At 61.9% G+C, this 61,593-nt stretch overlaps 5 protein-coding genes across 6 annotated transcripts; 2 read left to right on the plus strand and 3 right to left on the minus strand.

Moving 5' to 3' along the window:
• The first annotated feature begins 7,994 nt into the window (after nt 1–7,994).
• On the plus strand, nt 7,995–25,862 carry PIGG (phosphatidylinositol glycan anchor biosynthesis class G). 2 transcript variants are annotated; one of them, XM_037529549.2, is made up of 13 exons: nt 7,995–8,209; nt 8,920–9,125; nt 11,998–12,207; nt 13,336–13,524; nt 14,049–14,190; nt 16,527–16,739; nt 17,546–17,763; nt 17,920–18,201; nt 19,138–19,550; nt 20,088–20,279; nt 21,410–21,698; nt 21,783–21,946; nt 23,314–25,862. In XM_037529549.2, the coding sequence occupies exons 1-13, from the start codon at nt 8,056–8,058 to the stop codon at nt 23,552–23,554; spliced, it is 2,913 nt and encodes a 970-aa protein (XP_037385446.1). In that variant the 5' UTR covers nt 7,995–8,055; the 3' UTR covers nt 23,555–25,862. The 2 variants fall into 2 exon arrangements, with proteins under 2 accessions (XP_037385446.1, XP_037385447.1); XM_037529550.2 differs by having other exon boundaries at nt 23,317–25,862.
• A 6,794-nt stretch (nt 25,863–32,656) lies between these two features.
• TMEM271 (transmembrane protein 271) lies at nt 32,657–33,763 on the minus strand. Its single transcript, XM_037530515.1, has one exon. It carries the CDS (start codon nt 33,761–33,763, stop codon nt 32,657–32,659), a length of 1,107 nt encoding a protein of 368 aa, XP_037386412.1.
• Nucleotides 33,764–40,383: 6,620 nt separating this feature from the next.
• PDE6B (phosphodiesterase 6B) lies at nt 40,384–45,165 on the plus strand. Its single transcript, XM_037530516.1, is given in 12 exon segments — nt 40,384–40,580; nt 40,582–40,696; nt 40,698–41,171; nt 42,236–42,352; nt 42,630–42,690; nt 42,693–42,859; nt 43,185–43,285; nt 43,483–43,590; nt 43,937–44,000; nt 44,233–44,305; nt 44,536–44,622; nt 44,996–45,165. Coding segments are annotated over 12 exon segments (1,734 nt in total).
• A 2,265-nt stretch (nt 45,166–47,430) lies between these two features.
• ATP5ME (ATP synthase membrane subunit e) lies at nt 47,431–48,763 on the minus strand. The gene is made up of 4 exons (XM_037529767.2): nt 48,680–48,763; nt 48,189–48,243; nt 47,803–47,901; nt 47,431–47,529 (listed from the first exon to the last, which is right to left on the minus strand). The coding sequence occupies exons 1-4, from the start codon at nt 48,713–48,715 to the stop codon at nt 47,504–47,506; spliced, it is 216 nt and encodes a 71-aa protein (XP_037385664.1). The 5' UTR covers nt 48,716–48,763; the 3' UTR covers nt 47,431–47,503.
• Nucleotides 48,764–51,249: 2,486 nt separating this feature from the next.
• On the minus strand, nt 51,250–57,981 carry SLC49A3 (solute carrier family 49 member 3). The gene is given in 11 exon segments (XM_037530517.1): nt 51,250–52,921; nt 53,265–53,374; nt 53,448–53,605; nt 53,761–53,913; nt 54,261–54,377; nt 54,458–54,519; nt 54,522–54,594; nt 55,000–55,076; nt 55,155–55,368; nt 55,530–55,688; nt 57,859–57,981. Coding segments are annotated over 11 exon segments (1,416 nt in total). The 3' UTR covers nt 51,250–52,751.
• Between the last annotated feature and the right edge of the window lie 3,612 nt (nt 57,982–61,593).

Raw genomic sequence — 61,593 nt, forward strand, 5'->3', positions numbered from 1 at the left:
TCCTCAGAATCTGCTTCCCAGAGGGTCATTTCTCCTCAGATATTCCTCTTCAACACTCCTTACTGTAGTATTTCTCCTCATTATTTTCTCCTCAGAGGCCTGTCTTCTCCTCAGAATCTGCTTCCCAATGTGTCATTTCTCCTCAGATATTTCTCCTCAACAGTCCTTACTGCAGTATTTCTCCTCAGATTTTCTCGACAGAGGCCTGTCTTCTCCTCAGAATGTGCATCCCAACGTGTCATTTCTCCTCAGATATTCCTCCTCTACAAGAATTACGACACTATTTCTCTTCACTTTTTTCTCCTCAGAGGCCTGTCTTCTCCTCAGAATCTGCTTCCCAGGGGGTCATTTCTCCTCAGATATTTCTCCTCAACACTCCTTACTGCAGTGTTTCTCCTCAGATTTTCTCCTCAGAGGCCTGTCTTCTCCTCAGAATCTGCTTCCCAGAGGGTCATTTCTCCTCAGATATTCCTCCTCAACACTCCTTACTGTAGTATTTCTCCTCATTATTTTCTCCTCAGAGGCCTGTCTTCTCCTCAGAATCTGCTTCCCAATGTGTCATTTCTCCTCAGATATTTCTCCTCAACAGTCCTTACTGCAGTATTTCTCCTCAGATTTTCTCGACAGAGGCCTGTCTTCTCCTCAGAATGTGCATCCCAACGTGTCATTTCTCCTCAGATATTCCTCCTCTACAAGAATTACGACACTATTTCTCTTCACTTTTTTCTCCTCAGAGGCCTGTCTTCTCCTCAGAATCTGCTTCCCAGGGGGTCATTTCTCCTCAGATATTTCTCCTCAACAGTCCTTACTGCAGTATTTCTCCTCAGATTTTCTCCTCAGAGGCCTGTCTTCTCCTCAGAATGTGCTTCCCAACGTGTCATTTCTCCTCAGATATTCCTCCTCTACAAGAATTACTACAGTATTTCTCCTCACTTTTTTCTCCTCAGAGGCCTGTCTTCTCCTCAGAATCTGCTTTCCAGGGGGTCATTTCTCCTCAACAGTCCTTACTACAGTATTTCTCCTCACTTTTTTCTCCTCAGAGGCCTGTCTTCTCAGAATCTGCATCCCAACGTGTCATTTCTCCTCAGATATTCCTCCTCTACAAGAATTACTACAGTATTTCTCTTTACTTTTTTCTCCTCAGAGGCCTGTCTTCTCTTCAGAATCTGCTTCCCAGGGGGTCATTTCTCCTCAGATATTTCTCCTCAACAGTCCTTACTGCAGTATTTCTCCTCACTTTTTTCTCCTCAGAGGCCTGTCTTCTCCTCAGAATCTGCTTCCCAGGGGGTCATTTCTCCTCAGATATTTCTCCTCAACACTCCTTACTGCAGTGTTTCTCCTCAGATTTTCTCCTCAGAGGCCTGTCTTCTCCTCAGAATCTGCTTCCCAGAGGGTCATTTCTCCTCAGATATTCCTCCTCAACACTCCTTACTGTAGTATTTCTCCTCATTATTTTCTCCTCAGAGGCCTGTCTTCTCCTCAGAATCTGCTTCCCAATGTGTCATTTCTCCTCAGATATTTCTCTTCAACAGTCCTTACTGCAGTATTTCTCCTCAGATTTTCTCGACAGAGGCCTGTCTTCTCCTCAGAATGTGCATCCCAACGTGTCATTTCTCCTCAGATATTCCTCCTCTACAAGAATTACGACACTATTTCTCTTCACTTTTTTCTCCTCAGAGGCCTGTCTTCTCCTCAGAATCTGCTTCCCAGGGGGTCATTTCTCCTCAGATATTTCTCCTCAACAGTCCTTACTGCAGTATTTCTCCTCAGATTTTCTCCTCAGAGGCCTGTCTTCTCCTCAGAATCTGCTTCCCAGAGGGTCATTTCTCCTCAGATATTTCTCCTCTACACTCCTAACTACAGTATTTCTCCTCAGTTTTTTCTCCTCAGAGGCTTGTGTTCTCACTATGTGCTTTCCAACGTGTCATTTCTCACCTGATATTTCTCCTCAACACTCCTTACTACAGTATTTCTCCTCAGATTTTTCTCCTCAGCGGCCTGTCTTCTCCTCAGAATATGCCTCCCTACATGTCATTTCTCATCAGATATTCCTCCCCAACACTCCTTACTAATTTTTTCTCCTCAGTTTTTTCTCCTCAGATGCTGTTTTCTTCTCAGAATATGCTTCCTAGGGTGTCATTTTTCCTCGGATATTTCTCCTCAACACTCTTTACTACAGTATTTCTCCTCAGTTGTTTCTCCTCACAGGCCTGTCTTCTCCTCAGAATCTGTTTCCAAGGGTGTAATTTCTCCTCAGATACTTCTCCTCAACACTCCTTACTACTGTATTTCTCCTCAGTTTTATCTCCTCACAGGCCTGTCTACTCCTCAGAATTTACTTCCTAGGGTTTCATTTCTCATAAGATACTTCTCCTCAACACTGCTTACTACAGTATTTCTGCTCAGATTTTTCTCCACAGAGGCCTGTCTTCTCCTCAGAATCTGCTTCCCAGGGGGTCATTTCTCCTCAGATATTTCTCCTCAACACTCCTTACTGCAGTATTTCTCCTCAGATTTTCTCCTCAGAGGCCTGCCTTCTCTTCAGAATCTGCTTTCCAACATGTCATTTATTGGTTCAATTCCTGGCTAGCCAGGGAGGAACCCACATGGCGTGCAGACCTCACCTGCCATGCCCACTGCTCCCCTCAGCAGTGCTTTCACCAGTCTGCTTGTTCTGCTCCCCGTTTTGTTTCTGGTGAATTCTCCCACCCTCCCACACCTCTGACTGTACCCCAGTTCTTGTATAAATAAATAAATCTTTTAAAATAAAAAGATTTACCCCTTATGGGCCTTCCTAGTGGTGTAAGAGATGAAGATGCAACTTATAAAGCTATCCACAACCACTTCAGCACAAGTTCCATCCCTGGCCAGGGAGCTAACCACATGCCACAGCAGATCCCTCCTGTCTCCCCGCCGCTCCCCTGAGCAGTGTATTTCACTCTGCCTGCTGTGTTCCTCACTCTGTCTCCAGTGAATCCTCACCCCCCACACCTCTGGCCTGTACCCCAGTTCTTGTATGCATAAGTAAATAAATAAATCTTTTAAAAAATAAAAGAATTACCCCATATGCCAGTTTGTGGATCAGGAAGCGACAGGGAAGTAAACAGTAGTACGGACTCACTCATACAGGACCGACAGGAACCAGCTCATCTAGGCACGAATATTCTTCCCCAGATATGGCAACCTGCAGCTCTAGCATCATGTCCTTTATTGCCTGGATACATTTCCTGCCCATCATCTCTTTGCTCTCTTCCTAAGAGAAAGGGGTTTTATTTCTGTCACTGCTCTGTTTCCTCATTTTCCGGATCTGTCTGTTCCCTCTTATCTATACTTTGTCTTTCTCTTTCACTAGGTTATAGACAACCCCCCTCTTTTTCTCTAAGCCTTTTTTTTTTTTTTACCATAACCTATCCCTTTGGCCCTTCATCCCTCCCTGCTCCCTCTTAACCTCAAAAACCTGCTTTGGGTTATCAATGTTCATAGCTTTTTAATTATTTCACTTCGTCAGTATATCCACTTTGATTCCCTGTTTTACACATATAAGTAACATTGCCCAATATTTGTCTTTATAGTTCTGACTCGCTCTATTTCACCTAATTCTCTCAAGCTCCTTCCATTTTACCATAAAGGACACTCCTCTCTCCTCACACCTGGGGAGTGTTCTGTGTGCTCTCTTTTTTTTTTTAAAGATTGATTGATTGATTGATTGGTTGATTGATTGATACAAGAACTGGGGAACAGGCCAGATGCAAAGGAGGGTGAGAGGATTCACCAGAGACAGAGCGGAGAACAGAACAGGCAGACTGACGAAATACGCTAGGGCTGAGGGGAGCAGCGGGCATGACAGGAGAGGTCTGCCATGCCACGTGGGACCCTCGCTTACCGGCTGGGATTGAACCGGAGCTGCAGAGGCTGTGAACAGCTTCACAGCACGGCCCTCAACTGCCTGTGCCACCAGGGGAGGCCCCATGTGCTCTTGAAGGCTTTACCCTCCTTCACAGACCTTGTTGATTGTCCAGGTAGTCTGCCCGTGTACTCTCCTTTCCTCCACTTTCATGGAGAAATCTGAGAGAAAGTGGAAGGCAAAGAGCCTTAAGACATGGGGTTCGGCCCTGGATTCATTACCCACATAAGCCCTTTCTTTTACCTTTAGAATTCAGGCGCCTTCATTATTTACAAGGGTTGTTGAGGTGTTGACTAAAGTCATCCACGTGAGAACACATCACGAGCCCTGGTTGACTAACGAAATGCACCTTGTCTTTTCATGTGACTCTCGCATTGCAGGGAATGTCCAGAGCTGCAGTAAGTAGTGAATCTAGTTTGAAGGAAATGTCAGCAACAGCCGCTTTGCTGAACACCAGTGGCTCCGAGCAGGCCCAGAGACCAGAGAAACTTCCTAAAGAAGCAAGTACTTCTGGACAGCACTCTAGACAAAAACGGGGTAAGAGAAAAGAATTGGGGTTTCATCCTCTGAGTCCTGTAGGAAGGTTAAGAATGAACTAGCTGTGTGGAGTGGACTTTGGATGTGCCCGGGCACATTCTGGTCCCCCACAGCGGGAATGACAAACTCGAAAGTCAAAAGGTCAGAGAAAGGCCCAAACCTTTGCTTGCAAGGCTAAGGCAGAAGAACATTTCAAAGGCCTTTTCCAGCCAAAAGTGGAGCTCTAGGGAGCATGAGAGAGTGATGGAGGGAGAGCCAAGCCCAGGCCAGAGAGAGAATCCAAAGGACACAGGCAAATTATTCACTGGGGTAGGATTGTCAGTAACTACAACAGGCGAGTATGGAGGGAGTGGGCATCCATGAGCAGTCACACCTCAGCACACACCAGGGGACACACACAGGGGAGAAGCCCTGTGTCTGCAGGGAGTGTGGGCGAGGTTTCGGCCGTAAGTCACACCTAATCACACACCAGACACACAGGGGAGAGGCCCTGCGTCTACCAGGGTGAGTCGGTCATTTCCTGTGAATCACATCTCAGCAGCCACAGAGGACAAAAGTAGCCGCCACTCATTCTGCACTTCCCCTGGGGTTGGGGATGGGGGGCTTCAGAGGAAATCTACTGACCGGAACACTCTCAAGAGCCTATTGGGGTCAGAAACCATCTGAACCACCCTCCACTCTCAAGACAAGAGATGAGGACAAACAGGTACCTGAGTGGCCTGGCGGTCAGTGCCCTCCATGGTTGTGTCTGTTTTGTCTTGTTGCCTTTGCTCGAGTAAATTTTGTCTCCATACAAACCTGACCCAGGTCACGTACCTCAGTGGTCCTTGAAGGCAGAGGGGATCGGGCGGGCCACGCAGAACTCACTCTCACCCAGGCTCCACACAAGCGCAACCCCTGGCAAGGTGTCCATCTGGAATCAGACTAAGCAGGTAACTGGAGAATCGGCTGCTGGGCCCAGGGAGAGCAATCCAGGACTGAGGCTCCCGGGGAGGGAAGTCCCTGTCCAGAGGGAAGTGGGGCCTTTTCTCTTGAAAGAGCCCTTGCCTCTGCGGACACCCTGCTCCCTCTCTCTGGGGCCTCTCCAGCTCCTGCCTCTGCAGCCTGGGGTGAAGCCCTGGTGTGTGGTGTGCTGTGCCTCCCTCCTGCCCCTCAGGGTCCGCATTGTGGGGCTCCGCACATGGACTCCGGACCCAGGCCGGAGGGGGTGCAAGGACTCACCAGAGACTGACGGGGTGGGGACGTGGGTGGCGCCAGCCGAGGGACCCGGGAGATGGAGCCCACGCCCTGGGGAGCCCCTGGAAAGGCCCGGGTAGGCGATGAGTGTGCAACAGGGAAAGGGGGAGACCAGTGTTCCCCAGCCCAGCCCCGAGGTCCCCGGCCCCTCGGGGGTGGCGCCCAGGCTAGGCCGTCAGCCAGGCAGCATCCGTGCAGCCGGAGCACGGCCTCCCGCTGGGCACGAAGCCCAGCAGAGGTCCTGCCACATGCCCCGCGCCCCGGCCTCCTGCGGCTCACAGCCAGCCTGACAGTCATGCTGGAAGACACTGGAAGGGCTGGGGGTGAGCATCTCCTGGGCGACGAAACTTCCACAAAGACGTCCTGGCGTTTCCTTTCAGGAGAGACACGCTGGCTCCCGGGTGCCTCACAGTAAGGAACCAAAGGAGACCTGACCGTTCAGTGCGTGTGCAGAGATGACCTTGTGTATTTTTAAAGACTTATTTATTTATGCATCCAAGAACCGGGGTGCAGGCCAGAGGTGCGGGGTGAGAGCAATCACCACAGACAGAGCGGGGAGCAGAACTGGTGGATGGACTGAAATCCAGGGCTGAGAGGGCAGCGGGGCGACGGGGAGGTCTGCTGCGCCCTGAGGGCTGCTCCTGGCCCGCGGGGGTGGACTCGCCTTGCAGGGGCTGGCCAGAGCTGGGGATCGCCATGTGTACCCCCCTGCCCTCCAGGAAGCCCATGAACATGACCTGAAATGGTCCCCAGTTCTCATGGTGAAGCTGAGCACGACCTGAGCTGCAGGAGAGACGGCGCAGCCATTGCGGTCACGATGGAGAGACGGAGCTCAGGGCAGCGTCCTCCTGCCCCCGGGACGGTGCGGGGGCTCCTGACCCCCAGCTCCCCCCCTCCCCCCGCGTCGCCCCGCCAGGGCAGGCGCGCGACCCTGAGACGCCAGGGGGCTCCAAGCGGAGCGGGGCGCGCGCACCCGGCCCGGACCCCGCATCTCCAGCTGCTGCATCCCCAGGACTCCCGAACCCGCCTCACCCCTGGCCCTGGCCACACTCGCCCGCCCTCGCCCGAGAGCAGGAAGGCGTGTGCGGACTCGAGGCCCCCCACCCACCCCCGTGCGCCCGCGTCTCCCTGCGGGGGCTCGGGGAGGGCGCGGCCGGACCGCGGAGCCCACGCGCCGGGACCCCGTGCCCCCAGAGGACGCCCGGCGGGGGAGCCGAGTCCGGCGCGGCGGCGCCTCCACGCCCCGCGCCTCACCCCGCGCAGCGCGAGCCCCAGGCGGGTCGGGGACCCCCGCGGACCCCGCCGCGCGCCGGCCCGGGGACAGCGCCGGGCGGAGCCGAGAAGCGCCCGGGGCCCGGGCGCGCGCGGCGGGAACGCACTCGGACGGGCCAGGAGCGCCGCGGGGGCGCCAGGTCCCGCAGGGCGAACCCCACCGCTGACCCGGCCGAAATCCCAAACCCTGAACCCCCTTATGTTTCTCGTCAGAGTCTCCCCCACCGACACTTGCGCGTGCTTTCCCCGGGGCGCTCCATCCTCAGCAGCGCCCTCTCCAGGGGCGCCTGGGGGGTCGTCGGCTTCAGCCGGTCCCAGAGACGCGCGGGGCTCCAGGGCCCCCGCTGGTGGGCGGGCCGCGGGCTCTGATTGACGGGGCTGGTGGGCGGGCCGCAGGCTCTGATTGACGGGGCTGGTGGGCGGGCCGCGGGCTCTGATTGACGGGGCTGGTGGGCGGGCCGCAGGCTCTGATTGACGGGGACGGTGGGCGGGCCGCGGGCTCTGATTGACGGGGCTGGTGGGCGGGCCGCGGGCTCTGATTGACGGGGCCGGTGGGCGGGCCGCGGGCTCTGATTGACGGGGCCGGTGGGCGGGCCGCGGGGCTCTGATTGACGGAGCCGGTGGGCGGGCCGCGGGCTCTGATTGACGGAGCCGGTGGGCGGGCCGCGGGCTCTGATTGACGGGGCTGGTGGGCGGGCCGCGGGGCTCTGATTGACGGGGCTGGTGGGTGGGCCGCGGGGCTCTGATTGACGGGGCTCGGGGGGCGGGCCACGGGGCTGATTGACGGAGCTCGCGGGGGCGGGCCACGGTGCTAATTGACGGGCCGCGCGGAGGCGGGCCGCTCGGGGCGCGCTGGTTGAGGCGTGGCCTCGCGCGTGGGGGGCGGGCCCTCAGAGGGGCGCGCAGGAAGTTGCGTCACTCCAGCGCCAGGCCCGCCCCGCAGTGCCCGCCCTCGCGCGCGCGCTTCCGGCGCGCGGCGGAAGTGGCGACGCGAGGCCCGGCGCGCCCGCACCTTTCCGCGCCGGAGGCGGCACTTCGCGCAGCTCCGCAGCCGGAAAGGCTCGGGTCGGGGCCGGGGTTCGGACCCGGCCTGGCGGGCGAGCGCGATGCGGCTGGGCTCCGGGACCTTCGCCGCCGGCCTCGTGGTGATCGAGGTGCTCGGGGTCGCTCTGTTCCTTCGGGGCTTCTTCCCGGCCCCCGTTCGTTCCGCGCCCGGGACCGAGCAGCGAGCGGCGCCACCGGTGCCCGAGCCCGCGGCCGGTACGGACCCTCCCCCGGGGCCTCTTCTTCCGCCTTGGTGTTGCCCTCTTCTTCCCTCGCGGCCTTTTTCCGTGTCTCCTGCAACCCTGTGGTAACTGCCGCCACCTGCCCCGCTTCCTCCCGGCCCGGCCTGCTTCTGCTGCCGCAGCGCCTCACCCCGCCGCACCCTGCCTTTCCTGACCAGACCTCGCTTCCCTCTGTTCGGGCACCTGTTTTGCTCAGTATCGCACTTCAGATGAGATTTCTGACCCCTCCTGGCTTTTCCTTTCCCTGGTACTAAGGCTTCCCTGCATAGAACCCTTGGTTCCCTGCATAGAACCCGTTCTGGGTCTCAACCGGGCAGTACCAGCGTGTAAGCAAGTCATCCGTGCTGGTCTGTCTCCTCCTTGCAACACTGGGCTTTAGGTCAGGTTCCTGACCTAAAGGGGGGTCCTGCCAGGACCCTCAGTAGGGACTGCCCTGTCCAATACTCCCCACCATGCTAAGGGCAAGTCACTACTTAGCCCTGGGCTCCCAGAGTTCACCCACAGCTCCCCCTTCCCACATCCAGCATTGCTTATCTAGACCAAGCCTTTTTCATTGCATTCAGATATGAACATATGGAAGGTACTGAAGAAAGTAACAGAAACTAGATAGTAAGGTGCTAGATAAAGAATAAAGTTTCAAAATAAGTTGAATGTTCTATTTACTTTTTCTTTTCAAACGCTTAGGAGCAACTTCCAACTGGACCAAGCTCCCACCACCTCTCTTCAGTAAAGTTGTTATTATGCTGATAGATGCCTTGAGGGATGACTTTGTGTTTGGTTCCAAGGGCATGAAATATATGCCCTACACAACTTATGTCATGGAGAAAGGGGAGTCCTACAGTTTTGTGGCTGAAGCAAAACCACCTACAGTTACTATGCCTCGAATCAAGGTAAACAGTTTGACTTGATATTTTATAAATGTTCTGGCCCATTTGAAGATTTAGAGGGGCTCTCTAGTCATTTACTCGGGGTATCAGTTTTAACAAAGTGGAAATTGGTTTGGTGCCGTCAACCTGGCTGGGCAAATAGAGTGCAAAAGAGGCCCCACAGATAGTGCAGAGCTGAGACGCATGGTTTATGCCCCCCATCAGATAGCCACAGCTCATTCTCTGTGGGAAACGTAAAGGATTTAGAGCTGAATCACCCAGGAGATACCATCCTCTTTGCTAATGTGCTGTCTTCTTTAATCATTATGGGTCATTCACAATCCTGGAAGGATGATCTGGTTCAATCTTTTGACTTTATAGATGAGAAAAACTCAGATAAGCTTAACCTTTTGTCCAGCATTATGGTATACATATCACTAAACCACTACAATCTATCCTTGACAGTTGCCTCTACTTCTTCTAAAGGCTCTCGCATGTCCAGCGTCATAAGAGTGACTGAAGTGCACCGTACTTTATCCAAGAACTGTAGTAAAGAAAAAAATTAAAGCTTTATTGATTGGGTCAACAACAGTTTATTGAGCAACTACTCTATGCTGACACTGATGTTATACAGTTGGAGAATGTGTGTTGCCCCCGTGAACATACACATGAGCATGCAGTGACAGTGCTCTCGAGAAAGAATCAGAGACAACACTCAGTGCTAGCTGGGCAGACAGTTCAGACCAGGAATCGCAGAAGCCTGTCCAAGGGCCACCCATCTCTAGCCCATTTGTTTCACTTCATAAAACCAGTGTTTTTCATTTTCTTTTCAATCTTTGATAGGTTCTTGCTCCTCATTCCCCAACAGGGAGGAACTGGAACAGGAAAGCCGTGGCTGGAGTTGGGCCTACACAGCTCTGAGTGGCTGGATTGGGTAGAGTTGGCTGCATGTGCCTCAGGCCCTGTTTCCTGTCAGAGGAGGGCCTTAGTTAGGCTTCAGGTATTGAGAGGATTATCACAAAGTGCTGATCTTAATATATCAAGACTAATGTTCCTAGAAATATTTTTTGTATTGTTAAGATCCTCAAATAGCTTCTTTCTAAAATTACGTCACTGATTCTTGAGTTCCTCTCCTTCCCATGGGAAAGTCACGGTCTTGATGACTTGATGAGGGCGTAGGTGTTAGCGTACGCACTTTCACACAGGCCTGCGAGCTGGGCCCCCCTCTCTTCTGCACATCCCAGATGGAGAAGCGGTGGCAGCCATACAGCATCAGAAGCTGAGTGTGACCCTGTGGGCTAGTGTTGTGCACGATCCTGCAGAATGGGGTGAGCAGGTCACATCTGCTTTCCATCATCTCTGCACAGCCCTCCTTTGTGCCTAGAAGGCAAAACTCTGTTCCTCCCAAGGCCTCAGCAGCTACAGGAATGCCTCCAAGGAGGAGATGGACTTGAGACCTCACTTAGGACTCCAGGACTCCCAGCAGCTGCCTCTCCCTAGGGTGGAGAGGTCACCGAGTCCCTGCTGTTGAAACTGTTAGTGGGAACCCTAGATGGGGAGGGGAGGATGAAAAGATATGACTGCACAGAAACAAAGCTCTTACCAACAGCTGGATTACAGATGGCAAGCTCAAGAGGCCATATGTGCGTACGAGGTATGCAGCTGTGGCAGTGAAGAGACCCACTCCAGAGCAGACACTCCACGGCAACTAGGCGAGAGCCCTGCAAAGAGAAGCTGAGATGGCCAGTAAACATGAGAAGATTCTTTACTCATAGCCAGAGCAAGAGAAACACAGAATCTGAGAGTCAGTTTTGTCCATAACACTGTGCACGCTTAGAGGTTAGTGATTACCTGCCCGCCACGAGAAACAAGGTGTGATGACGGGGCTGGGCTGGCCTCCACACAGCCCAGTGCAGTGTCTGCAACCTCTGCTGGCCTCCAGCCTGTCCTCACTGACTTCTAGCCCAGACCCCCGTCCAAACAAAGGAGGCCATGCCGCTCCTCCACGTGGCTCCCTTTGGACCCACACTCTGCCTCGAGGCTGAGGCTGCCCCAATATCCCTGCCCCTCACCCACTCACCTCCCCTCACCCTGTGTCACCCACACAGGCCACAGCACAGCTTCCCCACTCCTCTGGCTCGCCGGCTTCCCTACAGCTCGCTCACCCACCTGGATGGTGCATTAATTTTCAGGCCTCAGCTCAAGTGGATTGTCATAGAAAGCCTTTTAAAACAAATGGTCTTGCTTAGAAACACTACATCAGACACTGGAGTGCTTCGTAGCTGCTGAAGGTGCAAAACGTGAAGTAGCGCTGTGGTTTCTAGAGAAAAAGTTTGATGTTATTCATTGAAAACAAGAACACTGCTGCATTATGAGTGTTGTCACTTGGTAAAGACGCGCATCTTTGCCTGTTCATGCTGGTCGGCATGCAGAGAGCAACTTGCAGGTGTTCACAGAAGCCCTCCTTTAGGGAGCGGAACTTGGGGCCAGAGGCGCCACACGAGCAAGCTGACTCCCCAGGGACACCCCTAAGCACAGCGCCAGCTCTGCCATCTGTAGTGTATGCTGAGCTATGTTGTCCATACCCGGCTGTGTGGCGCCTGAGGGCTCCACTGCGTGGTGTTACTTTCAGGCTGGTCTTCCTAGGGCCCTGGTCAGCCCAGCTCAGGGGCAGCGTGTTGGTCACACGAATATTGTGAGGTGCCTGCCCCAGCAGGGGCCCTGTGTGGCCTGGCCAAACCCTTTGCCTGCAGGGAAGTCTGCCTTCTGCCCTCCCCACCCCCACCCCCGGCCTCCATTTGAGCAGGGCCTCCAGGCGTGCTGGAGGAGCAGGCTGTGGCACCCGCTGTAAGCGGCCCTGTCCTGGGCTGGCGTCTGACCTGAGCTCCTCCTGCAGGCCCTGATGACCGGGAGCCTTCCTGGCTTCATCGACATTGTCAGGAATCTCAATTCCCCTGCGCTACTGGAAGACAGTGTCATCGGACAGGCGGCAGCAGCTGGGAAAAGAATCATCTTCTACGGAGATGAAACGTGGGTGAAGCTATTTCCAAAGCATTTTGTGGAATACGACGGAACAACTTCATTTTTTGTGTCGGATTACACAGAGGTCAGCTTTTGAAATCTGCGGTGCCAGATAACAGCCTGGCCTCCCCCAGCCCCCTCCCCCAAAGTGGGACGTGTCGTCTTGTGTGTGGCTTGTACTGATGTCTTGGGAGTAGCGTAGCGAGGAGGTGAAACCACTCGCCTCATGGCCATTACAGCCAGAGATGCAGCCCTGACGCAGGGGTGAAGCCTAGGTCGGCAGGGCGCCTGGGAGCAGGTCTAGAAAGGTTCCCTGGGGGGCGTTGAAGCTGAGTTAGGGTGGCAAATGGCATGCCCCGAGTTGGCAGGAAGGGCAGGCCAGCAGCAACTGCAGGAGGCAGAGCCCCAGGCCTGGCCCTGGTAGGGTGGCCGGGGGTGGGGGGCAAGGCCCCAGACCTGGCCTGGGTAGAGCAGCTGGGGGACAGCCTGTGAGCTGGGCAACCCGGCCCCGGGCCCCTTGTCGCGTGCTGGGGTGCAGTTTCCAACCAGGAATGGCGCACGTCACCCCCCCAGTTAGGATGTCGACCCTGGGGTAGAGGCACGCGGGACCTGAGCTTGGCGTCAGGAGGGACACTCGCCCCACTCACCTTCTGTCATGCCATATCGGGACCCTTGCAGGAGTCGTCTGGTCGCCACTCAGCAGTGACTGACCTCCCCCTCTGGGCACTCAAGGCAGTTCTCTGCGTAGAGATTACTGGGAGGGAGGTGGGCCCCTACCGGGTCAGGGCTGACGAGGCCACTGGATTTCAGGGGCTGCTTGACACTAGTGACTGAGGCCTGTGGGAGGCGTGGCATCTGGAGCCTCACTACCCTGCTGGTGACTGGCACTCAAGACTGCCCAGCCCTCATGGCCGGGACCACTGGGCGTGTTTCACCCAGCCACCCCGAGCTCAACAGGCCCAGCAGTGGTCCACAGACCACGTCGGGCCCCCAGCTCACTGGGCCCTCTGGGCCACGTGCTCTGCCGTGACCCACACAAGATGCTGTGTTAGCGGGTGCCATCGAATGCTGACATTTAACTTCTTTTCAAACTTGGAAGTTGCGTTACTTGAAATAAACCCCCCAGTTTTTAAACAACACCATCGCTTTTTCTTGGGGGCTGAAAATGAAGGGAAGTAGGGGAAGCTCTTCACACGCACCTCCCCCCTGAAAGGTGGATGACAACGTGACACGGCACCTTGACGGCGTGCTGGGGAGGCGGGACTGGGACGTGCTGATCCTGCACTACCTCGGGCTGGACCACATTGGCCATGTGTTTGGGCCCAGCAGCCCCCTGGTCGGGCGCAAGCTCCGAGAGATGGACGGCGTCCTGATGAAGGTCCACACCGCATTGCTGTCGGAGGTGAGGCCAAGGCACTGGAGGGCCAGGTGCCGGCGTGGACTCCTGGGGTGAGCTCGGGAGGCCTAGGTGCCTACACGTCGCCCCACCACCCGCCACCCTTGCTGCAGGAGGCCGACCGTTTGCCAGGGCAGTCGCCGTGAGCACTGGTGCAACGCGGTCTTCCAGCAGCCCCCAGCGTGGCCTCCCCGTCCACCCTGCTGGCTCCCAAGTGCCGCTTCCCCAGGCCCAGTGCTCAGCACTTCTGGTGGGCTCCGGGTGGCAAGGATGTGCGCGTACGTCTGTGTCACTGTTCCCACCGGCACGTGGCACTTACCCTCTGGTGGGGCTCCAGAGCCCGAATGCACACCTGGCACCGAAGGGCACAGGGGGCCAGGAGTCGGGCCGCATGCCGTGGGGCCGGGCCGGGGCAGGGGCAGCGGGCGCTGTGCTAGAAACAGGATTCATTTAGAAAGAGCTGCTGTTTATAAAGCAAGGCTGGAGTCTAGTCGTTTCCTTAGCAGGACCGTGTGTTCTCGGTCTGACAGGAGAAGGAGACCCTTTCACCCACCTTGCTGGTCTTGTGTGGTGATCACGGCATGTCAGAGACGGGCAGCCACGGGGCCTCCTCCCGGGAAGAAGTGAACACCCCGCTGGTCCTGGTCAGCTCCTCGTTTGCGAGGAAACCCGGTGAGCATGTGGGCCCCTGTAACCTTTCAAACCCGTGTCTTTCTTGTAGTCCAATGATACTTTTTAAAAGCCCTTTTTTGGAAGGCCTGTAAATTGAAATATTCTGAGCAACATGAGAATGAGACTCAGTGGGGCAAGAGGCAAGTGGGATTGGAAACTTACATTTCTCACCCTGAGTCTCAGAACATTCTGTGCGAGTGTCACTGCCTGGATGCCTGGCGCTCAGGCCGCGTGACCCGCCAGAAGTGAACGCTCACGTTTTAGAAACTAAAGGGCAGCATCCACGGGCCCAGGCCTGTTGGCACGTCCTGTGGTCCCTGTCAGCCTCAGGCCTGTCGTGGGCCGAGGCGCTGCGGGACGGGTGAGTCTTCTGCAGAGCTGAGGGCTGGTCGGGGAAGAATCTCCACCTCTTCCCTGCTGGCCCTTACAGCCCGTCCTCTGGCGCGTCCCACTTCCTAAGGCTGACATTGTGTAAGCGACTGTGACCTTCTGGGCTCCGTCCTGGGTGCCTACCCTCCCGCCACCCTGTGCAAACCAGTGTTTGCCGTGGCTTTGCCCGAGGAAGCCATGTGCTAGCCCCGCCAGTCCCTCCATTCCCCCATGCGTCCTCTTCTCCCACCCTTCCGTTCACCTGGCCCATCCGTGCTCACTTGTGCCCACCCATCCATCCACCCCCATCTTTCATTCCTCCAGCTAATGGAAAGGTGTGTGGGCACTCGTGACCATCCAGACACCCCTTGGCACACGGACAGCTCTCGCCTCGGAGCGACCGCTAAGCCAGGGCTGTATTAGGGCACCAGGGCCGCCGTCACACTGAGGAGAGACTAGCCACCTCCTCCCTCAGGCTCTGACTACGCCTCAAGACCAGAAGGGTCAGGGCAGCTCAGATGCCTACCCCCAGCACTCGCTCCTGCCCCAAGCCTGCCGCTGCAAGCCGCTCTGCTCTGCGTCCGTGTCAGGCCCTGGGTCCTGCCTCACGCCACCTCTCATCAACTCACGCAGCCCCGCGCTCATCAGCAGTTGACCCGCTCGCCTGCCTTGGCGCCTGGGGCCCCTCGAGGCGTGGCACATGAGCTGACCTCTGGCCATCACCACGGTGCCTTGGTGGCACGAGCATCTGTGCTTGCCCCTGGGGCCTGTGCCCACCAGCTGGCGGGGTCACACATCTGGACATGTGTGGCGAGTGCACTGGGCACAGCCCATGCTGACCCATGCCTGGCTCTGTGTCGCTGCTTTCCTGACCAGTTAAGAGAAGGGACATTTCGGTGCTGCCTTTTGAAAGAACGTAAATACTCCTGAGGACGCTCTGCTTTTGCTGAAGGATCCGAACAACCCCGAAGTCGGCCTGGGCACCCTGCTGCCCCCCGTGGCCCTGGCAGGCAGGTACCCACAGAGCTTCATCTGTGCTCAAACCTAGGCCATATGCGCTCTGCCTCACAGGGGAGGTCACCTGGCCACGCACTGTCAGGCAGCTGCTTCCTCCACGGGCCCTCCAAGCCCGTGACTCTCCCGCCTTCGGCCCCCGTGGCTCCTGGTACGAGCACAGCTGTGTCTCGGGCTGGGCTGCCTGCACCCTGTGCATCCGCTCGGCCAGCACGGGATACCTGCTGTGCTCAGACCTCAGAGACCCCGCGGGTCCGCTGGCCCTACTGCTCAGGCCTGACCCTGTGCCCAGGGCCTTCTGCAGCCGAGCGGTCCCACTGGCTTCTTTCCACCCTTCTTCTTGTCCCACCCCCGACGAGTGTCTTGTTTTCTGAGATCGTCATCAGGCATCGACATCAGGCCTTTCGCAAGAAGCTGACATTTATTACGCTTCAGTCACACTTTCTGTGCACGTTGCTCATAGTTTGTGGTGGAAACTGGACACCTCAGAGGACACATCGTGGCAACTCCACACACAGCCCCCTCCAGACCTGTCTGCCGCGCACTTGTTTGTGGCATGACTCGGCTGCTGGGCTCTGGGATCTGGCCCCACGACGGGAAGTCCCTGCCGTCACACGCTGGGGCACAGCCACCCTGTGGCCTGTCCCTTCCCAGGCCACCCACTGACTGGGGCCGCTTCATGAGCCAGCTGCGAAGCGCCACAGCAGCCGCCCTTCCCACAGGCTTGAGGGGAGGTGTCTCTCGGTCTGGCCTCGTCATGTTTGGGGCCTCCGCAGGGTGTTTAGAAGCTGGTTGAAGGCCCCTCAAATCCGCACCATCGAGGGAGGCATATGCTCCACAGACAGGCCCACGCTGGTGGCGTGGAGTGGCCTGGGGCGCACGTGGTATGGAAGGGCAGGCCGGGGGCAGCTCGGACCTTTCTCCGGGCCGGGGCTGACTGTTTCCCCTCCTAGGAGATGTCAGGCGACCAGAGCACGCTCAGCAGACGGACCTGGCCGCAACACTGGCTGTGGGGCTAGGAGTGCCGATCCCGGAGAGCAGCGTGGGCCGCCTGCTGCTCCCCGTGGTAGAGGGGAGGCCCCTGCGGGAGCAGCTGAGGCTCCTGCACCTGAACGCAGCGCAGCTCAGCAGGCTGCTGCGGGAGAACGTGCCCTCCCACCAGAAAGGTAGGTGCCTCAGCCTGGTCTGCGCTCCAGGTGAAGCTGGGTGAGAGCAGGCCCAACTGCACCCGGCAAGCCTCACCCACGGAGCATGGCACTGTGGGCCGGCTGCTGCCCTCGCACGGGTGCTGTGGATCGGTACGGTCACAGTCACGCAGTCGCTAGATAAATGCTGTGGCAGGAATGTTAAGGCATAGCGCCCGCCCTCGGAAAGCCCCAGGGGGTCAGGTGGCCTTGGGCCCACGGGGCTGGGTGCAGGTGGGGCCAGGGGCACGGCAGCAGGACAGGGTGGGCAGCAGCGCAGGGGCGTGGTGGGCGGTGGGTGGAGGCTGAGGGCCTCTGGGTGGGGCCCTCCTCCCGGCCAAGCTCCACAGGGCTGACAAACGCCGGTTCTGAGCCAGGGCTTTTTGACCTGCACCATCAAGGCTCGGCCACCCATGGGTGGGGCTGCCCTGCACTGAGGTGCAGCTGCCTCACTCAGGGCTGGCCAGACCCAGCGGTTCAGCCCATGGATGGTTCTGGGTGCCTTTGAAGGGGGTGCCCGCAGGATTTGCTGCTATCGGTGTTGGAGGGATGAGCTAGGGTGTCCCGGGTTCACGCCTCAGAAAGAATGAAGAGCCCCTGGGGAAGGTGGCCGGAGCAGCAGGCCTGCAGGGAGGTGCTCATGGGGCAGCGCTGGTGAGGGGGCTCTGGACCCGCAGCGTAGGGGTGCAGCTGTGACCGTGACCAAGGGTCTCCTCTGAGGACAGCCCACTGCATGCCCGAACTCCAGGGCTCTGGGCCACAAGCATGTCCCCTCTGCTCCCCCGCAGAGCCTGGGTTTGAACAGTTTAAGATGTCGGAAAGGCTGCACGGGAGCTGGGTCCAGCTGTACCTGGAGGGCGGCAGCACAGAAGTCCTCCTCGGCCTGGGAGCCAAGGTCCGCCGGCAGTACCTGGGTGCCCTGAAGACCCTGAGCATGTCCCTGAGCAGACAGGTGGCCCAGTACGATGTCTATTCCATGGCAGTGGGCACAGTCGTGGTCCTAGAGGTACGGGTGCGCGTCAGAGCTCCCGCCCCACCCTCTGGGGGCTGAGGCCACATGGCCTCGGCGGCAGTGCTGGCCACGTGCCCTGCTGCCCCGGTCTCCACCCTCCGGCTAGCAGGGGTGGGCAGCCCACGGTCCGACGCACTGCTGGCCCTGCAGGTGCTGGCGCTGCTACTGCTCAGCACGCCCTGGGCGCTGGGCCGTGAGGCTGAGCTGGAAGTGCCCCTGTCATCCCCGGCCTTCTCGCTGCTCTTCTACCTGGTGTTCCTGGTCCTCCTGGCCATCCACGTTGTCGTGTGCACCTCTGCTGAGGGCACCTGCTACCTCTGCAGCCTCCCGTGGCTGGCAGCGGGAGGCGTAATGCTGCTGGCCTCAGCCCTGTTCTGTGCAGCAGCGTCCGCCCTCGCCAAGGCCTTGGCATCTGTGCAGCGTCCGGCTCAGGTGAGTCCATCATCGTCTCTTCCACTGAGCTGCCATGCATCCAACGGCGGCCCGACTGGGCGTCCCCGTGCCAGCGTGCACTGGGTCCTGGCTACAGCCAGGCAGGGCTGTCTGCCCTAGCCCCCGCGCTCCTGAGTGCCCATGACATGGGGCAGGACAGCTGCTGGCCGAGGGCAGGCCGGCTCTAGAGGGGCAGGCACGTGGGAGCAGCCCCCCTTGGGAGAGGTACTTGAGCTGCTGCCCGGGGAAGAGCCACTCCTTACGGACCCCAGGACCGTCCTCGGATTCTCAGGGGGTGCGCAGCACCAGTGGCCTCCACTGTCTTTCATCAGCTGGTGGGTGGCAAGGTCACACCCCCAGGGCCGCAGTGCATCCTCCCAACTCCCGGGCCGAGCAGCTGGCCTGCCTGGTGACACTTCCCTCGGGCTCTGGGGCCTCGCCGGCTTACCACCTCTAGCTGTGCTGGCTGCCCGCGGCAAGGCCCACACCGTCGCCAGGTAACAGCCGTTGAGTCCCCATTGAGGGTTTATCCAGGTCAGTGTTTTAGGGACGGTACTATGGTACCACCTTGGTCGTTTCTATGGAAGTGTCCGTTTTGGTGGAAACTTCCTGGACTTCTGGAAAGTTCAAAGTCAGGTACCTGAAGTGCTTTGCTTTCAGCCACAGGAGGGGTTGTGCCAGCCAATGGCCCTGCTCCCTGAGGGCAGCTGCCAGAGCACAGGCGGGTCCCCATCCTGGCTCTGTCACTCAGCTCGGGATGTGGGATGGGCCGCTCACTATCTTCAAGCCCCAGGGCCCCCACAGAGGCATGGGTGCTGGTGAGGGGCAGGGTTCGGTCACAGTCCCCAATGTTCTATGAGCAGAACTTGATGTCCATGCAGGAAACTACCTGCGGCATCTGGGCCATGCCCTCGCTAACGTGCTTCCCTCTCACAGAACAACCCAGCTCGCTGGGCCTCCAGCTGGTCGGAGGTGGACCTGCTGATCCTGCTGGGCACTGCGGGCCACGCCCTGAGCCTGGGCGCCAGCAGCTTTGTTGAGGAGGAGCACCAGACCTGGTACTTCCTGGTCAGCACTCTTTGCCTGGCACTGTGTCACGAAGTCTGCAGGAACTGCTTCCTGGGCAACCCCCAGGAGCCGCAGGAGGAGCCAGCAGGCAGGGGCCCGGGGCTGCTGGACCAGGCACCAAGAAGCCCCTCCCCCACCTCAGCATTGCTCAAGAGCCGTGCACAGTGGCGGGTGCTGGCGGGCCCCTGGGCTGTCCTGGCCTGCTGCCGGCTGCTGCGGGCCCTCAACCGGACAGGTGTGCAGTGGGCCCACCGGCCCGGCCTGGGGCACTGGCTCGCCAGGTAAGACCGCGTGCAAGCAGGGCAGCAGCCTCACGCCAGACAACATGAGAGCGCGTTGAGAGGTGGGCTGGCCGAGCGACTCTGTGCTGTTGCCAGGTCACGTGATTGTTCGGGTCCAACACCCACGAGCCTGAAGTGACACTGGCAGGAGGCCTGGCCGGCAGAGAGGGGCCCATGACGTGCCACTTGGGCAGCACTCAGCCTCCCTGGGCCTCCCGCGAGATCATCCCAAGTCAGGGCGAAGGCAGCTCCGTGAGGGGTGCTGGGTGTGCCCCATGCCCGGCTCCTCACCTGGGGCTGGGAGAGGGAGCCTGCGCAGCGGTGAGGATGGCAACTCGTGTGCTGCCGCCCTGGCGCAGGCCAGTGCCAGCTGCCTGTGGAAGGACGAGCAATGGGCCGACAGCCGTGCATCATGCCTCGTTTTTCTTTGCTGGAATGCAGAAAAACAAATTTTTCTTCTGTTTTCACTGGCAGGAACATGGCTGCTCTTAGCGCAGTCCTCAGCGGCCACCCGTCCTAACACCTTTCTCGTTGCAGCTCCGAGCACAAAGCCGCACTCTCTGCCCTGTGCGCCCTCTCCCTGGCCGGGATCTTCGCCCTGGCTCACCAGAGGTGCTCCCGGGTCTCGAGGGTGGCCTTGGCCCTCGGCCTGCTGGGTGTCTACTGCTACAGGGCAGCCGTCGGGAGCGTCCTGTTCCCATGGCAAACAGGCAACAGAGCCATTTCCAAGTAAGTGGATGCAGCCACGAGAACAGGCCTTGACGGCCGCCTTCACACCTTGGGGTGCGACAGGAGTGTGGTTTGTGGGCGGTGGCAGCGCGGGCAGTTCTGGGAGTTGGGGTGCCCATGCACCAGCACCAGCGCCGCTGCCTTCTCTGGTGGAAGACAAGTAGCTTGGGGGCGAGGTTGTTGAGCTCAGTTTTAAGAACAGTGAGTGCTGGTTTTGCCAAGAGGTCACGGGCGAGGACAGGTGGGGATGGTGCTTCTGGGGTAGAGGCCACAGGCCAAGAAGCCCATCTCCAGCATGGCCTGGGAGAGGGGCTGGGCCAGGCCAGGCTGCAGAGTTCGGGTTCTGTGCTCGTTCACGCCGAATGAAAGACAGAAACGTGTGGACACAGGGTAGGGGGGTGTTCTCAGCCGCTCACACGGGTTGTAGTCCCTGTGCCCCTCTAATGCGGGAGCACAGCCAGTGACATCCTTCCCGACTTACCCTGCGGGTGCAGACCTGGGGGTGGGGGTGACCAGGGTTTCAGGGAAGCAGAGTCTGGAGCAGGCCTGGGGGGCCTCGGGGGAGCAGGGCCTCTGGCTGGCCTCTGGCTGGCCTCTGGCTGGCCTTGGGGGAACAGGGCCTAGGGGAGCAGGGCCTTTGGCCAGCCTTGGGGGAGCAGGGCCTCAAGCAGGCCTGGGGGTCCTCAAGGGAGCAGGGCCTCAGGCTGGCCTCTGGGGAGCCTCAGGGAGCAGGGCCTGGGGGGAGGGCAGGGCCTAGGGCGGGCAGGGTCTCAGGGCTGGCTTCTGGAAGCAGGGCCTCTGGGGGCAGGGTTTCTGGGGGGGCAGGACTTCTGGGGGGGGCAAGACTTCTGGGGGGGCAGGGCCTCCGGGGGGCAGGGCCTCCGGGGAGCAGGACCTGGGGGGAGCAGAGCCTGGGGGGTGCAGGGCCTCGGGGGAGCAGGCCCGCGGGGGGGCGTCCCACACACGTTGTCCTTGGCATCGCTCTGCGCTCAGCTCTCCGGGGCCGCGGAGTGGTGCGTCAGCGGGGCGCGGGCGGAGCCGTCGGCGCTTCCCGGAGAGTGGGGCGAGGCGCCGCCCTCCCGCGTGGGAGGCTCCAGGGCTGCGCCGCCTCAGCCCTGCCTTGCTCCTAGGGGCGTCGCGGAGGCGCGCGCCGTGTTCGTGGCGGTCCTCGGCCTCCTGGCGGCCGGCGCCAGGGACGTGCTCGGGGCCCGCGGGCCGGCGGCCGGGCTGCGCGAGCTGCACGGCGGGCTGGTGCTCCTGGCCGCGCTGCTCCTGCGGCCGCACAACCTCCCGGTGCTGCTGGGCTGCCTCCTGGTGCAGAGGCTCATGGCCGCCTGCGTGTGGAGGCCCCTGCGGCCCGGCGCCGCCGCGGTCGCGGCCATGCACCACTGGTTCGGCCAGGCCTTCTTCTTCTTCCAGGTGGGTGCGCGCGGCGGCGGCGGGCGGGCGGGCGGGCGGGCGGGGCCGCGGCCGCCGGCCCTGGGTCAGCGCGCTCTGTTCCAGGGCAACTCCAACAGCGTCGCCTCCGTGGACGTCTCTGCGGGCTGCGTGGGCCTGGACGGCTACGCGCGGGTCCCGGCCGCGCTCCTGACGGCCTTCGCCACCTACGCGGGCCCGGTGCTGTGGGCCAGCCACCTGGCGAGCTTCCTGGCGTCGGAAGCCAGCAGGTGAGGCCCCGCCGTCCGCCCGCGCGAAGGCTCGCGCCGCGGAGTGGCGCCTCCCCAGACCCGGTGTCGGCCCGTGGGCCCGGGAGCCCCGGCCAGCCCCGCGCGGGGCAGCGGTCTCTGCGGGCCTCCCTGCTCGGGCAGCGGCCTCGGGGTGCCCGGAGCACCGGAAGGCAAACCCCCTTGGCCCTCCCCTCGAACCGGGTGGGGCTTCTTTCTCTGGGCCATCTCGGGAGGCCGGCTCTCGGCTCTAGGGTCCCGGCCGGAGGGTGGGGTGCTCGGACAGCCCCCCCAGCCCACCTGCTCTTGTGTGGGGCCCACCCCTCCTATTGGGTGCTTCTCCACTATTTGCACGCCAGCTCCCAGCATGTGATTTTCAAATAAAAACTATCAAAAATTTTGGGGTGTATTTTTCAAGGCCATTTTAGATTGGGGGGGCATTGCAGAGCAGCAGAGTGAGGGGCACATGCCCTGAAGCTGTGTCTCCAGCCCTCCATGCCTGTTAGACATGGAGACCCCTGCCCCCCACAATTGACCAGATCCAGACTCCCTGGCGAGAGACTGCGGTCACCAGGGATGTCGCTGGGGAACACCCAGAGGCTGTTCACTCACTTCCTGTTGTTTCTTTTTTTTTTTTTTAAGATTTATTTATTGGGCCTTCCTGGTGGTGCAAAGGGTTAAGCACCGCACTGTGAAGCAAACCGCAGCCTCTGCAGCACGAGTTCGATTCCCGGCCAGCCGGGGAGAAACCCACATGGCACAGCAGACCTCTTCTGTCTGGCGAGCTGCTCCCCTTAGCAGTGTACTTTGGTCAATGTGCCTGTTCTGTTCCCCACTCTGTCTCTGGTGAATCTTCTCTCACTCCCCACCTCTCTGGCCTGTGCCCCAGCTCTTGTATGCATAAATAAATAAATCTTTAAAAAATAAATAAAAATAAAGATTTATGTATTTATACAAGAGCTGGCGTACAGGCCAGAGGCACGGGAGGGTGAGAGAATCCACCAGAGACAGAGCAGGGAGCAGAACAGGCAGACGGACTGAAAGACACTGCTGAGGGGAGCAGCAGGCGACAGGGGAGGTCTGCCATACCATGTGGGGATCTCCCTGACTGGCCGGAAATCGAGCTGGCGACTCGGAGGCTGCGGACAGCCTTGCAGTGCTGCAGTTAACTCGCTGCGCCACCGGGGAGGCCCCCTGGTCTGTTTCTTTTTCTGCCTCTGCCCCTGGCTCCATCTGGAGAAGGGCCCTCAGGCCAATAACTGAAAATGAGTGTGCGGAAGAGGGGGACCCTTGCTCCCGCAGCAGCTGCGGGGCCACCTCGAGCAGATGGGGGTCGCACGAGACTTAACACGTCCCCTTTCTCTTGACAGCAGCTCGGCCCTGAGTCATGCCTGCTTCTGCTATGCACTGGTCTGCTCCCTCCCGGTTTCCGCGTACATCGTCCTGGTGACGTCACTGCGCTATCACCTGTTTATATGGAGTGTGTTTTCTCCGAAACTTCTCTACGAGGGGACACGCCTTCTCGTCACCGCCGCGGTCTGCGTGCTCTTCACAGTTGTGCACCGGCACCACCCAGGTCCCAGACAGAGCTGCTCCAGTCAGGGAAAGTAGATCTCCAGGGCCCACTGTCATTCTGTAGACTTGGCTACCAGATGCTCTTTAAGTGCAAGATCATCTGTAAAATGCGAATCTTACAAAGTTGGTGAAGAACCTCAATTTCTGTGACTGCTGTCCTTGAATCTAAATAGCAAGTGGTTTAATGAAAGAACAGTTTAAGATACTTCGTTTCAATTTGAATTATAGTGCCCTGTTGACAATCAGTCCAGGAACTTCTGAGCTTCTAGTTTCTGGACAAGTCCGGTGTTTAAATGGGTGAATAAGGGCTCCAGGCCCTGTCCTGTTGTGGGATCCCTGTGGGGGCCTTACCTGCGCAGGGAAGGCTCAATGCATTTGGAATCCAGGAGAGCCCAGAAACCACCGGGCCCTGCGGAGCTGCCATCTGTGCGAGCTACACCTGTCGGCACTTTTCAGTGTTAGAAACTGAAACTGAGACATCCCAAACAATGTGTTCGAGATATGCAAACACATTGCATGTTTATAAATCTTATTTTAGAAAAATTGCTGTATTTTCCAAATACAGGAGAGTGGCATTGCTTTTATAAGTTTCCTTAATTCCAACTTAACTGAGGATAGTTGGGTTCTGCATCCAGCTTGTGTGTGGTTGAAGTAGAGGCAAGTAGTTGGAAAGGGAGGGGTATTTTAATGTTCTTTTTCTGATCATTGTGGATGTTCTTTCTAGACGCTGTACTAACATTCGATAAATGACGGTTTCTTAAAGGTCAGTTGGAGAAGTGCGTCGGTGTCAAAAGTGGTGTACCTGAGTGGGAGCGTGGGGCCCGGGGCCTTCCTGGCTTCACAGTGTGCGGGTTGGTGAGGGGGATAGCCTTGGGGAAGCTGGGTGAACAGTACATGACTCTTTGTACTACTTTTATAGCTTCTTGTGAGATTTAAACTTTTTAAAATAAAATTTATTTTAAACAATAGAAGCTTAGTTGCAGTATGGAATGTGGAAGTGAATTGATCAACTTTTTTTTAAATATCTATTTATGCATACAAGAACTGGGGTGCAGGCCAGAGGTGTGGGGGGGAGGATTCCCCAGAGACAAAGATTCCCCTGGCCGGGGATCGAACTCGTGCCACAGTGGCTGGTGATCACTTCATAGTGCTGCATTTTAACCCCTTGTGTCATCAAGGAGGCCCACCTGTGTGGACCTTTTACCCGGGTGTGATTTGTGACATCTACATTGTTGTTTGGAGATGACTGTTTGTTGAGTTATGTGGAGCTTCCACATGCGGGCACAGCTTATTTGATACCAAGAGTCAGTTGTTGTATTGCCAAATGTCTTATTAGAATACTCTTCAAATACTGGACATTCACAGTGGCAGGTGCAAGTTTTCCCAAATTCTTCAACTTTACATGTTGAAAACTGAAATTTTGTGATTGACAGAAAAATTCTGAGTATTCTTTCTTTAAACAGTCTCATTTTGTTCATTTGCAAGGAAATACCTGCCACACGCCCAAATCTGAGAGGCCTGTCTGTAATTCCTTCAGCTGAAAATGGCTCCATGACACGGGGCTGCTTAGGCCCTGCGGTGTGTCCTGGACACAGCCTTAGGGCCATGTGCACCCACAGCACACTGGGTATTGCAGGTGGAAGTTTCATGGAATCGATCATCGTCCTTGCCTTTCCAAGGATGCCTCTCCCTTGGCAGGTGTGCAGGCACACTCAGGCATAGAACATCTGGAAACCCCACCTGAGATCACACAGCTGGTCAGCATCCTGGGCCATCTGCTCAGGCAGGACCAGGCTCTGCTATAACACCATCTGCCATGGCAACGGGTGTGGGATGGACTCATGTGCTACAGAAATGGTGCAGGCATCAGGTGGAAGCAGAGTTATGTCCCCAGCCCCAGCAGAATATAAGCTGAGCCCAATGGGGGAGAAGGGGCTGTGCGCAAGTGATACTGTGGCAGGTGGGAAAACTCAGGGACACCTCAGATCTGCTGAGAAGCTTCAGGCATTCCTCCTTAGCCACACCCCACTGTCCTGCACGTGAGTATGGAAGGCCACCCTTTGTCTCTGGTAATACTTGTCTTAAAGTCTATTTAGCCTGATACTAATACTGCCTCCCCAACAGCCTTAGGATTATTGTTTCCATATATCTTTTTCCAGCCTTTCAGCTTCAACTTACCATGTCTGTATTTAAAGTATGACTCTTATAAATTCACAATTTGAATTTTATCCTTGACGATCCCTGTCTTTTAATTGGAACATTTAGCCAGTTTGCATTTATTGTAATTATTGATAGTGTTCGTTTCAGAGGGGCCATTCTTCTGTTTGCATCATTTTTATTTTTAATCATTGTTCTGATTTTCCTTGTCTTTTTTGGATTAATATAATAGTTTCAGTATTCCATTTTATCTTCACTGGCGTTTTTTAATTAACCAGCATCTTTTAGTAGTTTTGGATGAACAGAAATTCAGTGCAAGGTTACAGAGTTCTCACGTACACTCACACTCACAGGCTCCTCTGTCAACTTTGGGTTGGTGTGGTACGCTTGTTTTAATTGATGGCTGTGTATTGTTACACTATTGCTAGCTCAAGTCCATAGTCTATATTAGGGTTCACACTTTGAATAACTGAATATTCTCTTGGTTGTAGAAATGTATAATGTCATGTACCTACCATAGTGGTATAATTTTACTGTCCGAAATTTTCCCTTTGCTCTGAACATTCATCCCTTCCTTACTGAACCCCAACCACTGACCTTTATAGTCTTCATAATTTTGCCTTTTCCAGAAAAGCTGGAATCAGTCACAAAACAGCCACAAAAGCCCTTTCAGGCTAGCTTCTCGCACTTAGTCACATGCATTTAAGGGTCCTCCACATACTTCACGGCCTGCGAGCCCCTTTCTTTTCAGTGCTGGGTCGCTACTCACCTGCTGATGGACATCTTGGTTTCCTCCAATATGTACACATGAAATTGCTACAAACACCATTGGCCAGTGTTGCCTAGCGTCATTTCAGCCTCTGCTCGCCCAGCAGGCCCTGGACACGGTGCAGAAAACAGAGCTTGAGAGGAGCAAAGGGAGTCCTGGGTGCTGGCTGTGCAGAGGCCCACAGAGCCCTATCGGGAGCATAAGGGCTCAGGATGCAAAGAATCCTGGGTCACTTGGCACATCTGTCAAAAACTGGGGTGACTGGGCCACCAATGCGTGAAAAGGAGCCAGTTGTTAGTCTTAAGGAAAATGAGAGAGAAAATGAAGTTCTGGAAGAGTCTGATGCTTGTGATCATAATAGACTAGAATATAGGACAGGCAGATCAGCTGCAGACTTTACTAGGGAGGTGATGAGAAGAGGTGGATGTAGGATTGAGGGTGCAGGAAAACCAGTCCCAACCTCAAAGGTAAGAAATCAGAAACCAAATCCAAAAAGAAAGGCCTTGATGTCCCCACACATGGAGAAAAGCCAGAGAAGACTGTGTCTCGTGGCTGGCAATGCAGAACAGGAGGGTAAAGCTAGCGCAACAGCAGGCCCGGTTTTGGAGCCAGGTACATTACTAGCATGATTAACAATCGGTCATGATAGTGGATAAGCAGGAGGACATTGATGTAGTTTACCACTTAGGTCGTGCCTAAAAATAAGCCCTCAGCCAAATCAGAGTAATGGAACCTTCCTTGATGTAATTAAATGGTCCCTAAAGAGACCCTCACAGCCAGCCACACGCAGTGGCTTAAGCCAGGGGTCAGGTGAGGCCTGCCTCCCACTTTCCCCAAGCGTGTACATGACCCGTGACCCAGCAGTGAGACGCCCGAGGCCAAGACCACGCAGAGAGGTCTTGAGGAAAAAAGAAAGCAAGCTCATTAGTCATAGATGATACTAGAAATACACAAGTTATTGACCGAAGAGAAGTGTTTGCAATGTTTCTGGGTTATACAATCCACATACCAGGTCGGTAAGAGTCTTCAACCCAGTAGAAAGCAAACAGGAAATGCAGTTAACAGGCACAAAAACTAAAAGCAAATTGGAAAATCCAGCAAAATCGCGCACAGCTTTGACAGAGAAAAGTATTAGCCTTTATTGAAAAAGCAGGAAAGACCTAAATAAGCGAGAGATGGGCCTGTGCAGGGCCCTGGATCCCTGCAGCCCGCGGGGCCCCAAGCACTGCCCAGCCTGGCCTCGTCCACAGTGTGCATGGACACTGCTCATGTGGCATCTCGGAGAAGAACAATGGCAAGGTGTGGATCAGCAGAAGGAAATGGTGTAACTCTGCAATACCAGCAGATGCGGGAGGTGATGTCAAACAGTTAAAAGACTTGAGGGCCTCCCCAGTGGCGCAGCAGGTTGAGCGCAGCGCTGTGAAGCTGTCCGCAGCCTCTGCAGCACGGGTTCGATTCTCAGCCGACCAGGGAGATTCCCACATGGCGCGGCACACCTCTCCTGTCTCCCCGCTGTTCCCCTCAAACAGTGCATTTCAGTCGGTCTGCCTGTTCTGCTCCCCGCGCTGTCTCTGGTGATTTCTCTCGCCCTCCCGCGCCTCTGGCCTGTACCCCAGCTCTTGTATAAAAATAAATAAATCTTAAAAAAAATTTTTTTAAAATAGACTTGATAAAGGCACTGACGTAATTAGCTGACATGCTGACAAGACAAATGAGCTGCCCATAAACACGGGGCAGAGTGAGGAGGGGCTGGTGGGAGCTGACAGCAGGGGTACAGGGCCTAAAGCCCCAGTGCAAGAGAAACTGGGAAACATCTCAAAACATATGGATAGGGAGGATTTGTTTACAAGAAACAGAAAATAAGCCCAGAAGAACAGCCTAATAGTTGTGATCCACCTTCTAGCAGACCCAGGTGGCCATGCAATCCCGGGTGCTGCGGGCGTAGGCGTGCTCGGTGGGCAGCAGGGACAGCGGATGCTCTAGGCTGGAGATTCCAGCACAGGAGACACAGACACCGGTGTAAAGGCCTCGTCATGTGGACAGGACGAGCAGGAGGTACCCATCAGCCCGGGAGGAGGGCGGGTGTTGGGGACCGTGGGGGGCAGGGCTCGGCAAGTAGCTCTGGCAGAGCTGAAATGTGCCGATGACCCCTGGCCTGCGTGAGGGCCTAGGGGGGACAGGTGCTACCTGCAGCACTGATTCCGAGGGGGAGGGGAGATGAACGGGGGTACTCAGCAAGGGGGCGGGGGCCGGGGCCAGGTGGCCAGGGCGAAGCCACGGAATCGGTCAGCAGATGAGTCAGATTTGTGGAGGCCCCACGAGGAGGGCCCAGGCTGAGTGTGAGAGCAGCGTGTTGCACAAGGTTAAATGTACATGATGCCACTCACAGCTTTAAAAGGTGCCAGTGGGCAGGCCAGAAGCTCATGCTCGAGGTGCACACACAGGCGCCAGCCAGGCCCAGCCCTCCCAGAGCAGCCTGAGGCCAAGCTCACGGCCCTGAGGGCTTGGCCCTTGCGGGTAGAGCCCATGACCCTGAGGGCGCCCTCGTCCCCACGGAGAGGAGGGACTCGGTGCCAGTCAGGCTCGCCATGCAGCTCGGCGTGAGGCTGGCCAAGTGCTCACAAGTAGCTGCTGCTGCGGCTCTGGATTCCAGGATCCTGCATTAAAGCTTCCGCTTTCTCTGGGCCTCCACCTGCCGGCTCTGTTCAGGCCCGGAGCACCGAGGCCCAGAGGGCTCGCCCGGCTCCGCTCTGCCTGGTTGGCCCGGGCCCCCCATGCTGCTCTGCGCTGGGCCCCCGTGTCCCTGAGTGTGCTCAGGAGCCACCCTGAGTTAGGTGGGATCTAAACCCAGTGAGAGGGCCCTTGCCAGGGATAGGGAGGCCATGCAGAGGCAGGCACAGGGGCACACAGCAGAAGGCCTGGCCAAGTAGGTTGGCCGGGGGCCACAACAGGGCCAGAGGGGCAGCAGTGGCCTGCTGCAGCTTCCACAGGAACTAGCCCGACCAGCATGTGGGTCCAGAGCAGGCCAGTTTCAGTGCTTCGTTATGGCCACTACAGGGAACTAACATAAGTTCCTAAAGCTTCTGGGCCCCTGAGGTGGTCCAGGCATGGGAGGTAGTCCAGGTGCCGGAGAGGGTCCAGGCCCCTGAGATGTGTGGGTCAAGGACAAAGGAGGGGCTGGGCCTCCAGGTGTGCCCAGCTGGGCCAGAGCCAGCCTGTCCACCGGCCTCCTGGGGGTGCCCTGCTGGGGACGTCTTCCACACCCACCCGCCTGGGGAGGGAGGAGGCCACGGGGCTCCAGGAAGGGCCACCTCCAGGGTCTCGTGCTTTAGCAGCAGTCACAGCCGCGCAGCAGGCTCCCGTGGGTGCTGGGCGAGGCAGCAAAAGCCAGGCTGGGTGGGGCCCACACGGAGCAGCCCCTCTGGACCCGTGTTAACAAGGGGTGGGCGCTGGGAGCTCCTGCAGGCCGTGGCATAGGGCACCTCCCCCACCCCGTCCCCAGTGGTTTTCTTTTCCCTTCTGTGGGGTCTTGCTCTGTGGACACTTGTGTCCAGAGGAGTTTCGCTCAGCCACAGTCGCGGAGCTGACGGGCCCAGAACCCCAGGCCGAGCTGCCGCCCCGCATGAGCACCTCGCGCCTTCACACCCGCGCTCTAAGGCTCTGCCGCTTGCTGCTTTTCTTTCATGACTTGGTGGCACGGCAGTTCTCAGCAGCGTGGCCTCGGGGCGGGGGGGGCTGCGGTGCCCACACTGGCCTTGCTCAGGCTGGGCAGGACAGAGGGGCCGGAGAGTGGCGCCGGCTGAGCCGTGGGGTGCAACCCTGGGGGTGCAGCCGGAAGCCCCAGAGGCACAGGTGACCTGCAAGCGGCGGGTCGGTCCTGTGTGCGGTGTGCACACATACCCTTGTGGGGGGCGGGGGGTGGGGGTGGCGGGGGGCAGGTGCACGCAGTGCATAGGGGCCGGGCTGCGGCCAGAGCTGTCCCCACAGGAGCCAGCTTCGCACAGCACGGCCAGGCCTTTAGTTACGTGGCCATTTGACTGCGTTTCAATCAGAAAGTCAGCGGTGAGGCTCAGGTTTGGGTTGCAGGGGAAGAGTTCCCAGCATGAAGAGGCAGGTGAACCCAGATGAGACCCCGGAAGCACCTGCGACCTGACCCAGAGGAAGGGGCTCTTCCTCTGCTCACTCCTGAAAAGGGAACATTTATGTCCAAAATAAAGAACATTGATGTCCAAGTCATGGGAATGCAGATGCGGGTTGGTGTGACCTTGGCCTCCACCCTTGGCCCAGCCGGTCACACCAAGAGTGGGTTTTGCTTCTGAGAATCAGAATTTTCCAAGAACCGGAAGGAAATTTCCAAGAGCCGGCATTAGTTTCCAAGGAGCACAAACAATCAGTTCGAAACCACTAACTTTGTGTTTCCGGAGAGTAGGATAAAGACAAGCGGGGCCAGCCCCAGGGGGCACCGGTGACCGCTGCTGCACCAGCCTGACCCTGGGGGTCCCGTGTGGGGGTGCTGGGACTGTGCTTCCTGCAGTAAATTTCACAAAATGAAGCCTTGGCACCTCGGGCCACATCACCCTCCACACCCTCCCGGCAGGGGCGCCGGGTCCCCACTCTGCCGCTATCCCCACGCCCCGCCCCGCCCCGCGCCCCCTGCGCCAGCCTGAGGCTGAGAGGACTCTGGCTTCGCTCGCACTGTGAGGCTCAAGGTGTCCAGCATCATGGCCGCACAAGCCCCACAAAAGCCTTCCAGAGCCCTCGGGCCTCCCCTACTGCCCGGCGGGGCCTCCCCTCCGAGGGGGGACACGGGGAGCCCCAGGAGCCTGGTGGCGCCCTGGTGGTTTGACTTAGGGAGACGGGGAAGATCCTTAAAGGTCGTTTCTGCCGCCACTTGTATTTTCTGCTCAGGGCGCCCATGACCTGGAGTGGAGGCAGAGGCGGCAGGTCAGGCCGGCTGAGGCCTCGATTTGGCTGACTCAGAGGCGCAAACTGGGCCATCCTGAGGAGGCTCGTGCAGAGCCAGTGGCGCCCTCAGGAGGACTCGCGGCTGCCGCGGAAGAGGGTGCCGCCACTTTGATCCCACCCTGGTTTCATCAGTGTTGTCCAAGCATCGTGGGAGGCTGGCCACCTCCTCGGGTGGCCAGGGGTGGACCAGGGCTGCCTCCCTCTGGCCTCTGCAGCCGGGCGGGGCCCAGTCGCCGGGCTGGCATCTCGGGGGATGCCGCCTCTGGTCAGGGGCACCTGGGGCCTGCTCCTCCGCCCACCCCCCTGCCTGCAAAGCGGGCAGTCCTGGGGGAGCCCTGGGCAGGCCGCCTCCTGGGCAGGGCAGGGCAGCGGGCGCCAGCAGGCCAGGGCTCACGCACTCACGAGACAGCCCCCCCCACCAGACACCGCCTGCCAGGCCCCCCAGCCCCGCAGATTGAACGGAGCCCCGGCTGTGCATGCGCCTCCACACGCGCGTCCTGGCCCCCAGCACGGGCTGCCGGCGATGCAGGCTGTGAGGGGCATATTTTAAGCGAAATGCTAGTGCGGAAAATTACCAGATTAATGAGTTGATCAGCGGGAGAGATCTCTGCCACGGTTTCGATTTTTCAAAACAGGACTGGACTGTTCACAGGCAGCAACAAGGGAGGGGAGCTCGCCGGGCCCAGCCGGCCCTGGACACGCCGCCCGCCCTGCGCCGCCGGCCGCGGGACGAACGTCTCCAACAACACAGCAACTGATTTAATAAAGGAGCGCGCTGATGTTAAATCGCAATAAATTTACCAAACACGTTCACTGCTTATCGAGAGCTTCACAGTAAGAAAGCACTGACAGAGCAGGCACGTCCGTGTACAAAGGGGCGCTCTTCCCCGACGGGGCGGCGGCTGCGTCCTCTGTCCGCTCTGCGGCCCGGGCCGGCTCCCCCGGGGCCCTGCCGGCACCCCGGAACGGACTCGCCAGGGAGGCCTGCGGTGCGGGCCAGCCAGCCCCCAACGGTTATTGTAAACTTGAAAACGGAATCCGGATGCGGACAGACGCGGGCAACGCGCGCGACCGCCCGGACACACGGGCGCGGCCGCCGCGGGGGGGCCGGTCTGCGGCGGGGTGTCCTGCGGGGCGGGGCCCCCGCGCGGCCCGCGGGGCCCGCGGCCCGCCTTGCAGCGGCGCCGGGCGCGGGCGCGGGCGCGGGGGCGCGGGCGGGCGCGGGGCGCGGGGCGGCGGCGGCCGGCTCAGCGGGCCCGGCCCAGCTCCCAGGGGCGCGCCGCGTCGCAGGGCGGCCGGCAGCAGTAGGGGTAGGAGGCGTCGAGGTCGGGGTCCGAGGGCGCGTACCCCGGCAGCTCCACCGACGGGTGCCCGCCGCAGCACACCTCCACGCCCGCCTCGTCGCGCGCGCGGGAGACGCCCACGCTGATGTAGGCGACGGCGTGGCGCGCCGCGAAGCCCGCGCAGTCCCCGGGGGCGGCGAAGTCCGACTCCTCCGGCGACAGGATGGAGGCCTCGCTCGGCCGCGGCTGCAGGCGCCGGCCCCGCCGGCCGCGCCGGCCCCGCCGCGCCCTGGAGCCCGGCGGCTGCGCGCGGAGCCCCGCGCCGCCCCGGGGCCGCGCCAGGCTCCGGTCCCCGCGCCGCCGGCCGCGCCGCCCGCGCCGGCCCTGCGACGCCCTGTAGTTCTTGACCAGCAGCAGGCTGAGCAGGCCCAGCAGGCACTCGAGCGAGTTGAAGACGGTGGAGAGCACCAGGCCGCGCTGGTAGTCCTTCAGCTGCCGGCACTTGGCGGCCGTGGCGCTGTCCAGGGCGCTGCGCGCGCGCGGCGCGCCGGGGGCCGCGCCGGGGCCCGCGGGGCCGGGGCCCGCGGCGGGCGCGCGCGGGGGCAGGCAGTAGTGGGAGTACTTGCGCTCCACGAGGGACACGGTGTCGCCGTCGATCACGGCGCCCGCGAAGGCGCTGAGGACGCCGAGCATGAAGACCAGCACGCCGAGCAGGAGCAGGTTCTGGCTGCCGGCCGGCCCCGGGGGCCCGGCCGCGGCCCCCGGCTCGCCCGGCGCGGCCTCCGGAGCTCCCGCCGGCGCCGCGGGCCCCCCGAGCCCCGGGCCCGGCCCCGCGAGGGGCGCGTCCCGGGGCCCGCAGCAGAGCAGGGCGGCGCCGAGCAGCGAGAGGCCGGCGGCCAGCAGCAGCCCCGAGTAGAAGGCGCCCGCGGCCGCCCCCAGCCGGAACGGCTCCCCGCGCAGCTCCGAGCCCAGCGAGAAGCACTTGAGGCCGACGGCGGCGGCGCTGAGCGCGCAGGCGAGCAGGAGGCAGGAGGAGAGCGCGGCGCAGGCCCCGCGGACGCTCCACTTCATCCTCCGCGCCCGAGCCGGCCCGCGCCCCGCGCGCCCGCCGCCGCCCGCCGCCGCCCCCTCGCCCGCGCCTCCTCCCGGCGCCGCGCGGCCGGCCCGCCGGCCTCCTCCTCATCCTCCCGCGTCCTCCCGGACCCGCGCCGCGGCCGCCGGGGCCCGCATCCTCCGCCGCCCGCGCCGCGGCCCGCGCCGGGACCGCTGCGGCGCCGAGGACCGCAGGGCGCGCGCCCCCTCCCCAGCGCCGGCGCCCCTCCCCGGCGCCGCGCGCCCCCACCCGCGCGCCCGGCCTGGCGCCGCCCCCTCCCGCCCCCGCGGCCGCCGGACGCCCCTCGGCCGCGCGTCGCCGGGTCCCCGGAGGGCGGCCTGGCCGCCGCCGGACGCTCGGGCCCGCCCCCCGGCCCCACCCGCGCCGCCCGCCTCCGGCGCCCCGATCTGCGCCCCCGCGCCGCGGCGCCGGGCCCTCCCGCCCCGCCCCGCCCCGCCCCGCCCCGCCCCGCCCCGCCCGCGGCGGCCAGGAAGTTAACTCGGGGTGCGGGGCGGGCGGGGGCCGGGCCGGGCCGGGCCGGGCCGGGCGGGGGCAGCGCGAGAGCGCGGAAGGGAGAGGGGTCTGGGGGAGGCGGCGCGCGCGGAGAGCGGGGCGCGGGGTGCGGGCGCGCTGGGGCGGGCGGGCGGCCGAGCTGGAGGCGCAGCCCGGGCGGAGGGGACCTCGCAGGGGTCTCCTGCGGCCTCCGCCCGAGGGCCCTTCTGGGGGCGCGGGCGTTCCCGGCGCCCAGGGAGTTAACGCGTCACGAGGCGGCTCGCGGCGGGGGCGGGGCGGGGCGGGGCGGGGGCGCAGGCTGCTCCCCGGCGGCGGGCCCCGGAGGGGTGAGAGGGAGGCGCGGGGGCGGCGGCAGCCCCCCCCCGCCTCCCCGGCGCCCCCGAGGGCCGCCGCCCCGCAGCACGTCTCCCGCGCGCGGCCCCGGCGGCAGCGGCGGGCGGAGCGCGCGGGTCTCGGCGGCCGGTCGCCGCGTTAAGTAACTTCGCCGCGCGGGGTCCGGGGCGCGCGGGGGAGGGCGAGAGCGCGAGCCGCGCCCGGAGCCCAGGCTCGACCCCTGAAGGGCGCGGAGCGCCCAGCGCGGACCCCGCGAGCGCCGCACCGCACGCCGGGCGCGGGTCCCGCCTCCCCTGCGCGCCGCCGCCCGCGGTGCCGCCCGCGCGGGAGCGCCGGGGGCGCGGGCGCACGACGAGCGCGTGGCTGTATTTTTAGCAGGGGCGCAGATTTTAGAACAGCAGCTGCGCCTCCCGCCGACCGCTCCGGCGCGGCGACGTGCCCGGAAAGCGGGGCCGGGGCCTCTCGCGCCCGGCGCAGGTGCCCGAGCGGCGCGGACCAGGCGTGTGAGCGCCCACGCGCGAGCGGCGCGGCTCCGGCGATCTCCCGTTGCCAGGGCGACGAGGTTCGCAGCGCCTCCTGGAGAAGGATGGGGCGCGTCTGCGCTCCCCATTGACTCGGCTTTGGGGAGGAGGGGACTGCCCTGGGCCCGCTCCCCTTGCGGCCGGAGGGGTCCACGCCCTCGGGGGCCGAGGCGGCGGCTGGGCGGGCGCGCTGGGCAGATGCGGGGCGCCGGCCCCCCTCTCCTGGCTCCTCGCCCCCCACCAGACGCCCACGCCCACCTCCCTGCGCCTTGCACCCGCCTCTCGCTGTTGCAGGCCCGCGCGCCTGTGCGCCCCGCACTGCTCCCTCACCTGGTGTGAGCTGCACCAGGGAGATGGGCTGTGGGAGGTGGGGTGCGGGGTGTTAGTGGGGTAGGAGGTGCGGTACAGGGAGGCAGGGAGTTCAGGAATCTGGGTCTGGGTATATGGGGGTTCAGGAAGGGGGAACAGGGAAGCAGAGAGGTGCAGGGAGGGGTGCAGAAAACTGGCGTGCAAAGATGGAGGTGCAGGGTGGTGTGGGCACAAGCCTGAGTGTGGATCTCGTGCAGCCAGGATCCTGACTGTCCCTGAAAGCTCCTGTGAGGGCAGGGGCTCCTGTCCTCGGGTATGCAGGGGCTGAAAAGGGGCACTGCCAGCGGAAGGGGTTGCTGAGGGCTTGGCGGTCAGAAGCCAGAGGCTGCTGGGTGAGGGCACTGCACAGGGAGGCCTGCAGCAGAAAAGGGGTCCGTGTGAGTGGGGTAAGGAGGGTGGGGGACAGAGGACGTGAGTTCTGCTCTACTCTGTGCACCCCACTGCCTTCCTGCTCCCCACTAACTCCCTGCCCCCAATCCTGGCAGAGGGACCCATAATAGGCAAGATCTCCCTGTGGTCCAAAAGCCCCCCATGGGGAGTCCAGGGCCTTGTCCAACCTACCCTCCCCCCAGACAGCTGCAGGGACCCCAGGGGTGTGCGTGAGCCGGCAGAAGCCGCCCTGGGCCCGCTGCCCCATGCCAGCATCTAAGTCAGCCCGTTTCAGCCCCCTGGAAGGTCAGGACCAGAACTGGACCAGTTGGCACAGGCCAGGCTGGCGGAAAGGCACCTCCTGGCAGGTGGGGAGGGCTCCCAGGAGGAGCAGGGGGAGGGGGGACCTTAGCAGAGGAGGGAACATGGAGGGCCCAGCAGGATCTAAGCTGGGATGAAGAGTGACTGGCAGGGCCTTCCCAAGTCGCAGAAGGGCGGGTTTTAGGGGGAGCACTGCCTCGTGCAACTGCGTTGTAGCCTCCGCAGAAATGAGGGGCCCAGCCCCTAACCCCACCCCACCCCACCCCACCCCCAGCACTGCCTGGGGCCCTGCAGAGTCAGCTGGTCCCTGAGTGAGGCCACAGCCTGCGGGAGTGGCCCTGCTTCCTTAAGGCTCTGCAGGCTGGGGGTGCTGGCCGCCCCTCCCTGCATGCCGGGGTGGGACTCGGGCAGCCCACACACTTCCAAGGCGACTGAGGCGATCTAGCGGAACCCTCCCCCACCTGCCTACCCCCCAGGCTCCAGGGGCAGCCCGGGCAGCTGGGGCAGCACTTCCCCACCATCTCTCCTGGTTCCTTGGCCTGGCCAGAGGGAGCTCCCCCCAACAAGCAAATTGCTATCTAGAGTGGCTGCAACCTTCTGCATCCCCAAGACAGGTTACTCCCCCTAAAACCCGCCCCTCTGCGACTTTGACTTCCCGACTTCCCGTGTGGGCCTCCAGGCTCCAGCTCAGGTCCCTCTGGGAAGGCCCTGCCAGTCACTCTTCACTCCAGCTTAGAAAATTTGAGTTCTCTTTGTGTAACTGAGTTGTAAGCATTTTTATACATTCTATTTTTTTTTTTTAAAGATTTGTTTATTTATTTATTTATACAAGCACTGGGTACAGTCAGAAGCGCAGGAGGATGAGAGGATTCACCAGAGCCAGAGCGGGGAACAGAACAGGCAGAAGGACCGAAGTACACTGCTGAGGGGAGCAGCGGGCGGCAGGAGAGGTCTGCGCGCCATGTGGGACTCTTGCCAGCGGCCAGGGATTGAACCAGTGCTGCAGAGGCTGCGGGCAGCTTTGCAGCCCAGCGCTCAACCGCTGCGCCACCAGGGGAGGCCCTATACATTCTATTTTTTTTTAAGATTTATTTATTTATACAAGAACTTGGGTACAGGCCAGAGATGCGGGAGGGTGAGAGAATTCACCAGAGACAGAGTGGGGGACAGAACAGACAGAAGGACTGAAAACACTGCTGAGGGGAGCAGCGGGCGAGTCAGGAGGGGTCTGCTGCATCATGCGGAATCTTCCTGGCCGGCTGGGAATTGAACCCACACTGCAGAGGCTGCGGACAGCTTCACAGTGCTGCGCTCAACCCGCTGCTCCACGAGGGAGGCCTTTTATACATTCTAGATAGAGGTTCTCTATCAGATAGAAGTTTTGAAAATACATTTCCCAGTCTTTAAGTGTAGTTTTCATTTTCTTACCAGTATCTTTTAAAAAGAACTTTTTAACTCTGATGGAATCCAGTTTATTATTCTTTTCTTTTATGGCTTTTGTGTCCTATCTCAGAAACAATGCCCTACACCAAGGTCAATAATACTTTCTTCTGTATTTTTATAGTTTTATAGTTTTAGTCCTTATACAAGCATGTGTGATGCACCTGGAATCACTCCTGTGGCTTTTATTTCTGAGTGTGATGCCCAATTGTTCCAGCACCATTTGCTGACAATACCAGTGTGTCCCATGAACATCTTTGGCACTTTCATTGAAAATCAGCTTTCTATAGAAACATCTATGGCTTAGAGAACTATCACTTTCTACCCAGATGGCTCATCAAGATTTCGATTGGGACCGTGCTGAGCCTACGCAGTGATGTGGGCGTAGTGGGCATTTCACCATGCTGGGTCTTCTGACCCAGGAACATCTGACTCTACACACATTGAGGTCTTCGTTCATTCTTTTTTAAGATTTATTTATTTATTTATACAAGCACTGGGTCCAGTCAGAAGCGCGGGAGGGCGAGAGGATTCACCAGAGCCAGAGTGGGGACAGAGCAGGCAGAAGGACCGAAGCACACTGCTGAGGGGAGCAGCGGGCGGCAGGAGAGGTCTGCGCGCCATGTGGGACCCTCCTCTGGTGGCCGGGGAGCAGCCGGGGATCGAACCGGCGCTGCAGAGGCTGCGGGCAGCTTTGCAGCCCAGCGCTCAACCGCTGCGCCACCGGGGAGGCCCTCTTCTTTCATTCTTACCGCTATTTTACAATTTTTAGTAGATAGGTCGTACAGAAACTATTAAATTCACCTATCAGTATTTGGTACGTTTAATGCCGTGGTATTACTTTAATACTTCATTGTCCAGTGGTTTGTTATGAGCACACACGACACCAGTGATTCTTGAAGTCCTCTATCCAGCGACCTTGCCTGCTCCACCCAACGGTCATAGCAGCCGATTCCGTGGATTCCGTGTGAGGTTATGCGCAGACGGCCCATTGCAGGCAAACAGAGCAGTTTTGTTGCTTCCTTTCCCCCCGGCTCAGGCCGGACTGAGCCTATGCTGAGATCTGTCTGTGCCTGAGCGTGCACCCCTGCACTCACATGCGAGTTCGTGGACACATGCCAGTGGGCTGTACACGCATGTGCACGCATACAGAGCTGCTACACACACGCCTGCATGCACGCACGCCCCCCACACGCACACAGCTGTAATCCAGGCTTCCTAACACAGCAGACGCCCCAACAAGCTGCCCCGTGTGGCCTGGGCACAGGCCCTCAGCGCATGGCCCCTGTCGCCATCCAGACACGTGCTATGTGGATGGGACCTCAAGAGTGAGCCCATAGACCCCTGCCCTGCCCCTCATCTGAGCACCGAAGAGAGGGTCCAGCAGCAGGACAGGGGCGCCTGTGGGCAGGAGTGGGCTCAGGCTCGGGCACCAAGCTCAGGGACTGATTCTCAGGGCCAAGCCCGTCCCCGACAGGTGGGACCCCCAGCGCTTCTCCCAGCGAGCAGCAGAGTCCGAGCAGAAGCTGCCATCAGCCTCTCCACACCTGGGTGGGTGTAGGGAGCATGTAAATTGTAAACATCACCTATTGGATACCAGCTTTTCGCAGACGCAGACAGCGCGTAGCCGACGCTGGTAGATTATGATGTAATGGAAACATATTCTTATTGGACACCAGCTGTCCGAGGACATTGGGCACCAGCTGTCCGAGGATGAGTGAAAGTGAATATTTTTTGTTTTGATAAGTTGGAGTAAAGAAAATATTTTGGTGAAAGTAAAATACAAATATTTGTGTATATATTATTGGATGCAAATATGTTATTGAAATAATGTTGAGAAAAATAAATGATGTAACCTAGCTCAGGGGAAGTATCTAAACCGAGCGATTGCAAAACACTTCGGCTCAGGGTGAGCTCAAGGTCAGCGCATTACTGCGCGACTGAGAGGTGCCTTGCCCCTTCAAGATCCCCTGGAGAAAACCCAGAACGTTGTTCAGGGGCTGCGGCCGCCGGGCGTCCCTGCGGAGCCGAGACCAGATTCCACCCATCGAGTTCAACCACGGACGACTGCCGAGCCACGGCCTGCCGAACCACGGCCGACGCTTCCCCGGCGACTAAGAGTGACGTTGCGGTAAGCGATCGCTCGAGGGACACAGCGATAGGGTAGTGCTGGGCATGGTGTTTGATTGTGTACGACTTGTGTGAATAAAGCATATTGAAAGGCACCATCTATGGTCAGAGGAGTATTGGCAGCGCCTACCCTGAGGGAGCCCACCAAGGTGGTCGGCTTCCCTGCGAGCGACAGTGGCACCACCTTCCTCCTACACCACCTGGGGAAGGGGCCACAGGGCGCACCATGGGGCCCCTCCTTGGGGCTGGGCTTCTCCCCAGTCCTCCCAATGCACCCGAACCCGGGTCTGGGTGCCCTGTCGTTCACTCTGTGTCCTCAGGCGGCCCACACGGGACGGGCCATGGCATCTATGTCCCCTCTGGGCTCAGGTGTGCAGGCGCCCCAGCGAGAGCCACGCGGCACCAGACCCCCGGCCCTGCCCTGGGCAGCCCCCACGACCCAGTCCTTCCTGGGCTGATTCTCCCAGGGAGACAGGAGCCAGCTGCAAGGCAAGGGGCAGGCCAGGCAGGGCAGCTGGGACCTCTGGGCCTCGTAATCCTGCTAAGAGGGGCTTTGCTGAGGACAGTGCAAGTGAGGCCCAAGCACGGCTCCCGGAGGTGCCATGAGCTTCGATGAGGAGGAGGTACAGGCGTTCCTGGACCAGAACCCCTGCTTTGCCAACCAGTACTTTGGGAAGCGGTGGGACCCCGGGAGTCTGGCGGGCGCCTGTGAGGAGGAGGCCCTGCGGGACTGCGCCAGCTTCCAGGAGATGTGCCAGATGAAGGAGGGCGCGGAGCTGCTGGTGCTGGTGCGGGAGCTGCATGGAGAGAGTGGCCTGGGGGCTCCTGCGGCGCCTGGGCTCCCTCCTGCGGGCTGACTGCTGAAGCCTCTTCCTGCTGTGCCAGCGCAAGGGGTGGCCAAGCTGGCCACCCCAGCCCTCCACCCCCGCTCCTCAGTGTGCAGCCTGGCAGCGCCCTAGAGGACTGCCTGGTGCCCCTTGACGCTGAGATCGTCTTCCTGCTGGACATCGGGGTCGTGGGCCACGTGGCTCAGACCAAAAAAATGGCAAACATCCAGGACATGGCTGAGGTGGGTTCTGGGGCTCCCCTGCGCGGGTTGGCCGCAGCAGGTGTGGGGGGCCCAGGGCACAGCCCTGCTGGAGAGGGGGCTGGAGGGTGCCTGGGACAGACTCTACTGTGCCCTGGCCCCCACACCTGGAGGACGGCACAGAGCAGGGCCCAGGGGCCCCAGAGCCCCAAGCCTGAAACTCCACGAGACCCTGCTGGCCACTCCATGGATGGATTTGGGGGTTCAGGGGATGCAACAGGGGGCCTGGAGCTGGTCCGGCAGGACATTGGCGAGGAGCAGCACATGGAGTGGGACGATTCGGGAGTCCTGGAAGAACAGGGGGTACCCACGACACTGCTGCTGTGGGGAGGGGCTCAGGATAGGTGGGTGGGGGATTTTGAGGTGCCTGCTGCCCGGTGTGAGAGATGGGCCAGGTGGGCGTGGGGGCCTCGAGAAGGAGCAGGGAGAGGAGGCCCCGTTGGGAGGTGGCTGCTGCCTCCCTCCCCCTGCTCCCCCGCAGCCCTCCCACCCCCCCCCCCACACACACCAGGGTCCAGAAGAGGGGCTGGCCTGGGAGTGGCCTGCAGGGCTAGTCTGGATGGATCTGACTCTTCCACTCCCATGAAGGAGCCCAGAGGGCGAGCAGCTCAGCCCCGTGGCCCTGCCTGGGACCAGCAATCCTCTTAAACTAATCTGCTCCCAACGCGGCTGTGGGCGACCTGAATGCGGTCACCTGCAGGATTAATGCCACACTCCCTCCGTTTTAAGTGGGTCGTCCGCTCCACCATGCAGCCGGCAGCGGGCTCCGCTCATGGGCCATGTGAGGGCTGAGCACGGAGCCCGGGGCGCACCATGTGTGGATTTGTGGTCAGGCCCTCCCATGCGGCAGAGGGCCCAGACTGCAGGTGCTCCCCAACCACTGCTGCCCTAAGAGCCCCCAATCCTAGGGCGAGGAGCTGGGGAGGGTCAGGGGTGGGGGTAGAACCACCCCATCCGCCCAAAGGCCGTAGGCCCCAAGTGCCGGCCACAAGGCTCCTGTGACCCTGGGGGTTCTAGACGTGGTGGAGGCAGCTGGGTATGAGCCAGAGGACACAGGGCAGGCAGGAGGAGGCTCCAGGGCCAGAGGGGTGGGAGGCAGCCAGGTCTGGGCGGTCACAGGGTCTGGAGGCTGGGTAGCTCTGAGGGCCGCAGGCGACTGGGCCAGAGGGAAAACCCAGTCCCACAGGGCGCAGCCTGGGGTCAGGCCTGGCAGGTCCACCCTTCCCACTGCAGAGAGGCTGGACTTGGCTCTGGGAGGTGGTGAGGAAGAGACTGCTGGGCAGACAGAGCCCGCCCGCCCACCCCTCCTGCCCCGCCGACTCTGGCCGGTTCAGCTCCAGGCAGAGGCTGCCCTTGACCTTTCCCAGCTTCTCCACCTTGTGCCGGGCTATGCTGGGGTGGCTGGTGGGGAGGGCCAGGTGTGCCTCACCGTGGTCACAGGTGGGGCCCCACAAGCCCCAGGCACCGGCCGACAGCGCGTCCTGGTGAGCTGCCAGCTCCCACGCCCAGGCCAGGCCCTGGGCTCAGCACTGGCCGGCAGGGACCCCCACCCCACCCCACTGGCCCTGCAGTGCCCTCACTTCAGTCACTTCGTAGACGCGCTGACCCGGTTTATGACGAGGAGCATCCTGGCCTCATCCATCATGAATGGCAAAGACGTCACAGCTGTGGTCATGGCCAGGAACAAGATGGACGGCTGTCCACGGCGCCACGGGTGGGGGGTGAGGCCCATGGGGTGGAGAGATGGGCCTGTGTGCGCAGACCGGCGGGCTGAATAGCTGCTACACTGACCTGGAGGCCACGGCCATGATGACGGCCGGCCTGGCCACAACCTGGACTGCCGCGGCGCCAGCAGCCCGGACCCGAAGAACGAGGTGCCGGGCTCAAGGAAACCTCCCAGATTGCAGAGCCCCTTAGCCAAGCGCTGCGGTGCCTCCATTCTGGAGCAACACCACCTGGAGCTCGGGAAGCTCCTGCTCTCCAGGAGGTGTGTGCCGGCTCCTTGGCGGGCCTCCCCGCCCACTGGCCCTAGCCTGCCTGCATGCCCATGCTGGAGGCAGACACTGGCCGACCGGGCGTTCTGACCTGCAGGTTCCCACAGGACGGGAGGCAAGGGAGGGGAGTGGGGTAGGGCTGCTGCCTATCCCCTTCAAGCCAGTGCCTGAGGCTCCCCACCCCGCCTCGCCTGGTAGGTGAGAGGGCTGGGGCCGAGGGGCAGGGCGGTCCAGGGCAGAGCTGGAGAGGGACCAGGGTGGACCCTAGGGTGGGGAGGGGCGAGGGCTTGGGGGGCGCCAGTGACCTGAGACCCTCCGGCAGAGCCTGAACATCTACCAGTACCTGAGCCGGCAGCAGCACGAGCACATGACTCACCTCATGGGCATCGCCATCCTCGCCACCCACCTGGCGCTGAACTTCAAGTGGGCACCAGCCGAGGGACCGAGGCCCCGTGGGGTCCGGCTGGGGCAGGGTCCAGGGCTGGGGGGCAGAGCACGTCCCTCAGCGCCCCGCAGGTCAGGGTCTCGGGAGGGGCGGGTGGGCTTGGGGACGAGGAGGACTCAGGGGCACGGCCCTGCGTGCAGCGGGGGTCCACCGCTCCCCTTGTCTTGGGGCTCAGGAAAAGGATTCTGTTCCAGAAGATCGTGGACGAGTCCAAGAGCTACCAGGACAGGAAGAGCTGGGTGGAGCACCTGTCCCTGGACACCACGTGCAAGGAGACAGTTCACATGAGCGCGGGTGCCAACCTCGTGCAGGGGGCGCCCAGAGGCCCCACAAGGGATGGAGGCCCCGGATGCTCAGGAACAGCCGGGCGCATGGCCTATGGCTTCCTGGGTGCCTGTTTTCGGGCAGATGGCGTGGGTCGGGATCCTCAGCCTGCTGCCTGGCCAGCGTTTCACTCGCTTTCTCCACCGTGATGTTCAGGCCCACCCATCCCCCAGGCACTGCCGATCCGGCAGGAAACACGTATAAATCAGGGCACTGCTAGCCCCCCAAACCCTGTTTGCCCTTAGTCTGTGGCTGGGGGGCAGGGCAGGAGGCCAAGGGGATGGCTGAGCTCCAACTGCCCGCAGGGCCATGATGATGGCTGCCTGTGACCTCTCCGCCATCATCAAGTCCTGGGAGGTCCAGAGCAAGGTGAGGCGCACCCAGACCTGCTGTGCGGAGAGCCGAGATGGGGCCAGACCCACTGGCGGCAGGCGGCACCTCAGCCACTGCCCTGCACTGGCCCAGCCAGGGCACCCGTGGGTGGTGCCCGTGGTCCCAGGAGGGAGGACCCAGACAGTTTGGGGTGGAAAAGGTCAGGGGCAGGGCCTCCCCACAGCAGGACAGCCCTGGATGGGCACCGACAGCCTCTCGCTGCCTGCAGATTGCTCTGCTGGTGGCAGCCGAGTTCTGGGAACAGGGTGACCTGGAGAGGACCGTGCTGGACCAGCAGCCCCATTGTGAGTGCAGCCCAGACGCACACCTGCAGACCTCCGAGGCCTCCATCCTGGCTTGGTGCGAGGGGGTAGACCCTGGCCCTAAGTCTCCATGGGTGTGGGCCTAGCCAGCAGGGGTCAGGAGCCAGCAGTGCCGGCCGCCACCTGGCCCCAGCCTATGGTGCTGCGTCAGGGCCTGCGGCCATCGGGGTGCCATGGGATGGCGCGAGCCCTGGTTCTCTGCTCCCCACAGCCAATGATGGACTGGAACAAGGCGGCTGAGCTCCCCAGGCTGCAGGTCGGCTTCATCGACTTCTTGTGCACATTTGTGTACAAGGCGAGTGGTGATGGGGCCGCTGTGGGGTCAGTGAGCGCCCAACCCTGCCCTGGCCTTGTCCTCACATTTGTACTTAAACCCGGAACCCGCGGTCCATCCAGGGCAGTCTCCATCCACTCGATGACCACGCGTCCTCGTGACCTCCTCCCCGATTGTCCTCCCACTGGCCTCAAGTTCCCACTCAATCGCGCCCCTCCCTGTGCCATTTCCTTGGCCCCTCCCTGAGCCAGCAGGGCCCTCCCAAACTCCACCCGGGGCGGTGGGGAGAAGGGGCGCACACCACAGCCTGGCAAGAAGCAGGTGGTGGGAGTGGGAAGCTGTCCCAGCAGCCAGAGGCAGCAGGAGGCGTGGCGCCCAACCTCCCGCTCCCTTTCAGTTTTCCTGCTTCCACGAGGAGCTCCAGCCCTTGTTCGACCGGCTGCAGAACAGGATAGAGTGGAAAGCCCTGGCTGACCAGCACGAGAGAGCAAAGGCCTTGGAGGAAGAGAGGGCAGCGGCCAAGAAAAGTCCGGGCCCCACTCTAGCCAGGGCAGAGGCCCTGTGAGCATCACCACAACTCTGGAGTGGGGGTGGCACTTGGCCAACCCCCAAGTCAGCGTGTGTGAAGGGACAGAGTTAAATGTGGAGATAGAGCAGGTTTCCAGCAGTCGCCAGACTGGAGCTGGCCCTCATTGGCGGGGGCTGCCCAATGCCTGCTGTCCTGCCTGCCCAACCCCTGCCCTTCCCCAAGAACAGACCAGTCAAGTGCCGGTGGTCTCTTGGCAAAGTCTAGCTTAAGTGTCGCGACCAGCTCTTCTGCTCCAGTCAAGCAGCAGCCCCCTACATCAGCCCCCCCATATGCCCATACCTCCTAAGACAGACCAGGAACACAGGATAACTGGGGACGGGCAAAGGGTCCAGGCCAGGCGTTCCTTCTCCAGTCCAACCAATGTGGGGAGGTGGATCCTCCAGGAGGCTAGAGCACCCCAATTCAGAATTCCGGGCAGTGTTTTCTGTGCCAGCACCTCTGTGGTGGGGTGTCACTGCTGCCACTCAGTGCCCCGCACAGGGAAGGGCCAGGTGTGTCCAGGAGGCTGCTGGGAAAGGCGCCAGCGGGCTGGCAGTGACACCCCAGCACGGGGTAGCTGGGCTGCTCTCAGCCTCATCTCCTCTTGCAGCAGACGCAGAAATCTGCAAAGGCGGCCTCGCACCCATGTCTCCAACCTGCTACGTCCTGTGAGCTGGCACTGGCTGGGGCTACCCAGCCCTCACTCCCAGGCCTCTCACCTTTTGGCCCAGGAGCTAAGACTCCTGAGAAATGGACAGGAGGGGGCCTCCCTAGTGGCACAAAGGTTGGGATGCAAAGTGTGAAGCTGTCCGCAGTCCACATGGCGTGGCAGACCTCGCCTGTTTCACCCGCTATTCCCCTCAGCAGTGTATTTCAGTCAATCTGCCTGTTCTGTTCCCCACTCTGTCTCTGGTGAATCCTCTCACCGCCCCCCCTCCGCATCTCTGGTCTGTACCCCAGCTCTTTTATAAATGGATCTTTGAAAAAAAAAAGGATTAGGGTCAAAATAAGGGGGGGGTGCAACTGTATAGGGAATATAACCAAAATGAAAATACATACGTTGTCCATAAATAAAAAATGATGTAAGAATTATACAAAATAAAATACTAAAAAAAAAAAAAAAAAAACGATGCGAGAGGATCTTAAGTATCCTGAAATTTTTTTTTTAAAAAAGATTTATTTATTTACTTATACAATAACCAAGGTACAGGCAGGATGCATGGGAGGGTGAGAGGATTCACCAGAGACAGCGTGGGGAACAGAACAGGCAAACTGACAAAGTACACTGCTAAGGGGAGCAGTGGGTGGCAGGAGAGGTCTGCGCACCATGTGGGACCCTCACCTGCCGGGGATCGAAGCGGCACTGCTGAGGCTGCCAGCAGCTTTGCAACCCAGCGCTCAACCGCTGTGCCACCAGGGAGGCCTGCCCCTGAAATCTTTTATAAGGGTTGCTTCTATAAACTAAAGCCGCTGACCACAACGAAAGTGCTAGCTGGACTCCTCCGGGTCCTTGCAAAGGGCCTGAGAACCACCTTGGCTGGACACGGGTACAGAACATCAGGTGGGCGCTGGCCCGCACCATGAAGACAAGCTGCTTATCTTATGGGGTGGGAATTCTAGTGGGGCAGCTTCAGTGACCCATTAAGAAGCTGCCAGAGGCCCCAGCCCTGCAAAGAGCATCGGCAAGGCTAGCGTGACCCGTCCGTAGTCGCCATGCACGCCCCCACAGCTGTCTCCCTGCAGCAGCCACAGGCTACCAGACAGGGCTTCCGGGTCAGAGACCCAGTGCGCCCCGGGATCCCCAGACTGGGGGATCCACTAGTCCCCATGTCAGTCCCCTGGAGAATACGTGGCCGAGGTTTCTCCAGGTCACCAGAGGAACTTAGCACCAGCTGTCCACTCCAGTCTGGACCCCACCAACCTCGGGCGGAACTGAGGGGCAAGGCCACTGAGGGACCCCAGGGATGAACCTATGTTGTTCCAGCACAAGCTCCCCAGCAGCTTTTCCTTTCCCCGACACTGGGGACAAACTCACTTTACAAGTGATATCGGGAAGGTGTAGCACAGCCCCCAGCACCCCCATACGGCACCTCTGCCTGGCCCTCAAAGGGCTGCAACCCTCCCAGGGGCTGGCCAGACCACAGCCTCTGCAGCACCCCATGGAACACCCCGAAGGACAGGGGTAGGGTTTTTGGGCTTGGGGGCTGCATCCTGGTTCTGGGACGGGACTGCCCTGAAGCCCGCCCCACCCAGCTGAAGCACCAGAATCTAGAAGCAACAGCAGAGCAGAGTCACCACACAGAACTTTATTCAGTCCCGGCTGGCGCAGGCAGGCTCACTTCAGGATGCTGTCATCTCGGGCTGCAGGTCAGGAGGAAACACCGTCACCCACGCCAGGCCCTCAGAAAGCCCACTGTGGTTTCCAGACCCCAAGTGGCCCCTGCATCCACTGCGCACCCAGGCAGCGGCCTCGCCAGGCACTGCGGTCACCAGGTGGCTGCCTGCCCGACCCACCGGAGGACCTCTCAGCTGCCCCTGGGGGGACCCCACTGGACCTCGGGAGCCCCTCCCGCCGCTGGCTGGGCCTTGGCCTTCCCTGAAGCCTGGGGGCCGCCCCCAGGATGCCGCACCCACCTTCCGCCAGCTCCCTCTCGATGCGCTTCAGCTCATCCTGCTTCTTTTTCTCCTCAGCCGCCACCCTCCTCTCCTCCTCTGCCCGGGGTTTCAGATAACCTGTGGAGGAAGCAGGGTGCGCACTGGGGAAGGCCCTCACCCCCCTCGCAAGGTGGGGCGGCGGCCACGGGGCTTGTCTGCAGGCAGGTTTGTCTCAGCGGCAGGGCCTGACCTCCCCGTCCAGAGCCTCCCGAGGACGGCCACAGGCTTCCTGGCTCAGACCTCGGTGGTCCCCGCCCGCCTGGAGCCCCCCGCCCGCTTCCTGCTCCTGCGCCGTACACGGGGCGCAGCGAGGCTGCCCGGACCCTAACGCGCGGGGCAGAGGCGCGCCCGGCGCCGTCACTTACTGTAGCGCTTGGCTCCGTAGGCCACGCCGAGGAACAGGGCGGAGTAGCGGCCGAGCTGCGGGGAAAGGCGGTCAGAGGGCGGGAGGGCGCGGGGCTGCTCGAGTGGCCCGCCGGCTCGGGGCGCATGGGGGTCGGGGCATGCGAGGCGGGGGTCCGCGAGGTCCGGGCTGGTCGGGGCCCGCGGGGTCGGGAATGGTCGGGGTCGGGGCATGCGGAGCGGGGGTCCGCCGGGTCCGGGCTGGTCGGGGCCCGCGGGGTCGGGAATGGTCGGGGCGGGGCATGCGGGGCGGGGGTCCGCGGGTCCGGGCTGGTCGGGGCCCCGCGGGGTCGGGAATGGTCGGGGTCGGGGCATGCGGAGCGGGGGTCCGCCGGGTCCGGGCTGGTCGGGGCCCGCGGGGTCGGGAATGGTCGGGGGCGGGGGTCTGCGGGGTCAGGGGTCCGCGACATCGGGGTTCCGCGGGGCCTGCCAGCGGCCGCGAAGCCAGGTTCACCTTGATAAGCGGAGAGACCTGCACCGGCGGCACCATCTTGTCCGTGACCTTCGCACCGGAAGCACAACCCCGGGCGCCGAGGCCGCGCAGGAGCCGAAATCCCTGGAGACGCCCTGGCGTGCGCGGCGTGCGCATGCGCACTCGAAGGAGCGGGCGCGGCGGGGCGCCCCCTGGCGGCTTCCGGGGGCGCGCTCCCGCTCGGGTGACGTCACTAGGCGGGCGCGCACCGGAGCGCCTCACAACAGACTGCGCCTGCGCGCGGCCGGGGGAGGCGGAGGCGGGCGGCGGGCGCGGGCGGCGGGCGCGGGCGGCGGAGGCGGGCGGCGGAGGCGGGCGGCGGGGCGGGCGGCGGAGGCGGGCGGCGGAGGCGGGCGGCGGGGGCGGGCGACCCTCGAGGTTTTCGGGCCGGGCCGGGCCGGGCCGGGCCGGGCCCAGATCCAGGCTACGCGTCACGTGCGTCCACCCACTGCGGTGCCAGCAGGCGGGCGGGGCGCAGAGCCGGGCTATCTGGACCCGAGGGGGCGCTTCCCGCGGCCCCGTCCTAGGCAACCTCAAGGAAACGCCCGCGCGTTGCTTCAACCAGGTCTTGCTCGTTTGGGGAAGGCACCAGCACCCACGCCCTGCCGGGGCCAGCTGCCCACCCGCCGGTCAGCCCGGGACCGCCCTGCATGGGGCGCAGGCCTTGGGGAGAGAATTCGGGTCTGGGTAATAAGTATGGGCTGAAGGCAGGTCCCCGCGAATCCAGGCCCCTCCAGTGGCGAGGTGACCGTCGCCAGTCCCTCTGGACTGTGGCCAGCATGGTGGCCTCAGCACCCGCTTCCTATGGGCGCTGACTTGGGTGTACCCCCAGCGCCCAGCAGAGCTAAACCTCCCGTATTCCAAGAGCCCCTTTGGAGGAGGGGCGGGGGTCTCTGGGAAGACGCTGCAGGAGAGCTGACCCATTGACCCCTGACTCCTGCCTCAGGACCCTGCAGTAAAAGGCCCACCTCCCAGCCCCTGGCACCACTGCACCCAGACCATGCCCTGCTCCACACTCTGCTGCCCTAGCCCCCTTCGGAGCTTCAGTTCCCCCAGGCCAGTCCATGCCAGCCCTGTGTGCCCGTGGCTGGGCTGGTGGCCAGACAGCTGACACAGCTGCTGTGGCATCCTGGGGGAGGGAGAAGGCCTGGCGGGAAGCCACCGGGGAAAGCTCCCTGAGTTCAAAAGCTTGGGTCCCACTAGGGTCCCCACTGGCTGTGGGGCCCACCTGTCCTTACCCTCCACCTGCTTCCAAAGAAAGCTGAGCTACGAATCTGCAGACCAGAGTGCAGCTGCTCCCCGCTGGGTAATTGCCCAGGGAACCCAGGGGTGGGGAGCCCCTCTTGCTCCCACAGGCAGCTGCAAGTACACTCAAAAAGCCCCCCCACCGCACCTCACAGGCCAGGGGACAGCCTCCGGTGCTGCCCCTCCCCTGGATTTTAGGATAAACCAGACTCCTCAGCAACTCTTATTTGCAGAGGCAAAAATCAATGTCTCTAGGGGGCCTCCCCTGGGGCACAGGGGTTAAGTCTCAGCACTATCAAGCTACAGCCAGCCACTACAGGAGGAGTTAGATCCCTGGCCAGGGAGCTAACTCACAGGGTACAGCAGACTTTTCCTGTCTCCCCACTGCTCCCCTCAGCAGTGTGTTTCAGTGGCTCTGCCTGTTCTGTTCCCAACTCTGTCTCTGGCGAATCCTCTCACCCCCCACACCTCTGGCCTGCACCCCAGCTCTTGTATGCATAAATAAATAAATTTGAAAAATGGATAAATAAATATCCTCAGGGCCCGAGATGGAGCCCAAGTGGTGGCAGGAGGGGCTGCCATCTCCCATCAGGGTGGGGGCAGACAACCAAGGAGGCATACCCCACCATCACCCTGAAGACCCCTGAAGTCGGTGGAAACCCACCTTGGCCTGGGGCCCTTCCTGGGTGCTGGGAGGGTTCTTGCCTGGCTCAGGAGTGCTGCACCTGTGGGCCGTGCTGTCAGCCCTGGCACACAGCGACCCCTCCCAGGGGCCCTCCTGCCCTGCCTGCACCGGCACCTTCGTGCACAGGTCCCACCTGCCTGGTCTTGAGGGCCGTGCTCCCCACTCCTGCCGCCCGGTGGGAGCTCCAGGTGTCACGCCCAGTCACCCAGCTGGGCGCCCATCGGGAAGCCTGCATCCCCCAGCAGCACCCCCAGGCTGCCCAGACGTTTGATGGCCACACTCGCTGGCTGCCAGCTGATGGTGAGCTGGCCCGGGATCTCTGGCAGCACCCCTGTCACTCCCCAACCAGGGTGCACGCCTGGGGGCAGGGCACCTAAGCTCCCACCTGTAGCCGATGGGGGGGACAAATGTGCCAACAGGGGAAGCTCCAGATTGCGGCTGCACGTACAGCCCCCCAAGTGTTGCCACCCACCCCGATGTAGACCCTGGGGGCACCAAGGGTCATAGGGTGACACGCCCAGCCCCGGCTGTGTCTGGCCCCCACAGGCTGCCTGGATCACCCTCCTGTCAGACATGTTGCTCCCCCGCCCCATGTGCCCAGCCTTGCGGATGGGCAGGGTGGCCAGGGCCCAAGGTGGGGTTCCAAGCACATAGGGCGGTCCAGGAGCTCAGGTAGTCCCCTGGACCACCCGCCTCCGTCCTGGCAGATCTGGGGAGGCCCCTCACTTGGGCCCCCAAAGCCCCAGCCCTGGCACAGAGAGCCGTCCTGGACGCATGGAGGGGCAGGGATCCAGTTGGGGCAGCCAGGTGTGCCTGTGAGGCGGGGCCCTGCTGGCAGGAGAAGGGGTCCTTGAGAGTCCCACCAGTGGCCAGGGCGGTCTGCAGTCGTCTGGTCCCCAGGGGCCGGAGCCCATCCTTACAGGGAGTGGCCGCCAGTGTCTAAGCTGCCCCAAGGGCAGGCAGGAGCTTCAGACAGGAGACCTGACAGGGAAGGGCAGAGCCCACCTCATCGGCTCACCCGGGCATGCTGAGCGCGGGCAGTAGACATGCGTGTGGTGTGTGTGCACGGCGCGTGGTGCATGTGCATGTCCCGAGGGTGTCTGTCACACAAGCAGAGTTTGTGTCCACAAGTACGTGTGTGCTGGGGAGTGGGTGATGTGCCCACCCAGCTGCCCTGTGCCAGGCCGGGGTCCTGGCTTCCCTGGTGCGCTTGCAGGGACAGCTGCCCCACTGCACTGCCCGGGTGTGTCTCATCTCAGGCCAGGAGAAGACCAAGGACAGGCCGGCCAGCTTCCCAGGACTCGCCCCGATCCAGGCTTCGCCTGTGCGGTAAGTGGGTAGGACGGGCCCAGGGGCACCTCCTGACTGGCCCCTCTTCACCTCAGCATCAAGCAGCCGCTCGTGCCAGGCCTACAAGAGGGTGGCGGCCCCAGGGTGAGGGTGTGCTGCCCTGCAGGCTGCAGGACCCCCGGGGTGGTTGGGGTGTCTGAGCTCACCTGGCTCGCTGGCTGCCCCTCCCCCAACATAGAAACAAGACCAGGCCTGACACGGTGAAATCCAGACATCTGGCATAAAAACGCAGTTTTTCAAGCGTCACTTCCTAAAACGCCCTTGGGGCCCCTTCCCACACACCAGGGCCTGACCCCCTGACGGACTCGCAGGCTGACCGAACATCGATGCTGCCGCCACCTGGGCTGCGGGGCCTGAGCTACGCGGCACCCACGGGGGGCGGGGTAAGGCACCTGCCAGGAGCGGGGGCGTCCCCCGCCAGCTGTCAGGGCAGAGAGTGGCCTACACCTGCGTGTGGTGTCTGGTGGGACGGAAGGTCTTCAGTGGGGCTCTCCCTCCGCTTTCCCTGCAGCCCAGCTGGCCCATGCTCCCCACCCGCCCAGCACCCAGGCCAGGGTGTGGCCTCTGGTCAGCAGAGGCTCGGAGAAGCTCCAGGAAGGGCCCCTTCAAGCAGGCAGCCCCACCCACTCCTGGCTCAGGACTCCACGTCCAGGACCCAGCTCCCTCGGCCATGCCCCTCAGCCAGGCCGGCAGCCCCACCGCCCAACACCAGAGGCTGGGGTTGGAGGTAGGAAAGAGAAGCTGCTGCAGGAGAGGGCAGCGTCCACGCAGGGCTCAGGGGGTGGTGTCCAGGCCGGCCGTGTGGTCTGTGGGCGCCGGGCACTCCTCCTGGACGGAGGAGCTGGCGCTGGCCTCAGCCTGCAGGCGCCGGTAGGGCGTGTGAAAGAAGAGCACCAAGAGGCAGGTGAAGAGGGTACAGAGGCCGGCCATCAGCAGCATGGATGCTGGGGAGACAGGGCAGCACTGGCCCCGGCTTCCCCACTCAGGCCCAGTGGCCACGGAACCCAAGAACCCAGCTGACTCCACCCACCATCACCGCAGTGACCCCAGAAACAGGCCCTGCTCCAGCTCCGGGAACCACGAGCTCTGGCCGCCAGCCCCTAGCCAGGCACAGAAGGCTCACCCCGCCACTGACCTCAGGAGGGGAGCCCAGTGTGCTGGCTGGGGCCGGCCGGCTGCCCGCGCCCTGCTCTGGCTCTACCCGGGTGTCCCGGCCGCCCACCCAGGACAGTGAAGGGGCAGGACAGGGCCTGTGGGGGAGGCCCGGCCGGCATCCAGGGCACTCACTGCTCCAGTCCAGCGGGTCCTGGCCGCCCTGACAGGTGGAGAAGGACGGCTCCTCGCGACGCACAGCCAGAGTGGACAGCAGGACCATGATGAGCACGCCCTCGGCCTGCCTGGACAGCCATGGACCCTCAGCCCCACCGGCCCAGGGCAGGGCGGGGGGGAGAGCCGGGGCCACACACTCACCCCAGAACGAAGATCAGGCCGGCGGCTGCACCCTCCCCCACCGGGAAGGAGCACTCCACGGCCAGCTCCATGGCCACTGGGAACACGGAGAAGCCGAAGCAGCCCAGCAGCGAGCAGATGGCCGCCAGTGCCAGGGTCTGCCCCTGCAGCTGGGACACCTGCAGAGCCATGTACCGGCCAGCGTCAGGGGGTGCGCCAGACCCCAGCCTGCAGGGCCTTGCCCTGGGGCAGGCCGGGAACAGGGCCGGGAGCCCCAGGGGCCTCCCCAGAGGACAGTCTCAACCTGCAGGGAGGTCCCAGTGCTGGGGCTCACCAGAGCAAAGGCCACACAGACCAGAGATGTCAGACAGAGGCCGATCTTGACAGCTCCCGTGAAATGCTTGGTCCGGTCCACGTACAGGCTGAGAGTCAGAGCCCCCAGCACCCCAAATGCAATGAAGAGCGCCCCACAGAGTCCTGAGAACTCCTGGAAGAGGGCCAGCGGTGCCTGTCACGGCCGGCAGCGCCTCCTGAGGACGCCGGCAGGACACCACGGGACTCTGCACTGGCGGGTCCGCCCCTGCCCCGCATTGGCCCCGGTGTGTGCACACCCCTCAAAGGTGAGCCAAACACTGGGCGCAGCTGGGCTCCTGCCGGAGGGCAGAGGGCTCTGGAGGCCACGGGGGCTCCCCTCTGACCCAGGAGACTGCCAGTTGACTGGCCTGAGGGGGCCCGGGGAGCATGGGCAGGAGCCCCTCCCACCCCCTGTGCCTGGCGCCGCGCCGAGCCCACCCGTCCAGTCCTGTCCGCAGCGCTGGGTGGGGCCGCACTCACGTTGGAGTAGCCGCTGGCGCACAGCACCTGCTCCAGCAGGGCCGAGAAGGTGGAGAAGATGCCGATGCCGCCCCCGAAGCACACGGCCAGGAGCACGTAGGCCTTGTTCCTGGCGAGCTGGGTGGAGGACGCACTGGACAGGCCGCTCCCACAGCCCCCGCCCCCACCCCCTCACCCACCCGGCCCCACGCACCCACCAGCTTCAGCCCACCGAGGACGTCTCTGGAGGCGGAGCTGCCAGCACCGGCTGAGGGCGGGCTGGGGGTGCACTCTCCCGGAGGCACAGGGTGGCCAGTAGGCAGGCCAGGCCGGCAGGGCCCACGTAGACACCCAGCTGAGGGCGAGAGCACAGCTGGGCGGGCCACACGGGCCTGCCTCCTGCTGTGCCCCAGAGTCCCTCCCGCCAGCCCCTGGGGGGATCACCCTCAGGCAACCCAGCAGAGGAGCCAGAGCCCTCCACCGAGCAGCGACCTGCCACCGGCAACCTGCCAACCCCCAGAACTGCCCACCCCCGCAGTGCCCACCACCCCACCAGGGCCGTCCCCAGGCCAAGCTGGATGCTGGGAGGGGATGCTGGGAGGGGCTGCTCACATCCCAGAAGCCTGGGTGGCCCCACATAGCTGGTGGGCCGAGCGCATGCAGCCCACCACACAGACCACAACAAGCCCCCCCCCACAGGCCCCCCACACACATGTGTACGCCACACACATCTCCCGTGCACACCTCAGCAGCCTCTCACCATTAGGGGGACGTCCCCCTCCTTCTTGACCAAGGCAGGAGACAGCAGGTTGGCCACCAGGATGCCCAGGGGATTTGCTGGGTGGACAGACAAAGGCCGGCGTCAGGAAGCACAGCCAGACCTGCCCCCAGAGCCTGCCCGCCCCCTGCACTCACCCATGGAGGCGGCCCCGTTGGCAGAGGCCCGTTGGTGCTCCGGGAACCACACGGCAGCCAGCTTGGCTGGAGTGAAGACGACCAGGGTCTGGGCCAGGGCGCAGAGGCCCTGCCCACCCACGAGGAAGGCGAATGCATTCTGGGTCCGGGAGAGCAAGCAGGGCAGGGCGCGCAGCAGGCTCCCCACGAGGTTCAGCCAGGCGCCCAGGGTGGTCTGCGGGGGCAGAGTGAGCAGGAGCACCAGCCCCCCCAACACCCTGTCCCCTGTCCCTGCCCCCGGCCAGCAGTGGGGCCCTAGTCTGGGAGGATGCCAGCTCCCACCCTCGGTGGGGACCCTGCCCATCCCAGAGGGGTCTGGGTTAGGGTCTGACTCACCGCGCAGCGGAGCCCGACGGTGTCCACCACCCAGATGGCCGCCACGCCGGCGGGGATGGACACCACGAGGTAGACCAGCGAGAGCCAGTTGACCTGCTCAGCAGAGAGGCGGAAGTGCAGGGCGACGGCGTCGGCCACAGGGGCGAAGCTGAGCCACAGCTGTGGACACAGGCCTGGTCAGCCCCGGGACAGTGCTGCGGACACAGCGCCTGCCACCTGGCTTGGGCCAGCCCCGTGAGAGTGTCCAGCAGCCCCTGGGGCTGGGCCCCCGAGGGTGCAGCGCAGTCCAGGCTGCATGCCAGCCGGTGTCCCTGATGTGGACAGAGGCCAGGGCCTGGCTGGGGCCTGCAGGACCATGAGCCTGCAGGCCGGGCCTCCGCGGAGTGGGCCCAAGGGCTGTCCACAGGAGTGCAGGGGGCTGTGTGGGCAGGCCTGAAGGACGAGCCCTGCACTGGACAGGTCAGTGCTGGGGCAGGGCAGCAGGGGCGGGAGGGGCCCACAGTTCCCGGTGTGGGCAGGGCTCTGAGGGTCTGAGGGCAGCTGCCCGCACACTGGCCCCAGCCAGGCCACTGGCTGCCTCCTTGGCCCCAGGGCTACCTCCCTCCAACACAGCGCAGGCCGCCCCTCGAAAAGGCACATGAGAGTACATGGGCTGGGCTGGGGCAGCGGAGGCCAGTGCTCACTCTGCGGCCCGCAGGTCAGATGCCCCCAGAGGCTGGCGTTTGCTCCGTCAGCCCTTGTGGATGGAGCAGAGTCAGCTGGATGTGGCTTCTCGAGGGTGTCCACCAAACCCACCCATTCTCAAACTGCAGGAAGCAGATCAGGGCAGGTGAGACCCCTCCCTGCACCCTCAGGCAGCCGCGGCCAAACCCAATCCACTTCCCAGGGGCCAAACAGGGCCCTGGGCCAACCACAGCACCGCGCGGAAGTCCCTGTGCAGCCCAGGGCAGGGTGTGAAGGAGGGATGGCCCCCAGGATGGCCTGGCATCGGGGGTGGCTTCTGACCGCTGGGGCCTTGTCTGCCTCAATGGTCCACACCTGCCTGACCCAACCCTGCTTGCAAGCCAGCTTCCTGCTGTCCCTGTCCCTGGTATCACCTGAGCATATGCCACGGATGGCTCTCTGGCTGCCCAGGCACGGGGGCAGTGGCAGTGCCAGGGCGGTAAGAAGCAGGACCAGGGCCAGGAGCCTGCCCCTTGCGCAAGTGGCACTCCCGGGCAGGTGTGGGAAGTCACCCCACGCCCTGCCCCGTGCCGTGCAAGGATGGGGGTGGCGCGCCCAGGGCTGGGGGCAGGTTCACTGCTGAGACCTGCTTGAGGGCCAGGAAAAGAGCCCACGCCTCTGGGCAGAGCCACGGAAATTGGGGATGAGATCGGGGGACACTCCAGTTGGGGGGCTGAGACCCATTCTCACTGGCGGCTTCCCTGGTCTTGGGGCCCAGCTGCATACCTGTCCGGGGCTGCGAGGTGAGCGCAGCTGAGTCCTGCTGGCAGCCCAGACAGCCAGGCAACCAAGGGGTCACTGTGCACCCCAACTGAGCATCATGGGGGGATGGGGTAGAGGTGCTGGTGAGGGAGGCCTCCTGTTGAACCTCGCAAGGGAATCAGAAAGCCGGGGGAGCTGCTCTGGGGGTGCAGGGGTTAAGTCTTAACACTATCAAGCTATTGCCACCTTGGCCTGAGTCCTAGCCCCACCAGGGAGCTACCCATGTGGTACAGCCGACCTCTCCTGTCTCCCCGCTGCTCCCCTCAGCAGTGGGTTTCAGTGCATCTACCTGTTCTGTTCCCCGCTCTGTCTCTGGTGAATCCTCTCACCCCTACACCTCTGGCCTGTACCCCAGTTCTTGTATGCACAAATGAATCAATCTTTAAATAAATAAATAAAATTAAAAAAAATGAAAGCCAGAACACAGGCAGCCAGGGCTGCAGGGGGAAGTTGGGGGAAGAGGGCAGGAGCCAGATCCCCAAGGCCAGGCCCCAGGGGGGTCCCCTAGGGAGCAGACCTCTCAGTGACCGTCACTGAGGCCGCCTAGGCTGGCTGTTGCAGGGGGTCCTTTCCAAACCTCTGCCAGTCACTGGAAGGGGGTCTCCCTCCCCAGGCCTCTGCACCTGTGCGGTCTTAGAGCCTGGGTCACCACGCCCCCCAGAAGCCCCACTGTCCTCCCAAGGTCCACAGGGGCCAGAGCCCAAGCACCTCCTGGATACTGGAAGCTCCTGAGACACAGACCCTACGGGAGGGCGGGTCAGGAGCTGCAGCACAGGCTTGACTGCGCCCCTTTCCCCCACGCCCACCCCGCGCCCCCGCCCCGCCCCGCCCCCGCGGGCCGCACCATGGCGTTGGAGCAGCTGAGCAGGCTGACCACCAGCAGGAGGACCCAGCGGCGCGCGTAGACGCGGTGGCCGGGCGGCGCTCCCGGGACGGGGGGCGCCCGCGGGTCCCCGGGCAGCGCCATCGCCGGCCGCGCGAACGGCAGGGGCTGCACTGCCCGCGGGGCGCAGGGGCCGCCCCCTCCGAGGGCGCGGACGCGGGGTGAAGGGAGCCTCCTGGGCGGCCCTCGGACCGACCAGGACTGGCGGGTCAGCCCGGCGCCCGCCGGAAGCCGCCCCGGGGGAGGTCCCGTCCCTGAAAGGGGTGTGGAAAGGCCCCCGCCGCCCTGGCACCCAATCCCGACGTCCAGGCGAGGCCAGCCTGGAAGACCCGCGGCGCCGCCGCCCGCCTGGAAGGGGAGGGCCGGCCGCGCGCCCCGCCCCTCCCGCGGGCTTCCAGGGCCGGCTTCGCGCTGGGCGCGTGGCTAAGTTCCTGGCCGGCCGGGGTTTGGAGCCAGCAGGCGGCTGCGGAGGGCCGGGGGCCCGGCCGCCACCATGGCCGTCTGCGGCCACACGCCTGCGGACCGCAGCAGACACAGCAGCATGGCCAGGGGTTCAGGGGAATTTAAGTGCTTGGCGACAGCTTAGCCAAGCACAGCTTGTGTGGGCAGAAACTGCTCGACGGGACTGAAAGGCCCAGCAGAGACCAAACCGGTGGACACTCCATGTCCATGGCCAGACGCTTCCTCATAGCAAAGACGGCTACCTGCAGACTGGCCGCCGTCACTGGAGTCCCTGCCCGGGCTTGTGTGGACACGGGCTGGATGTTCTGCAAAACGCCACCCAACAAAGGGCCAGCGTCCACGCCAGCAAGGGGCCTGGACGCCAGAGCGGGTGGCAGAAGGACACGGCCCATCAGAAAATGGTCAGAGAGCACAAGGCGGCCATCCCGTACAGAGCCACACAATGGCGAGTCATGTTGGACGGCTTCCACCCCAGGCCAGCTGTGACCTCACAGGCGTGTACCTCCAGCCAGCCATGACTTTGTAGGCTAGCAGCCCAGCCGGGGGCCAGCCCAGGGCTGGGCAGGGCATTAGGGCCTCAGTGCCGGGAGGGTGCACAGGCCAAGGCCACTTCACACCACAGCCTGGCATAGTCTCAGAGCCCACGATGCCCATAACAGCCGCTGCCCCACTGCATCCATCCCAAAGGAAGGGGACACACTCAAGCTAAAGTCTGTACCCCATGTGCACACAGACCAGGCATGATGCCCAAGCGGCCACCCAGCACCCATGTGGAGGGGGGCCTCTGGGTCAGGACAGGAGCGCAGAGAGCTCAGTTCCAGGAACGCATTCTCTCTGGTCCTGTGCAAACATCATTTCGAAAAGATGAAGGTTTTGGAATGGAGAATAGGTCTGCCTTTGGTAATTGGGGCGCGGGGGAGCAGAGGGAGGTGGCTGCGTGTGGGTGGCAGGCAGGTCTTGCAGGGGTGGCCCCTGTGTCTGACTGTGGTCATGGATATGCAGGGCCACACCTGACACTGGGTGACATGTGTGCCTGTGCACAGATGCACGCGCACACACAGATGCACATGCACAAACAGATGCACGCACACACACAGATGCATGCGCACGTACACACTGCCTGTGGGGCGGCCCAGAGGTGGGGCTGGGCCCAGCCAGCACTGCACCCTGACAGTGTGTGGTTTGGTGAGATGCTGTCTTTGGAGAAATGGGCCAATTGTTCAAGACCATCTGTATTGACTCCCACGGGTGCATGTGAATCTGTAATTCAGATAAATTCATGCTTTAAAAACCACATAGCATGGGCCTCCCCTGGTGGTGCAGCGGTTGAGCGCTGGGCTGCAAAGCAGCCCGCAGCCTCTGTAGCGCCAGTTCGATCCTCGGCCACCGGCAGGGGTCCTGCGTGGCAGGCAGACCTCTCCTGCCGTGCCCGCTGCTCCCCTCAGCAGTGTATTTCATTAGTCTGCCTGTTCTGTTCCCCGCTCTGGCTCTGGTGAATTCTCTCAACCTCCCGTGCTTCTGACTATACCCAGTGTTTGTATAAATAAATAAATAAATCTTAGAAAAAACAAAAACAAACAAAAAAAAAAAACGCAAAGCATGGAAAGCACCTTCATTGGGAAAAAGCTCCCATGTGCAGTGAGAGGTTCATTTAAGTCTTGGACAAGCACCTTCAGGACAAGCACCTGAGCCGCTGAGCTCCGAGGTCAGTGGGGAGGCCTTGGGCACCAAGCCCAGGCCCAGGACGTCCTTACTGGCCACACGCGGAGCTGCCCGGCATCTCACTTGTGCGAATCGCCTTCAAGGCTGTCAGCAACACAGCACACACAATTCTGGCTATGTCTGGCACTCCACTTCCTCACCGCCTCCCGAGGGGTCTCCCCTAAACAGCCGTCCTCCAGATCAGACACCCACTTTGTGGGGGCTGCAGCAAGGCAATGCTGCGGGAGGGGTCTCCACAGCACCTGGCTGGCTGTTGGCAGCTCCCTGGCTGTGTGCAGGCCTGAGCCAGCCTGACCAGTCCCCCAGGGAGGAGACCGGCACAGTTGCCCTCACCTGTCCTGGTGGCTGTTGGGTGGCCCACGTCCCCCAAGCACACCTGGGCAGGTGCCCTCAGGACCTGCCTGCTTGCAGAGGTGCTCCTTCCCTCAGGTGTCCGCCCTGCCCACCAGCACCATGCTGGCCAGTGCTGCAGAGCAGAAGGGGCGCGGCACCCCACCAGGCCCGGCAGGGCAGGGCTTAGGACATGCTCCCTACAGGAGGGGAGCTGCGTCTGTCTACAGCACAGGTGGAGGCGACAAGCATCTGGTGCGACTGGTCCTCCCGGAGCACTCTGGCCCCTCCGGGTGCTGGGGCTCAGTCAGCAGGTTCAGCAGGTGGGTGGAGCAGCCGCAGGCGCCGGCCACAGGCGTGCAGGTGCCCTGGCGGGCACGGGGGCAGGGTCCTGCCCGCGGTGTGGGACAGTGTCCAGTGTCTGTGTATGCGGTGTGGGACGAGTCTGTCCTCGGGGACACGGAGGCGAACGGCTTCCTGATTTTCCTGTTTGTATGGTATTTATCTCAAACAAAAGTGACCAGCTTTCCAACAGCGAAACAGGTTTGTTAGGAAATAAACAGGAGCGGACAGGTGGAGGGCGCCCGGTGCCAGGCGGAGAGCACGTCCCAGGAGCCCCGCAGGCCCCACAACCCGCCCACGCCGGCCTGGCCGCCCGGCTCCCGCCGGCCCCCCTTCCCGCCCAGCCCTGCCTGCTGGACACCTGCAGCCGCGGCTGCCCCAGCGTGGCCACCTGGGCCTCGCCCGGGGTCCCTGCGCCCTTGGTCGGTCCCCGCGGGGGTGCCAGGCTCGCCACCCCCGCCCACCTCCCTGGTTCCTGGAGGCCACCCCCATGGGGGCCTGGCCGCCCAGGCCTCAGGCAGGCCGCGGGGGGCTCCCGCCCGCGGCGCCCGCTCCGCTCCGCCCGCGCCGGAGGAGGTCGGTGGCTTCAGGACGGCCCGGGGTCCAGGCTCCCGCGGGCCCCGCCTTCCCGGCCTTCAGGGGGCCTCGCGCGCCGCCGGCCCCTCGGCAGAGCCCGGCCCGGCGCCCACAGCGCCCAGGCGCCCTGCCGGGCCCGCCCCTCACCCCGCCGGCGCCCGCGCCGCTCCCGCCCCCGCCCCCGCGCGCTCTGACCACGCCCCGGCCCGCCCGCCCCGCCCCCGGCCCGCCCGCCCCGCCCCCGGCCGCCCGCCCCGCCCCGCC

The sequence above is a fragment of the Talpa occidentalis genome, unplaced genomic scaffold (assembly GCF_014898055.3).
Source record: "Talpa occidentalis isolate TD23 unplaced genomic scaffold, MPIMG_talOcc4v2.1 talOcc4.6, whole genome shotgun sequence".
NCBI lineage: Eukaryota > Metazoa > Chordata > Mammalia > Eulipotyphla > Talpidae > Talpa > Talpa occidentalis.

Excerpts from the sequence above, each read along its gene's own strand:
- PIGG (XM_037529549.2), top strand. The coding sequence starts at position 8,056 with ATGCGGCTGGGCTCCGGGACCTTCGCCGCCGGCCTCGTGGTGATCGAG. Across the intron at positions 9,126-11,997 it reads TTACTATGCCTCGAATCAAG|GCCCTGATGACCGGGAGCCT; the intron begins GTAAACAGTTTG and ends CTCCTCCTGCAG. Across the intron at positions 14,191-16,526 it reads CTCGTTTGCGAGGAAACCCG|GAGATGTCAGGCGACCAGAG; the intron begins GTGAGCATGTGG and ends TTCCCCTCCTAG.
- ATP5ME (XM_037529767.2), bottom strand. The coding sequence starts at position 48,715 with ATGGTGCCGCCGGTGCAGGTCTCTCCGCTTATCAAG. Across the intron at positions 48,244-48,679 it reads AGGTCTCTCCGCTTATCAAG|CTCGGCCGCTACTCCGCCCT; the intron begins GTGAACCTGGCT and ends CTTTCCCCGCAG. Across the intron at positions 47,530-47,802 it reads CGAGAGGGAGCTGGCGGAAG|CCCGAGATGACAGCATCCTG; the intron begins GTGGGTGCGGCA and ends CCTGACCTGCAG.
- TMEM271 (XM_037530515.1), bottom strand. The coding sequence starts at position 33,763 with ATGAAGTGGAGCGTCCGCGGGGCCTGCGCCGCGCTCTCCTCCTGCCTC.